Here is a 72,089-nt window from a genome sequence, read left to right as displayed (position 1 = left end):
TCAGCTAGTTGGTTAAATTGTGTCAGAAAATGTCAATAATTTTGACTTTTTTAATATATTCATAACATTTTTAAGAGTGTTATATGTCGCTAATTATTAACGACATCCAGAACTTTTAACAGCTTTGACAGTGGAGTGGGCTGTGGTTTTGCCTGAGAAAGGATTCCCCTCTAACCCTCTCAAGTCACTTCATGATATTATTCAATGTTTCCTGCCATTGTGAATCATGAGACTTCACTTCAGAACTATCTCAGACAACACTTGCTTTCTAGATCCGGAGAAGGTATGCTTAGGGGGATTCATTTAACAACCACCACAAGCATTTTCCAGTTATGTTATGTGATCAAATTATATCAGTTAATTTTTCAACTTATCAAATGTGCCAAAGGCTGAGAGCTTGGAACTTTACATTATTATCTTTCCTTATGTCAGTCAAAATCACTTCCATTCTAATTGATTAAAGTATTGGTATTGAAAATAAATTGTTGTAGTTCTGCCCAGTTGTAAATTTGCCTCATTATCGCAGAGTCATGAAGCCATACACCATGGAAACAGGCTCTTCAGTCCAACTCGTCCATGTCGACCAAGATGCCCCATCCAAGCTAGTTCCATTTACTCATGTTTGGCCCATATCCTTTTGATCCTTTCCTATCCATGAACCTTATCTGTTCAAGTGCCTTTTAAATGTAGTTATAATACCAGCCTCAATTACCTCCCCTGGCAGCCTATTCCATATACCCACCACTCTCTGAGTGCAAAAATTATCCCTCGTGTTCTTATTAAATCTTGTCCCTCTCGCCTTACATATATGTCCTCCACATTGGCTTCACCCACTCCATGTAAAGGACTGTGTATTTGTGCGATCAATTCCTCTTATGATCTTAAATGCCTCTATAAAATCACTCCTCATCCTCCTGCGCTCCAAGAAGTAACGTCCTAGCCTGACCAAACCTTTCCTATAGTTCAGGCCGTCCAATCCTGGCAACATTCTCGCAAATTTTCTCTACTGATTTCCGGGTACTTCCTCTGTTCAACTCTCCAGATTGATATTATATCTTTGTAGATTTACCCAAATATATACCAACGACGTAGATGGGTCTCGACCCGAAACGTCACCCATTCCTTCTCTCCCGAGATGCTGCCTGACCTGCTGAGTTACTCCAGCATTTTGTGAATTAAAACCCAATATGCATTCAGCAAATACCTAAATACTATAGTCTGGATTTTAGGGACAGTTCTGCATAAAAGCTCTCTGAACTTCTGCTACATGAATCCCACTGCAGAGCGAGATTGCTAAATTTATCACCTGTTTCCTCGCTCACGTTAGGATTAATTGTGGAGAAGAGCATTTTCTGGAGTAGCAACTCATATTCCACTTGGATAGCTTACTATTTTTATGAGCAGTGAATTTGCCAATTTTGGGTAACTAACCGATAACCAACCTTTTTTTTATCCCCTATGCCCCATCTAGTCTCACACCTATTTCTCTCCTTCCCCTTCCACTACCTTCACAATTTGCACCTTTTTTATCCTTATCCCATGACATTTGGCTTTTAATCTCTGGCCTTTGCCCAACCATTTGCCTTCTTTGTTCTTCAGCGATGCTACTCGACCCGTTGAGTTACTCAAGCACTTTTTTTAAATTTATTGTAAACCAGCATCTGTAGTTCCTTGCTTCTCAGTGATTAAAAAAAATAATTCCAGGGATATGGGCTTCCTAGCCAGGACCGCATTTAATTACCCAATCTTAATTGCCCAGAGAAGGTAGTAGTGAACTGCCTTCTTGAATTGCTGAGTCCTTAAGTTGTGGGTACGCCCGTAATGCTGTTAGGGTGCAAATTCCAGGGAGCCGGTGGATGTGGTGTACCTCGATTTTCAGAAAGCCTTCGACAAGGTTCCACATAGGAGATTGGTGGGCAAAATTAGAGCACATGGTATTGGAGATAGGGTACTGACATGGATAGAAAATCGGTTGACAAACAGAAAGCAAAGAGTGGGGATAAATGGGTCCCTTTCAGAATGGCAGGCAGTAACTAGTGGGGTATCGCAAGGCTCGGTGCTGGGACTGCAGCTATTTACAATATACATTAATGACTTGGATGAAGGGATTAAAAGTACCATTAGCAAATTTCAAGATTCAAGATTCAAGATAGCTTTATTTGTCATCCAAAAAAACAAATTTTTTGGACGAAATTCAGTCACCCACAGTCCAACAATAAAAGCATTAAATTAGGCAGATTACACAATAAAGCATTAAAATAGGCAAATTACACAACCCCAAAAACACACAAAAAAAGAAACATCCATCAAAGAAACATCCATCACAGTGAGTCTCCTCCAGTCCTCTCCTCACTGTGATGGAAGGCCACAATGTCTTTTCCCTTCCCCTGCCGTCTTCTCCCGCGGTCAGGTTGTTGTGGTTGCAGGCCGCGCCGGACGGTCTGCAGCGGGCCGACCCAAGCCCCGCGATCTGGGGCGGGCGAACACGCTGCCACTGTTGCTGCACGTCGGGGCGATCGTGGCTCCCGACATTGAAGCCCCCCCCAGCAGAGAAAAATCCCGTGGCCTATTTCAGGCCGCGCCGGACGGTGAAATGTCCGCGACCCAAGCCCCGCGGCCCGGGGCGGGCGAACACGCTGCCGCTGCCAGAGATCCCGATGTCGGCATCCACACGGCCCGAGCCTAAGGCGAGTCGCAGCCGCTCCCGCAGCCTCCGAGGACGGCCGGCTCCGCTGATGGTAAGTCCGATCCAAGGGCTCTGCGAACCAGAGCCCTGGGGGCCGCCATACAAAGCTGGGTGGTAGTGTGAACTGTGTGGGAGATGCTATGAGGTTGCAGGATGACTTGGACAGATTGTGTGAGTGGGCAGATGCATGGCAGATGCAGTTTAATGTGGATAAGTGTGAGGTTATCCACTTTGGTGGTAAGAATAGGAAGGTAGAGTATTATCCGAATGGTGTCAAGGTAGGAAAAGGGTACGTAAAACGAGATCTGGGTGTCCTAGTGCATTAAGGAAGAAAGCATGCAGGTACAGCAGGCAGTGAAGAAAGCCAATGGAATGTTGGCCTTCATAACAAAAGGAGTTGAGTATAAGAGCAAAGAGGTCCTTCTGCAGTTGTATAGGGCCCTAATGAGACCGCACCTGGAGTACCATGTGTTTTGGTCTCCAAATTTGAGGAAGGATATTCTTGCTATTGAGGGTGTGCATCGTAGGTTTACTAGGTTAATTCCCGGAATGGCGGGACTGTCATATGTTGAAAGACTGGAGCGATTAGGCTTGTATACACTGGAATTTAGAAGGATGAGAGGGGATCTTATCGAAACGTATAGGATTATTAAGGGGTTGGACACGTTAGAGGCAGGAAACATGTTCCCAATGTTGGGGAAGTCCAGAACAAGGGGCCACAGTTTAAGAATAAGGGGTAGGCCATTTAGAACGGAGATGAGGAGAAACTTTTTCAGTCAGAGAGTTGTGAATCTGTGGAATTCTCTGCCTCAGAAGGCAGTGGAGGCTAATTCTCTGAATGCATTCAAGAGAGAGCTAGATAGAGCTCTTAAGGATAGCGGAGACAGGGGGAATGGGGAGAAGGCAGGAACGGGGTACTGATTGAGAATGATCAGCCATGATCACATTGAATGGCGGTGCTGGCTCGAAGGGCCGAATGGCCGCCTCCTGCACCTATTGTCTATTGTCTATTGTCTATTGTTTTTGTTTCTCCTTCACCAATATGCTTCTCAGTGTCCACGTTTTTTTTCCTGGACTATTACATTCCATTAGTTTTTACTCTCTGTGTCAATGTAAAGTGGGGCTTTATCAAAAGTGTTTGAGAAGTCAGGTTTTCACAACTTCCACATTTTTAATTATAGCCATTGACACAGTATAAAGAAAGCCATGACATACAGCTTTTGCTGAGTAGCTATCTATTCCTGCTCTGTTCCAAGAGCCTAATTAAAAGAATGTCAGTAGTCTCCTCTATACAGTATTAAAGGCTGATTGAGAAATCCCTCCACTGTAAATCTGTGAACTGTTCAAATCGCAATTAGTGCAGAAACGACCTTCAGAGGCAGAGGTAAAGAAGTCATTATTGCAGAATGTGATGAGAAGTCTACAGTTGATGATGTAGGTCAATGAGAACCTGTCTAAAGGGTTCATAAGCCAAATTATTTGAGATTTTAATGAGTACTGCACTTTCATCTGAATGGAAAATACCTTGTTCTCCACATTTTCACCTACTGTGCCTGTAAAGCTGTACAAGTAATCATTTCATTGTTATGGTTCATATCAGGTGCATATGACAAACAAGTGCATTTGACTCTTCTTCACCCATAGACTCCTTGCTGCTTGTAAGACTATGCCAAGGAAATAAGGATACCAAGAAGCAGCACTACAATAGCACAAATAAAGGACAACTAGTGCTAGAGAGGTAACATTTCGGATCAGGTCGTTTCTTCACAATGATTGTTGTGGGAGCAAGGGGGAACCTCTCTCTCGGATTTCTCCACCCCTCTACAATTTCTGAAGAAGGGTCCTGACCCGAGGCATCACCTCCATGTTCTCCAGAGATGTTGCCAACCCCCTGAGTTATTCCCACATTTTGTGTAGTTTTTTTTGTAAACCAGCATCTGCAGTTCCTTGTTTCTGCTACGATAATCCTATGTGTCTCAACATTATAATTTCCAATGATTTGAGCTTCAGTTATACCGTGATAATATTGGTACATCTGATCCTATCTGTTTTATTCCACTGCACTCTTTAATTATTAACTTAATTGAATTTCATTTCTTGTACCATGCTCAACACCTGTAATTAATAAACAGTATGAATTGTATCTTCATAACAATGACAGGTATAGCATATGGAAGACAATATCAACACAGTATAAAGTGCTAATCATATAACAACCACACTGCAAGATTATTGCATCTCATATCTTTCTCTATTATTGAAGAAACAAAGATAAAGGTGGAAAATTTGGACAGCAAACTTCATTGACAAATGCTCAATAGGCTCATACTAAACTACTGCGTGTACTTTTTTAATGCTGGTGTTGATATAAGAAATTGAAATATTAGGCAGCATGTCAAGAGTTAAGTTTATTAAAACGATTACAGAGAATTTAGATTGTTAAATTGACAATAAATGCAGGAAATGCCGGTGCATGAAATTTGAAATAAAAATAAAATCTGCTAGAAAACCAAACAGATCAGGTAGCATTTGAGGAAAGAATAACTGAGGTGACATTTCTGATTGAACATCTAAATTGACATTTTGGTATTGGTTTATTATTGTCATGTGTACTCAGATACAGTATAATACTTTGTGTTGCATGCTATCCAGTCAAATCATACCAAGCATGCGTACAATTAATCCATGTACAAGTGCAACAGGAAGTGTCAAGAGAAAAATAACCAGTGCACATAGAAACAACGTTGTGGCCACAGAGAAAGTGCACATAGAAACAAAATTGCAAGCGTTAGGTTGGGAGATTGGGACTACACCCTTACCATATGAAAAGGGAATGACTGGAATGTAAGTGGTCCTTAATTAGGTCAGTTGCTTTTCTAAGACAGCATGGAGTATATATGGACTCGACATGGGGTGGAGGAAAACTGGTCTGTAGGATTTGTTGGTTAGTAAAGGTGTCAGATGTTATGGGGAGAAGGCAGGAGTATGGGGTTAGGAGAGATAGATCAGCCATGATTGTTTGGCAGAGTAGATTTGATGGGCCGAATGGCCTAATTCTACTCCTATTCCTTCTGACCTTCACCTCACATTAACCTCATACACCACAAATCCCGTTACATTCGGCCCACGGGCTCAATATCACCCCTCCACCCTCTTAGCAATCCTCACGCGGCAGTAGGGAAGCACACAATTACAGAATATTATGCCAACCACCGCCAAAACAAGCCCATTCACCAGCCACTGCATAATAATATGCCTCCAACCTCCAAACCCCCAAGACCACCAATTCCACCATGCGCTCTCCGAGGCCTCATCGTCCAACTGTTTACCAACTTTATTCAAGACCTCAACTTGTTCTCGCATGTGGGCCACCAGGTTTGTAATGTTTTCACTGGCATCCGGTATACAAATTTACCCATGGTGCTTGTGGCAACTTTTTGAAGGTGCTGTTTAATTAGTCTACTTTCTCTGCCCTTGCTCCCCTTCTAGAAGTAGATTCAATTTCATTTTTTAAATTAATATTGAAACTTCCTGCACTTCCATTCCCACAGTTCACCCAAACCATAATAAGTCACTCAAGTAAACCATCTTATCAAACCTTGGCTCTTTAAAGTGATATGGAAGAAGTGAAATTGTTTGTGAATAGCAACAAAAAAAATCAACAATCAGATATTGTCCCACTTTAAAGTAAAACTAGTTTATAGCTTTAGATGTTGGTTTTCATTTGAATTCAAATGATTTAATTTTGCATGGCTCATTGATGCTCAAACCAATCATTAGATTGATCATCTTATTAAAGATCACTTCACTTCAAATTCAAATACAATTTTAACTGCAGGAGCTCACCTGTCGATTGCTCCAAAAAATGTTAGTAAGTTCAGTGAAGTAATGTTTTACCAGAAGTTTCCTAATTTCATAATTAATGAAACTAAGAAGTGAGTTTTTAAAAGCACTTTATGAGTATTTTTGAGATGTAACGTATCCATTAAATAACAGAATACACTTACATACTTCATTTTATTAATTTAGGTTTGAAAATTATTTGGATGTTTGAAACATTACTCATTACGCAACAATTACTGTGAATGCAGATTCTGTGTCCTAATTTATTTGCTGCAAATTGCCAATTTGTTGTCCCTAAAGATTTTTATCACCACCGTTTGTTCATTTCAAGAGAATCAAAGAAATAATTGCTCACTGTATTTGCATCAATGGAGCAAGCTGCTTGAAAATCACTCATCATTAATTCCACCCGGATTCTCCCAATTGATGGAAACCCTGGAGAAATAGCTGCAGATCAGAATTTGAATATTTACTGAACTCTTTCCTGCAAGCAGCAACTATTATTCCCCAAAATAAGTACAGTTGAAATTAACATGACATGTCGTAGTTCAACAATGCACAGTTAATAGGCATCAAACTACAATATTTCCAAAATACAGGAAGTTGCAATGGCAGGAGGGATTATGAAGGGTCTTCAGGGAAAATTGTCTCAAGGGATCAGAGAGCCCAGCATAGGCTGGTGAAGAATAACGTTTGCAGAAGGCATATGGTTTGTGCAAGGAGAAGTGGCTCCAGCCAGCAATTCCTGGCAAGAGATCTCTGTGAGGACTCTGTAAGGACATGAATGCAATCTTTGAATGCCTGTACTTTGGGGATGCAGGCACTCCTACCCCTATGGATCGATGGAAAAATAGATGAAGTCTCCTCTCCTGAAATATAGACTTTAGTTGGATATCCTATTACAGCAGTAAAGGAAACCTGTGAGATGTGGCAAGATTAGCAGCAGCAAACTTTGAATAAACTTGAAACAAGAAGCTCAAAAAAATGTATTGGCATAAGCAAAAATGAATTGGCAATTTATTGATAGATAAAAAGCTGTGCATGCATAATTGGATAAAGTGCCATGAATATAATGTACGCAAGAACCTTTTGGAGATTTCCATAGATCTGCCAAAGATGTAGTGAATAATTTGAAGAAACTTTGCAGCAAATAAAGTTACAGGATAATGAAGTGAAAAAACATAAACAGATACTAATAAAAAATTGAGTTATATGGGTTACTGAAACACCCAATGTAAGCAAATCCAAGTGGCAGCATGGATAATCATTTAATAATGATGGAGGAAATTGAGGATATTTTAATGAAGAAGGCTTGCAGGAGTTAGAACAATGGCTGCCTCGCCAACAGTCTGTCTCGTCCCTTCCTTCTTTGTTGTTTTTTAGTTTGTGTTAAATGTAAGTTTTATTGTTCTTTAGCTTGTTTTATGTGTGGTTGGGGGAAACCTTTTTTAATCTTTTACCTCGACAGAGATGCAATTTTTTTTCCATATCGTATCTTCGTCTGCACTGCGGCCTAACATCGTGGAGCTGGCGGTCTCTGCTTGAGGCCATCTTTGGGAGCTCCAACCACGGGAGCCTGCGGGATGTAACATCATGGAGCTGGTGATCCCTGTCAGGAATCGACCTTGGAGCTCCAACCGCGGGAGCCTGCAGACTTAGCATCGCGGATCTCGCGGTCCCTGGTTAGTGACTGACTTCGGGAGCTCCAAGCACAGGAGCTTTGACCGCCCCGACATGGGAGCTTCGATCGCCCTGACACAGGAGCTTCGATCGCCCTGATGCGGGAGCTTCAATCGCTGGCTGCTGGGGCTTCGATCTGACGGGAACTGTGGTAGAATAAAGAAGAAGAAGGAATAGACTTTATTGCCTCCCATCACAGAGGAATATGGGGAATCTATCATGATGAATGTTTATGTTAACTTTTATGTAGTTTGTGTGCCTTGTTGCTTTATTTAGGATGGCTGTATGGTAATTCGAGTTTCAATGTACCTTAATTGGAACACGTGACAATAAACAGGCCTGTGAACCTTTGAACCTTTATATCTCTGGTTTCCCTTATCCCTAACCAGTCTGAAGAAGTATCTCGACCGAAAATATCACCCATTCCTTCTCTCCAGAGATGCTGCCTGTCCCGCTGAGTTACTCCAGCTATTTGAGTCTATCTTCGGTTTAAACCAGCATTTGCAGCTCCTTCTTACACACTGGCCAATTACCACCCCATCAATCAGCTTTGAGGTGCTGGTGGAAAAATGGTTAATGTTATCTATCAAGCGACACTTACTCATTTTTGCTCTGTTTGGGCACCACACATCCAGGTCTAGGATCTAGGACCTTGTCCTCACCTTCCACTCCATCAGCCACCGCTTACAGCATATAATCCTCCAACATTTTTGCCATCCAACGATATCCCACTACTGGCCACATCTTCCCATCTCCACCCCTTTCTGCTTTCCGCAGAGACCGTTCCCTCTGAAACTCCCTGGTCAACTAGTCCCTTCCCATCCAAACCACCCCCTCCCAGGTACATTCCCCTGCAACCGCAGGAGATGCAACACCTGTCCCTTTCCCTCCCCCATTGACTCCATCCAAGGACCCAAAAAGTTTTTCCAGGTGAGGCAGAGGTTCACTTGGACCTCCACCAACCTCATCTACTGTATCCACTGATCCAGGTGTCAACTTCTCTGCATTGAGGAGACCAAGCGCAGGTTCGGCGATCGTTTCGCTGAACACCTCCGCTCAGTCTGTTTTAACCTACCTGATCTCCCGGTTGCTCAGCACTTCCATTCCCCCTCCCATTCCCAATCTGTCCTGTCCTGGGCCTCCTCCATTGTCAGAGTGAGGCCCAGCGCAGATTAGAGGAACAGCACCTCATATTTCGCTTGGGTAGTTTTTATCCCATTGACTTCAGATAGCCCTTGCTTTTTCCCTCGCTCCATCCCCTCCCCCTTCCCAGTTCTCCCACCAGTCTTACTGTCTCCGACTACATTCTATTTCTGTCCTGCCCCCTCCCCTGACATCAGTCTGAAGAAGGGTCTCGACCTGAAACGTCACCCATTCCTTCTCTCCAGAGATGCTGCCTGACTTGCTGAGTTACTCCAGCATTTTGTGTATACCATGTCTAGGATCAAACATGAACCCAAGATCTGAAGCTTAAATTTGAGGTGAGAGTGACAACCCTTGACATCAAGGCAGAGTTTGACCAAATATGTTCTCAATTAGTCCTAAAACAATGAATTTGTTAGAAAATATATTTTTGGAGCTGGTTTTTCATGAGGCAGGAGATATAACGTGAATCATTAGGAAACATTATTCAGTTATCAAAATATAAATTCAGGCTGCAAAGGTTTATTAACATGAAGAATGATGGACTAATAAGTGAGAACTGAGCAAGTTTTGATTTAAAAAACAGATGTAATTATCATTGTGAGAAATCTTTAAATTATGTATCCTTTTGATAAAGAAACAGTTTTGCTGTCTACAAGATATTTAAGTTATCAATCAATCAATAAATCAATCAATACTTTATTACAGACTCAAGGTCCAGAAAAAAGCCAAGACATTACATATAATGTAATTGTAATTACAGAAACACAATAAGTTACATACAAAAGCACAGTAAGTTACATACAAAAGCACTAAAGTGTTACCAATCATGCCGTTTATATTTGCTGTACAATTTTTATTGCTGTTATTGCCAACTTTAGTACAGTGTTCCACATTGATGTGTCATACGTTTTTTCAGTTGTCAGCATGTAGCCCAAAAAACACAATCTTTGCAACACATCCTTAAAGAAGCATATAACAATGCAAACAACACTCTTCTGGCCATGGGGAAGTGTGATACCAAATGAATGGCAGGAAAGATGGTGAAGGGGTTTCTGGGAAAAGGCTCTCAAGTGGTCCGAGAGGCCTGAACAGGCTGGTTTATGATGACATTCTTCAGAACATATGTTCTTTGAGCTAGGAGATATAGTGATAGACAACTGATCCTGGCAGAGATTTGCTGGAGAAATCTAAGGACATGAGTACAATGTTTGAATGCCTGCACTTTGAAGAGTTCTGCGGTGAAAGCAAATTGCCAATGAGTATTGCCAATACCCTGCACCTATGAGTTGAAGGAAAAGTAGATGAAGTCTCCTCTCCTTGAGCATGGTGTGGTTGATCTCCGAATTGCAGTGGAAGGCAGCAAACTGTGAGATGTGTGCAGTGGAAGGCAGCAAACTGTGAGACCTTGAATGATCCTGAAACAGGAAGCTGACCATGATATAAATTGAGAAAAGCAATCAAAACACATTTTGTTAGGTTACATCTGAAATCATAGTAGGTCACATCTTTCTGTGAGCACAAACACTGCAAAGAGGTATTGCTCCTTTAAATTAAATGGTTTCAAAGAAAATAGCGTTATCAAAAAAGTTTTGTTTGCATGATAGGTTATTTGGAGCTTTAACAAAATGGTCAGAATTTTACATCATAGGTGGTTGATGCAAGCTTGCAGAGGAACAATGAACAATTAACAATTAGTCTAAGCAGGTATACACTTAGACTGAACGGTTACATTAAGAATATAGACAAGATAGATCTGTGCTATGCAATATTTAAATCATTAGTCAAGCCAATGTTGTAGCATGTCGCCGGACGAAAGAGGATTTTTAAAAGAGTAATTCTCGGTTTGCAGAATCAAAACAATCAGAATGGAAAGTCACAGAAGGTGAACAGATAAATTGTGCTCCAATTTGGACTCTTAAGATGGTTCTTGCTTTCTACATTTGCTTTGTTTTACATTGCATTATGCAATAATGCAATGCGGAGTATAAACAACGGATAGTACGGGAAGCGACAGTGACGAGGGACGTAAAGCGGTGGGCTGACCATTCAGAGGCCATGCTGCAGGATGCACTGAGCGAAGTCGACTGGAACATGTTCCAAGCAAGTTCCAGAGACGTCAATGAGTTTGCGGAAGCGGTTACGGACTTCATTGCCACAATAGCCGATACCATCATCCCCACGGTAAGGGTCAGTATCTTCCCTAACCAAAAACCCTGGGTGGACAGGTCTATTCACGTGGCCTTGAATGCTCGCACTGTTGCTTACAACTCTGGCCTGGCATCCGGCAACATGGACGACTACAAGGGAGAGTCCTACCGACTGCGGACGGCAGTGAAGGATGCAAAAAGGAGGTACCGGGACAAGATGGAGTCACAGATGGAGCAGCAGGACACCAGGCGCCTTTGGCAGGGGCTACGGACAATAAGTAGCTACAGGTCCAGCACCCGCTCAACCGGAAGTATAGGCTCCTCCTTAGCTGATGACCTGAACTCTTTTTATGCACGGTTTGAGACGGGTAACACCAACAGCTCGCCGTCTAAAAACAGCACCGAAGGGGCGCTGGCTAGCGAGGCTGGAGGGGGATCCACCGCCGGGGATGTGCACACATTCTCGGTGTCCGAGCATGAGGTGAGGTGGGCTCTGACGCGTGTGAACACGAGGAAAGCTGGAGGCCCAGATGGTATATCTGGGCGAGTGCTAAAGTCTTGTGCTACTCAGCTTGCTCCAGTGCTCACCACAATATTCAACCTCTCCTTGGCCAAGTCCGTGGTCCCTGCATGCTTCAAAAGATCCATCATTGTACCAAAGAATGCCTCTCCAGCGTGTTTAAATGACTACCGACCGGTGGCCCTCACCTCGGTTGTCATGAAATGCTTTGAGAGGCTAGTCAAGAAGCACATCTGCGCCCTCCTTCCTCGAACATGGACCCACTACAGTTCGCATACCGTCCGAACAGGTCCACGGATGATGCGGTCTCCCAAGTTCTACACACCGCTCTCTCTCATCTGGACAACCAGGGGGGCTATGTGAGGATGCTGTTCATTGACTTTAGTTCAGCATTCAACACAATAGTCCCCAGCAGAATGGTTGAGAAGCTGCTGGAACTGGGGCTTAGCACCCCTCTGTGTGCCTGGGTCCTGGACTTTCTCACCGTCAGGCCCCAAGTGGTCAGGATGGGGGAACACAGCTCCCTCACCCTGAACATAGGATCCCCCCAGGGCTGCGTCCTTAGCCCCCTACTGTACTCCCTGTACACACATGACTGTGGGGCCAGGTTCAGCTCAAACTCCATCATCAAGTTTGCTGCTGACACTGTGGTGGTGGGCCGGATCTCCAACAACGATGAGAAGGCCTACCGGGAGGAGGTGGCTGATCTGGCACTCTGGTGTCAGGACAATAGCCTCCTCTTGAATGTCACTAAAACGAAGGAGCTGATTGTGGACTTCAGAAGGGCTAAACATCCAAGGACGTACACGCCACTGGAGATAAATGGGTCTACTGTGGATAGGGTGAGCAGTTTTAAATACTTGGGAGTTCGCATCACAGAGGATCTGACGTGGGCAACACACATTGCCGCACTGGTGGGTGAGGCAAAGCAGCGCCTTTGCCACCTTAGACAACTGAGGAAATTCAGAGTGTCTCTGAGGATCCTTCATTGCTTCTACTCTGGGGCTGTAGAGAGCATCCTGTCCGGCAACATTACTGTCTGGTTTGGGAACAGCTCTGCCCAGGACAGGATGGCCCTGCAGAGAGTAGTGCGTTCGGCAGAATGCACCATGGGAACTACACTCGTCCCTCTGCAGGACCTATACATCAGGAGGTGTTGATCCAGAGCAAGCAAGATCATGAGGGACCCCTGCCACCCCAGTAACGGACTGTTCCAGATGCTACGATCAGGCAAGAGCCTCCGCTGTCACGCTGTGGAAACGGAGAGGATGAGACGGAGTTTCTTCCCACAGGCCATCAGGACTAACTTTTATAACCCCAGAGACTAAATTTTTGTCTACACTATAGTAACTTATTAACTTTATTTATATGCTGTAACTATAATTCTTTTTTGTGCACAATCCGCAGGCATTACCACTTTCATTTCACTGCACATCGTGTATGTGTATGTGACAAATAAATTTGACTTGACTTGACTTGACTTGAATAGTTTCTAAGGCCTTTCAATAAATTAGTTCTCACTGCAAATGATTTTAAAAGCTACCAAAACGAATGAAAAATATATATATTTTACTGACCTGGGTCATGACTAATATAAAGGAAATTGGTTGTGTGCACTGGAGGCCAGTCATCTCACCTTAGACAATCCTTTTCGACTTGTTGATTAATGACCATCAAACCAATATCTACTCAGAAGCAGTGGCATTTCTCGATGATTAAGTTTACAGTCAATTAAGTGGGGTCACGATTTATTTTTTATTGCAATGGAATATCTTCCTTTCTGTTTAATCTACAAAGCACATCAATTGGTGTAAGTGATGTACTGTAATCCTGTTCTTGCTTTCTAAAGCTCTCAAAAAGCAAAGGAAGATAAAGCATTTGTCAGTCTGAAGAAGGGTCTCGACCCAAAATGTCACCCATTCCTTCTCTCCTGAGATGCTGCCTGACCCGCTGAGTTACTCCAGCATTTGGTGAATAAAAACCTTCGATTTGTACCAGCATCTGCAGTTATTTTCCTACACAGAAAGCATTTGCAGCTGATTTCAAAAAGAGATAACACTGAACACTGATAAACACTGAAAATGGAAAGCCTCACTATCATGGAACAGAAAAATATATCAAGGATAGCATCATGGCAATTTTATGTGTTATAAACACTGGACTAGTTAATGCTTTGGCTCAGATTTCTACCTTTGTCATTTTTACAAAATTGCTGTTTCAGTTAAGTCAAAAAAGTCAAACTGTGAGAAAAAACACAAGAATTTCCAATCAGGATTTCTCAATCCCATACAAAACATCAAAGGTCCTTTGGATAAAGTTTTGTTTCGTTTGTTGAAACTCAAAACTTCAAAACAACAAAATCACCTGATTCATTAAACCGTCAGGGGATATGAATAACTAATAGAATGATAGAAAGGGAAGTGTAGATTTACAGCCTGGATTTTACCAAGTGATCCACATTTACTATTCTCTGATTTTCTGCCTGGACAATCTTGAGGCTGAGAGGCAAGGCCTTGATTGCTGGCAAGGCTTTGAACAATGTTATAGGATGACACAATGAGTTTGAACAAGGCTATGCCATGAAATATCTCTGGAAATCTTTCATGCGCTGCAAAGCCCCACCTTAGCTTTAGCATCTTCAAAGTACATCAAAGTTTCTGAATGTAAAAACATTTACAAATTGCTAATAAGCAACAAAATAATTTAATAGTTGGTGGGTGGCTAGAGAGTACCTGCATATTGTGGTAATTATAGGATTTTTCAATGCTTGAGGGTGAGACCTTTCAGTATGCTTTTTGCTGTCTATAAATTGCTGAACTTTTGGTAATGTGACAATCTGGGCGAACCAATCTGTTAAATTTGCTTGCTGAACACTACTAAAGAAATAAGGGATGAATTCTCCTATTCTTGAGTTTCTCAACTGAAGAATGTAGAGCATTACAACAGATTTAGATAGCAGTCACCAATATCTGAATTGACAAGGTGACATTGATTTCCATTGCACAACATAAACAGTTCACCAGCATATGTGGCATAGTTAGATGTACAAGATGCCTTCATGTACAAGATTCGGACTGATTTAGTTTGGGTAAACAGAGGGAAACAATGGCCACTCGTTGAAGAAACTATCAACCATCTTTACTTGCAATTTCATTCTGCACCAATTCAATGCACCACACGTTGAAAGCTATGCACATTTCAGTTATTGATTTATTCAATGATATCACTAGTGATATATTAAACATATTTCTACTTCAGTGAAAAAGCTTGTTCATCATTTTCTTAAGACAATACATATGTATTAAATTCCATCAAGCATTCATCAGCCTACCCACCCAACCGATAAAGATGCTGCTGCAAATTTTAACAACCATCTTCACTATAATACCACCCACTTTAGTGTAATCTGGAAACAGAATACTCTCCAGTAACTTTTTGATGTTAGACTCGCTGGCCTGTAGTTCCCAAGATTTTCCCTGCAGCCCTTCTTAAATAGAGGCACCACCTTTTTCCACCCACCAATCTTCCGGCACCTCACCTGTATTTATTGACAACTCATAAATCTCAGCCAGGGCACTTGCAATTCCCACAGGGCACTTGTAATTGTCCTTCCTTATATATGTTTATAATTTTTTTTAAAGTATTTTTCTTGTCTGTATTTTTTTTCTGCATTTAACCAAAAACAGCTTAAGAAAGAAGATATCTCTTATATGCTCATAGACACAATCCAAATATGTTTTTGGTTTTGAGTTTTGTAGCAAGTGAAATCATGACTGATTTCTTTATGAAAACTGGAACTGCACTTTTAAATAAGAACTCAAAACACTGCATTTAAAATATAGTCAGGGGATAGAAACCATTCGGCATTAAGTCGCAAATTGTACTTTCTCCATGCCACGTGAACAAAAACTTGTTGATTGATTGATTAGATAGTTCTTGACTTGATATGATTGAAAAGCAAAAATATTTTATCATTTACCAGGTCATGGAGTCCATTTCCCCTCTCCTCTCTCCAGTCTCTCCTCTCCCTTCTCCCCTCTCTCCTCTCTCCTTCATCTTCTCTCTCTTCTCTCTCTTCTTTCTCTTTTGTCCTCTCTCTCTATCTAGTTCTCTCTTTCTCTCTCTCTCTCTCTCTTGCTTGTTCTCTTTCTTTCTATCTCCTCCTCTCCTCTCCTTTCTCTCTCTCCTCCTTTCTTTCTCTCTCTCTGTCTCTCTCTCTCTCTGTCTCTCTGTCTCTCTGTCTCTCTGTCTCTCTGTCTCTGTCTCTCTGTCTCTGTCTCTCTCTCTCTCTCTCTCTCTCTCTCTCTCTCTCTCTCTCTCTCTCTCTCTCTCTCTCTCTCTCTCTCTCTCTCTCTCTCTCTCTCTCTCTCTCTCTCTCTCTCTCTCTCTCTCTCTCTCTCAGCTCCTCTCCTCTCCCTTTCTCTCTCACTCTCTCTAGTTCAAGTGCATGAAAATAAATAGGGAGAGAGAAAACGGGGAATTATAGACCAGTTAGCCTAACATCGGTAGTGCGGAAAATGCTAGAGTCAGTTATTAAAGATGTGATAGCATCACATTTGGAAAGTGGTGAAATCATCGGACAAAGTCAGCATGGATTTACCAAAGGCAAATCATGTCTGACGAATCTTATAGAATTTTTCGAGGATGTAACTAGTAGAGTGGATAAGGGAGAACCAGTCGATGTGTTATATCTGGACTTTCAGAAGGTCTTCGACTAGGTCCCACATAGGAGATTGGTGTACAAACTTAAAGCACACGGTATTGAGGGTTCAGTGTTGAGGTGGATAGAAAATTGGTTGGCGGACAGGAAGCAAAGAGTAGGAATAAACGGGTCCTTTTCGGAATGGCAGGCAGTGACTAGTGGGGTACCGCAAGGCTCAGTGCTGGGACCCCAGTTATTTACAGGGTATATTAATGATTCGGACGAGGGAATTGATTGCAACATCTCTAAGTTTGCGGATGACATGAAGCTGGGTGGCAGTGTTAGCTGCGAGGAGGATGCTAGGAGGCTGCAGAGTGACTTGGATAGATTAGGCGAGTGGGCAAATGCATGGCAGATGCAATATAATGTGGTTAAATGTGAGATTATCCACTTTGGCGGCAAGAACAGGAAAGCAGAGTATTACCAGAATGGTGACTGATTGGGAGAAGGGTAGATGCAACGTGACCTGGGTGTCATGGTGCACCAGTCATTGAAAGCAAGCATGCAGGTGCAGCAGGCAGTGAAGAAAACGTATGGTGTGTTGGCATTCATAGCAAGAGGATTTGAGTTTAGGAGCAGGGAGGTTCTGCTGCAGTTGTACAGGGCCTTGGTGAGACCGCACCTGGAGTATTGTGTGCAGTTTTGGTCTCCTAACCTGAGGAAAGACGTTCTTGCCTTAGAGGGAGTACAGAGAAGGTTCACCAGATTGATCCCTGGGATGGCGGGACTTACATATGAGGAAAGACTGGATAGACTGGGCTTGTACTCGCTGGAATTTGGAAGACTGAGGGGGGATCTTATAGAAACATATAAAATTCTTAAGGGGTTGGAGAGGCTAGATGCGGGAAGATTGTTCCCGATGTTGGGGGAGTCCAGAACCAGGGGTCACAGCTTAAGGATAAGGGGGAAGTCTTTTAGGACCGAGATGAGAAAACATTTCTTCACATAGAGAGTGGTGAGTCTGTGGAATTCTCTGCCACAGAAGGTAGTTGAGGCCAGTTCATTGGCTATATTTAAGAGGGAGTTAGATGTGGCCCTTTTTTCTAAAGGGTTCAGGGGGTATGGAGAGAAGGCAGGTACAGGCTACTGAGCTGGATGATCAGCCATGATCATATTGAATGGCGGTGCAGGCTCGAAGGGCCGAATGGCCTACTCCTGCACCTATTTTCTATGTTTCTATGAGATCACTGACGAATCAAAAGTGATACATCATTCTTCCTCTTATTAACTAAGAATTATCTGCTATCTCTTTTGGAACAGCTGTTGGGTAATAGGCTCAAGCCATAGTTAATGTATCTCAAGAGATTGTGCTGGAGAATTGGAAGAATTGTATCCATTGATAAAGCAAGCACCATTTCGGAATATCTATCAGCCCCACTATTAATGGCATCACTTTACTTAATGTTTACTGGACTAAAATAATCACAAGATTTGGCTGCATAAAAGTGTCAAAATTGCTTCAAAGTGGTTCCTTTAATCAAACTTTTATTTGAATATTTAATTAATATGTGAAGCAATTATGTGTAATGGAATTGACTCAATGGGCAGCAAAGAGAAAGCATGGGGAGCAGACAGTGGATAACAATACATGATTCACCATGAACTGTTGTATGTAATATAGCTTCCATATTAAGTTTACCTTGCCACTCAGTATAAATAAACTGCAGCCTGTACATTAACAGTATAGTTGCTTGATTGGCTGAAAATGTAGGGGAGACCTATATCATAGAAACTAATGGTGCATTGCAGTTGAGTTGTGTTATGGTGAGTTTAGTTTATTATCAAGTGTACCAAGGTACAGTGAAAAGCTTTTATTGCCTGCTAACCAGTCAGCGAAAAAGACAAAACAAGATTTCAATCAAGTCATCCACAGTGTACAGATGCATGAGGGAATAACGTGAATACTTTTTAGCGCAAGGTAAGGCCAGTAAAATCCGATTGAAGATAGAGATAGTCTGAGGGTCTCCAGCTCTTAAAAAATGGAAGTGCATTGTGGCTGAGGCAATCACTAGATCCACACAGAAAGTGAATTTGGCCAGAATAATATCAAATAATGAGACAACATGGGAGAAAGTGGTCTTCAAAGTGTTTATATATTGCCCTTTGAGGCATGGATGGAGGAGGTGGAAGGTTGTAGCAAGGCATTGTGCTCAAAAGAAGCCAGGCTGGCTTCAGACTCTAAATTAAAAGTCAGTGTAAGTAAACAAGCACGGCAATCAATGCCAGGAATAAAGCTATGATGATCGGCATACAGTGATGAAGGTAGTTTAGTGACTGAAATATGTGCTCGAAATTTGTGGTGAGAATGCCATACTGCGTGGATTGTGTCACTAGGCTCAGTCACTGCTTGATTCTTCTTATAGCCATCACTCAACTGCAGCAATCTCCATCATCAGGACTTACGTCTTGTATTTGTGTGTTTCACATCCTTAACACTGCAAGCCTCACATTCACCCTGTTCCCCTGTAGCAGAAGGCATGCATCATTATGCTGCCAAGATAATACACTTGTTGACAAATGCCTTTAGTTGCATGCCAGTTGGATGAAGAGGAAGTGGGAGCTCTTTTTGCTTTTGGCGCAATCCCGAATTGACATGTGGCGCCAATATGGTAATGTACGTACAGCTATAGGCACTCTACACCAGCTGACTCTGTAATCTTGACAGATGTATATCCTCATGGTCTATCAGCCTCTTTGAAGGGAGAATGAAAATTTTGATATTCCCTTTAAGTTGAGAACCTCTGTGACCAAGTTTGCATATTACACTAAAGGATCTTGATCAGGTGTGTTGAGGATGGTTGATGGAATTTAATACAGAGAAATGCAACGTGTTGCATTTTGGAAGTCTAACATGGGCAGGACCTACACAGTGAATGGTAGGGCTCCAGGGAATGCTGTGGAGCAGAGGGATCTTGAAGTGCAGGTACATAGTTTTTTAAAATTCAGTTTTGGTCACCATGTTACAGGAAATATGTTGTCAAGCTGGAAAGGGTGTAGAGAAGATTTACGAGGTTGTTGCCAGTACTTGAGGGCCTGAGCAATAGGGAGAGGTTGAGCAGGCTAGAACTTTATTCCTTGGAGCACAAGAAGATGAGGGGTGATCTTACAGAGGTGTACAAAATAATGAGAGGAATAAACAGGGTAAATGCACAGTTTTATATCCAGAGGAGTAGAATCAAAAACTAGAGGACATGGGTGTAAAGTGAGGGGGAAATTATTTCTTAAGAATCTGAGGGACAATTGTTTTACAGAATGGATCATGGGTGTGTGGAATAAGCAGTCAGAGAAGGCAGGTACTATCACATTGTTGAAAAGACATTTGGACAGGTGCATGAATAGGATAGGCTTAGAAGGATATGGGCTAAATGCAGGCAGGTGGGACTAGTATAGATGGGGCATGTTAGGCAGAATTGTTGAGGCAGGTACTATCATAATGTTTAAGAAACATTTAGATAGGTACATGATAGGATAGGTTTAGAGGAAATGTGTAAGAGGGAACTGCAGATGCCGGTTTACACCAAAGAATAGATAATAGACAATAGGTGCAGGAGGAGGCCATTCGGCCCTTCGAGCCAGCACCGCCATTCAATGTGATCATGGCTGATCATTCACAATCAGTACCCTGTTCCTGCCTTCTCCCCATACCCCTTGACTCCGCTATCCTTAAGAGCTCTATCTAGCTCTCTCTTGAATGCATTCAGTGAATTGGCCTCCACTGCCTTCTGAGGCAGAGAATTCCACAGATTCACAACTCTCTGACTGAAAAAGTTTTTCCTCATCTCAGTTCTAAATGGCCTACCCCTTATTCTTAATGAGTAAACTCAGTGGATCAGGCAGCATCTCTGGAGAAAAGGAATAGTTGATGCATTGGGTTGAGACCCTTTTTCCAACAGATAGTCAGGGAAGAGGGAAACTAGGGCTATGGAAAGGTACAGCACAAATCAGAGGGAGATGGGCCAAACGCAGGCAGGTGGGATGAGTATAGATGGGCACTAGTCGACATGGGCAAGTTTCCACGACTTATGACTCCATGACATTATTGATGTCAGTTTTGTGAATTATATCTGATTAAATATGTTAAGAAGAGAAAATCAAAAACATTACATTCTTCCTTCTTCTTATTTATGAATATGTTAATTTATCTTACTATTGTTCCTTTTTTACTGTCAACCATACATCAAATCAAACTTGGTTTCTTATTGCTTATGTTTTTTTCTCCATTTCTCTGGTCCTATCTATTTCTTTGATCTTCAGTATATTTTATCTTCTATTTTATCCCCAATTTGAACCAGTAAAATAATATCTTCCCAAAAAGAAAAAAAACAAAACTATTGATTTCCTGTCTTATCTCCCATTGTTGCACCAAAACAAAAAATTAAAATAACTAATTCTCCATAGTCATTTCCATTGCAAAACAATTTACTAGTCTCCACTGGAAATTTCGATAAACACCCAGACAAAATCTTTTCCTTGAAAAGCAACGGAAGTATCCAAGTCAACAAAAATTCAACAATAAATTACAGATGGTGAGTCAGAGAATTGGAGGGCGATCGATCGTCTACATGAGTGGTCCCAGAACAAAAACCTTGCTTGCATCATCAGTAAAACCAAAGAGCAGATTTTTGACTTTAGAATTTGAAGGCCAACGATCCACAAACCAGTCTTCATTGACGGGTTGGTGGTGGAGAGAGCCAACAACAACAAGTTCTTGAATGTCCATATCTCTGAAGATCGATCCTGGACTCAGCTCATTTTGCAATCATAAACAAAGCCCATCATATCCTCCATAAAAGATTGAGTAGATTCAGTATGTCAACAAATAACCTCTTGAACTTCTACAGGTGTACAGAAGAGAGCATATTGACTGGTTGCATCTTGGCCTGGCATGGCAAGTCAAAATCCCAGGAATGAAGGAGATCACAAAAAGTGATCAACGCTGCCCGGTCCATCGTAAGTCCGGTTCTCCCCACCATCTAAATGATCTACAGGAGGTGTTGCCTCAAAAAGGCAGCTAGCATCATCAAGTGTCTACACTACCTCGGCCAAGGTGTCCTTTCACTCCTGGCTACGGGAAGAAGGTTCACACGTCTGAAAACCATGAACGCTAGGTTCAGAAAAAGCTTCTTCCCCACAAACATCATTATTGAACACTACGAACTCCAACCAAACTCCGAACTATGAACTGTCTTGGTAAGACTAGGGGCTTCGGGCTTTGTGTTGTTTTGCTCTGTATTGTTATTTTTATTTATTGAACTTCTCTTTTTGTTTATTTATTATGTTGACTATTGAGTATTGTGTTTACAACCCTGCTTTGCTGCAAGTTAGAAATTCATGGGTTTTTTTTGGGTGCACAACAAAACACTCTTGGCTCTTGACTCTGGAACTGACAGTGGAACACCCATAACAATACCAATTCACATAGGAATGAAAAGTCTACCAGAAAATACTATTAAGAAAATAAATAATGCTGAAATATCAGACCTATGCAAGATCAATTCATCATCAGGAATATAATAGCCTTCTGTAGCAACATTTTGGGGAAAGGGAATATAATCAGTGTTGAGAAGAAAATAATTAAATTGCCAGTCTTGGCAAAACATGGAACTATTTAGTCTATTGTTCCATTTACTTTAAAAATGCTTAGTCCTTTATGTGTTCCTGGTGATTGTTTTAGTACTTTTCATGATTTGGTTTAATTAAGTTATCCTGTTTTTTTTATTGTTGCTATAGCTTTCCTATATGTTTGCTATCCTGGACAGGAAAACCATCGCTAAACAGTTTTCTCAATTGACGTTGTACTCCCTCCTGCTCTTGTTGAAAATAACATTCCACATACTTCACATCTGAACAAAGCAGATTTGTAATTAGTAAAATCTATTAAATCTTTTGTGAATGCCAACTGTGCAACAATGGGATAGGCAATAATTTACTCGATATTGCTCTTTGTAATCTGAGGTCTTCTTTTCAGATTCCCCGCAGCGCATTGGAAATATTATTCAAACTTAATCAAACTAGGAAGAACAGCAATTACAGTCCAGTCAGCATGACATTGGTAATGGTGAAATATCTAGGCACTGTTACAAGGGCACAATGAATTGTCACTTGTATCAGCCTATACCCTTGGGTGGTTTAATGTAAGGTCATAAGGACATGAGTAACAGGAGCAGAATTAGGCCATTCGGCCCATCAAGTCTACTCCGCCATTCAATCAAAGCTGATCTATCTCTCCCTCCTAACGCCATTCTCCTGCCTTTCTCTCCATAACCCCTGACATCCGTACTAATCAAAGGGGACTAACGTACTAATGTACGAGGAAAGTAAACAGTTCATTGCAAGAACCTTGAGTCTGAAGAAGGGTCTCGACCCGAAACATCACCCATTCCTTCTCTCCCGAGATGCTGCCTGACCTGCTGAGTTACTCCAGCTTTTTGTGAATAAATTGCAAGAACCTTAATAGTTTTGATATACAGAGGGATTTGGGGGTTTGTCCATACCTCCCTGAATCTGGCAATACAAGTACATTTTAGACTTTGGACTTTAGAGATACAGCGCAGAGAAAAGCCCTTCGACCCCCTAGTCCAGCAATCACCCATACATTTGTACTATTCTTCATACGAGGGACAATTTTCATTTTTTTCCTAAGCCGATTAACCTACAAACTTATATGTCTTTGAGTGTGGGAGGAAACCAGAGCACTCAAAGAAATTCCATGCAGTCACATGCAGAACATACTAACTTTGTATAGGCAGCACTCTTAGTCAGGATTGAACCTGGGTATTTGACACTAAGGCATCAACTCTACTGCTGCGCCACTTGCCACCCTTACAAGTAGATAGAGTGGTAAAGAAAACGTATGGTATGCTTACATTCATTGGGCAGGCCAATGGACTATAAAAGGGTTGGAAGTCAGCTTTACAGAACTTTGGATCGGCCACATTTGGAGTAGTTCCGGTCACCTCATTACATGAAGAATGTGCAGGCTTTGGAGAGGGTGAGGAAGAGGTTTATCAGAATGCTAACTTGTTTAGAGAGTAATAGTTATAAGGAGAGGTTATACAATCTTGGATTATTTTCCCTGGAGCGTCAGAGGCTGAGGGAGAACTGATAGAAAATTAAATAGGGTGCACAGTGAGAACGTTTGTCACTGTGTCACAGTGTCAGTGAGATTCTTTGTTTTGCATACACAAGACTGCAAAGAATCGCCACAAATAGGGTGTCGATAAAGTTACAAAGTATTCCATTTAGTCCCCAGTGGTCCTTCTATGTTCCCTCAACAGCCCCCCACGTTGGTCCCTCTTTGTGGGGTGCTAGTGGGGTACTGCGAGGCTCGGTGCCGGGACCACAGTTGTTTACAATATATATTAACGATTTAGACGAGGGAATTAAATGTGACATCACAAAGTTTGCAGATGACACAAAGCTGGGTAGCAGTATGAGCTGCAAAGAGGATGCTATGAGGCTGCAGGGTGACTTGGATAGGTTGGGTGAGTTGGAAGAAGCATGGCAGATGCAGTATAATGTGGATAAATGTGAGGTATCCACTTTGGTGGCAAGAACAGGAAGGCAGATTATAATCTGAATGGTGTCAGATTAGGAGAAGGGGAGGTGCAACAAGACCTGGGTGTGCTTGTACATCAGTCACTGAAAGTAAGCCTGCATATACAGCAGGCAGTGAAGAAAGCCAAAGGCATATTGGCCTTTATTGCAAGAGGATTTGAGTTTAGGAGTAAGGAGGCCCTACTGCAGTTGTACAGGGCCCTGGTGACTCCGCACCTGGAGAATGGTGTGCAATTTTGGTCTCCTAATTTGAGGAAGGACATTATTGCTTTTAAGGGAGTGCAGCGTAGGTTCACCAGGTTAATTCCCGGGATGGTGTGACTGACATAAGGTGAAAGAATGGGTCGACTGGACTTGTATTTGCTGGAATTTAGAAGGATGAGAGAGGATCTTACAGAAACATATTAAATTCCTAGAGGATTGGACAGGGTAGATGTAGGAAAAATGTTCCCAATGTTGGGGGAGTCCAGAATCAGGGGTCACAGTTTAAGAATAAGGGCTAAGCCATTTAGGACAGGTGAGGTAAAACTTTTTCACCCAGAGTGTTGTGAATCTGTGGAATTCTCTGCCACAGAAGGCAGTGGAGGCCAATTCACTGGATGTTTTCAATAGAAAGTTAGATTTAGCTCTTAGGGTTAAGGGAATCAAGGGATATGGGGAAAAAGCCACAATGGGGTACTGATTTTGGATGATCAGCCATGATCATATTGAATGGTGGTACTGGGTCGAGGGGCCGAATGGCCTACTCCTGTACCTATTTTCTATTCCCCCCCTCCCCCCCCCCCCCCCCCCTAGCCGGGTCCTTCCTTGTTCTCTGCAGAAAATGAGGTTTTTGCTTAAGCTGCTGATGTTTTGGGGTGAAGTTGCTCTTACGTAGTTGTTGAATAGAATATCCCATTATTTTGATCTTGAAAATGATACGATGGGAATATATTTCCATGCCAGGAAGTGCTGCTACTGTGATGGGAATTCACGGGCGATGATGTTACTAACCCTTGAGTTTTATGAAGGCCAAACCTCCGGTTTTGAAGGTATATATAAAAGAGCCTTGGAAAGTTGCTGCAGTGCATTTTGTATGGCAAACATTACAAGGTGATAATTTTACCACCCAGGCTTATTGACTGGGGTATTACTCAGCCGAGAGGTTATGTGCCACTGAGTAATCCATGTCTAAATGTTGAGCAGGTACAGCTTCACACAGGCACAGACTGCTTCTTTATTTGTGGAATTACAAATATGTCAATGTTGGGTAATCATCTGTGAATATACTGACATTGGGGCTGATCACAAAGAAGAAGTCATTCATGCCATTGATGAAGGTGCTGGGGTTGGGCTGAGGACATTGTCCTGAGGAACTCCTGCAACAATGTTCTTGGAAAGGGATGAATGAATGTGGAACATACTCCAAAGACGTACAGGTATGTAGGTTAATTGGCTGGGTAAAATGTAAAAAATTGTCCCTAGTGGGTGAGGATAGTGTTAATGTACGGGGATCACTGGGCGGCACGGACTTGGAGGGCCGAAAAGGCCTGTTTCCGGCTGTATATATATGATATGATATGATATGATAACATAGCATATGCTTAGAACATAGAACAGAACAATGCAGGAACAGGTCCATCGCCCACAACATCTATGTCAAACATGACATCTATGGCAATCAAACTAATCTCCTCTGCCTGCACGTGATCCATTTTCCTCCATTCCCTGCATATCCATGTGCCGATCTAAATGTCTCCTAAATGCCACTATCCTGCCTGCTTTCACCACCACCACTGTCTCCAGGCACTCACCACTCTCTGCGTAAAAAACCTGCCTTGCGCATCTCCTCTAAACGTTGCCCCCTCTCACCTTATAGCTACTCCCTCTAGTCTTTAACTTTTCCTTTTATCCTCCACCCAAATCCTCTTCTTTCCTGCACTATTTGACTCCAGTCAATGGTGAATTTTCCCGTTTATTCCTATTGACTTCAAAGGGCACAATGGATTTAAATCTGTCTTAATGGCAAGAGAAGTCGATCCAATCTTGCTCTGAACGTCAATTCATATCTGGACGAGGTCTGAAGCTGTGTGATCCTGGCAATAGTCAAAACGAGCAATAGTGAGCAAATTATTGATGAAAAGGAGCCAGCTGATAGCATAACATTTTCCATTATTCCCATTGTGTCCAGAAAAACTTGTTGGCAATTGATTGGTGTGTGTGGGAAGGAACTGCAGATGCTGGTTTACACCGAAGGCAGACACGAGATGTTGGAGTAACTCAATGGGACAGGCAGCATCTCTGGAGAGAAGGAATGGGTGACGTTACGGGTTGAGAATATTCTTCAGACTGATTGGGTTGGATTTATTGTGCTCTCTGTGAACAAATCATCTGTGGGCAACTTACCGTATTGTCAGGTAGGGCCAGCAGAATGCTGTAGCCAGTTTGATGTTTATTCTGTATGGTGTTGCATGTTCTCCCTGCGACTGTGCGTTTCTTCAGGTGTTTCTCCATACTTGCCAAAGACGTACCTCTCAGTGGCTTAATTGCCCCTCATGTAGGTAGGGGATAAGTTACAAAGAAAAAAAATATGTACAGGGAAGAGGTGAGGAAATGGAAATGGAATTTATCAATGAGCCAGCATCAACATGATGGGTTGAATGGCTTCCTTCTACGTGGTAAAGAAATATGGAATTGGTTAGTTTGTGGTTGTAATGAAACAGCTTACCGAGACAAAGTCAGGATTAGAATACCATGCTCCAACAAGCTCTATAATCAGGATATAGTTTGATCTCATGGCTTTTGGTCTTTTCATGATATCACTGTGAGGGGACTAAAAAGGGCCTTTGGAAATAACTGAGACGTATTGTCCACCAGGCATTTTTTGGTGGCTAAAGATGTTTGTAAATGCTTTAATCTTGCGCATTAATGTGCCATGCTCTTTTATTGATGAGTGTTCTTGGTGCAGAAGCAAAGAACTGCAGAAGCTGGTTTATACCAAAGATAGACACAAAGTGCTAGAGTAACATAGTGGGTTAGGCAGCATCCTGGAGGAAAACCGGACGTTTACGGGCATGCATGAACGTGGTAAGACGGCAGTGGTTTGTTCTGGTTGATTGGTGGATTGTCCCATCTATTTCACCTTTTGTGCGGTTTACTATTCATGGCTCCCACTGCTGTATATTCACAAGAAGTCACTCATTTCTGTTTAAATCTCATGTTACTCTTGGCATGTTTTTTGAATGAGCATGAAATATTCCCATGATTGATGGAATTGATAAAGAGAGGGATTTCCAGTATGTTGGGTATGACTCTGCTGCTGGTCCCATAGAAACTCATGCATGCTCACCTTTGACCAGTTAGATCTGTACTAAACATTAGCTTCCATCATGATGGTGATGTCAACGACACACTGGCGGACATCCTCACTACTAACACCGAACCTTGTCTCAATAAGGACTCTATGACCTTCGTCTGGAGCGTTAGATATTAACTGAAGGAAATTCTAACTTTTTTGTTTGCTGCTAATTACCAGTCTTAGAGCACGGAAACAGGTCCTTAGGCCCAACTCACCGCTGACATACCCCATCTCAGATGGTCTCATTTGCCCGCGTTTGACCCATATCCCTTTAAACCTTTTCCATCCATATACCTGACCAAGTGTCTTGTAAATGCTGTTATAGTACATTCCTCAACTATCTCCTCTGGCCCTTGTTCCATTTACGCACCACCCTCTGAGTGAAAAAGGTGCAATTCAGGTTCCTATTAAATCTTGCCCCTCTCACCTTAAACCTATGTCCACTGGTTCTTGAGTGCCCTACCTTGGGTAAAGACTCTGTGCATTCATCCTCACTATTCCCCTCATGTTTTATACACCTTTATAAGATGACCCGTCAGCTTCCTGCGCTCCAGGGAATAAAGTCCTGGCCTGCCCAACATTTCACTGGAGCTCAGGCCTTTGTATTCAGGCAACATCCGCATAAATTTTTTCTGCAATTCTTTCCAGCTTACAAGGCAAGGAAACACAGCTTGATATCATCAGTAATAAAGCATTATTCACATGCTTTAGGAAAATATACACTTCAGAATAAATTTCAAAGTATGGGCAAAAATTCTCATCTGCTAAACAACCTAAGTGTTACAGTTACCACCCAGTGCACAATTATAGTGTTTTTATTAAATAAATCTGTTGTCGTTCATCATGGAAGATAATACAAAATGATACTTTTCAACTGCTTAACATTGAAATAAATTGTGGTTATACGCATATCTTCCATGAGAAACGTTTATCGCAGAGTCATGGATACACTTTTCACAAACGCTATTCCATCTCTCCTCTTTATGGTAGCGGTTCAGAGAAAAGGCCCTCAAAAACAATATAGGAAACTACCTGCTTCACACTGACTGTTTAGTTTAATTTAGAGATACAGCACAGTAACAGGCCCTTCAGCCCACCGAGTCCATATTGACCAGTGATCCCCGTACACTAACACTATCCTACACAGTAGGGGAAATTTTACATTTTTTATCGAAACCAGTTAACCTACATCTTTGGAATGTGGACAGAAACTGGAGCTCCCGGGGAAAACCATGTAGTCATGGGGAGAATATACAGACTCCATACAGACAGCACCCATAGTTAGACAATAGACAATAGACAATAGGTGCAGGAGGAGGCCATTCGGCCCTTTGAGCCAGCACCGCCATTCAATGTGATCATGGCTGATCATTCTCAATCAGTACCCCGTTCCTGCCTTCTCCCCATACCCCCTGACTCCGCTATCCTTAAGAGCTCTGTCAAGTTAGGATCGAACCTGGGTCTCTGGCACCATAAGGTAGCTACTCTACCGCTGCGTCACCACGCCACCCAACTACCGGCTGTGAAACACGAGGAATAAACAATATTAATGAGAATAACATATTAGACTTAAATGATTTTTTTACTCTGCAATTAAGCATGTAAGTAAACTCTATCAGTTTACAAAAACGTTTAGTGATATTTATGTGGGTAGAATTCATTGTATGTGAAGGTGTCTTTCAGACCCTTGTGCATTGTGTGGAATGATTTTTGATACGCTGTTGCAGGACTCTCTACTGTTAGTTAAGTCTTGATTGACCTTCCACATAGGATGTTTGTTTAGTCGTTCTTGTTACTTGCTTTACTAAATAGCAATACAAAAGATGATGTAGACCCAAACCAATAAAAATAGATTTTCCCTCTATTTTGTTCGGTCACATCTTTTCTAAACCTGCTTTCATAATAAGCTCATGCATATCAGCACAAAGCAACCTGAAATTGCTTTCTATATCATATCTAAGTTGGAGAAAGTAACTTTGAAAATGTAAAAGAAAGGTTGGTTTATTCACAAAATGCTGGAGTAACTCAGCAGGTCAGGCAGCATCTCGGGAGAGAAGGAATGGGTGACGTTTCGGGTCGAGACCCTTCTTCAGACTGATGTCGGGGGTGGGACAAAGGAAGGATATAGGTGGAGACAGGAAGATAGAGGGAGATCTGGGAAGGAGGAGGGGAAGGGAGGGACAGAGGAGCTATCTGAAGTTGGAGAAGTCGACGTTCATACCACCGGGCCGCAAACTGCCCAGGCGAAATATGAGGTGCTGCTCCTCCAATTTCCGGCGGGCCTCACTATGGCACTGGAGGAGGCCCATGACAGAGAGGTCAGACTGGGAATGGGAGGGGGAGTTAAAGTGCTGGGCCACCGGGAGATCAGTTGCGTTAATGCGGACCGAGCGCAGGTGTTCAGCGAAGCGATCGCCGAGCCTGCGCTTGGTTTCGCCGAAAGCATGTACCAGCATCTGCAGTTATTTTCTTATACTAAAGAAAGGTTGGTAATTGATTAAAATCCAGTGAAGGGGAACAGGCTTTAATGTTTCTTCTCGCCCAACAAATACACTTTCACAAGAACGCTTGATTGTTACCAAATTTTTTAAGATTACATTCCAAATCCTCCACACAATCAGCATGTTTTCATATACCAGCATAAATAAAGATTCAAAGGTAGTCATTTCAACTGCACAATGATATAACATAGGTGAATTGACAGCCTCTTTATTGACATCACGTCGTATTTCTGTTTCTAATAAATGAAAACTTGGAAACTTCAAAACTTAGAAACTGGCTTCTGATTGACTCTCACTTGAGAGGGATCTTGGAATACAAAAACAAAGTGCCCTGAAAGTGGCGTCACGGGTAGATGGGGTATTGAAGCAAAGCAACAAAGATAATATGTAATCGAGGACAGTCAGACTGGTCAGAGAACTGGGAAGCGGGGAGGGATGGAGAGCAAGTGTTATCCCAGGGATGGAGATCAAGGGTTATATTGTATCTCTGTTTGCTTTGTTGTTACCTTCTCCTAGCTAACAATGATCTATTCTACATTTTCCTTGATCTCCATTACCTTTGTCTCATTTTCACACTTTACACTCCCTCTCCTCTGACTCAATCTGAAGAAGGGTCTCAGCCTGAAACATCACCCATTCCTTCTATCCAGAAATGTTGCCTGTCCCGCTGAGTTACTCCAGCATTTTGTGTCTATCTTCGGTTTAAACCAGCATCTGCAGTTTCTTCCTACCAGAGGAAGTAGTTGAGGCAGGTATTATAACCACACTTGAAATACATTTGGATAGGAAAGGAAAGGGTTGGAAGGATATGGGCCAATCCTGGGCAAATGGGATAGCTTCGATAGGGCCTTTTGGTCAGCATGGATGAGTTGGACAAAATATAGAACTCTGATTCCAGTCAGACTTCCTAGGTCTCATCTGAACATCGTCAAGGTTTGAGCACGGTGGAAGCAACATGTTTTAATGCCAGAAGAAAACAAAGATGTTATCATCTTCACAAAAGTTTTGGACTAAAACTGATATGCCTATGGTGTTATTATAGGTCTCGTGGGTTTTATTCCTTGCCAATGTGCTTGGACAGCACAATGGTTGCAAATGAACTAGCAATCTGGAACCATGAATTCAAACTCATCTGTCGCTGTCAGAGAATTTTAAATCAATTCATGAAATAAGTTACAAAAATGCAAAATTAGTGTGGAAATGGGCACAAGGAAACAGCTAAATTGTTGATAAACAATCTAATTGATTCACTCATGTTCTTTAGGGTAATAAACCAGGCCAACCTGCAACACAGAGCATTGGTGTTGACTTAACTGCTCTCTAGGCTAGCCTGGAGGGCTATCTGCTCTCAGGGTGATTGGGGCGAGCAATGAATGTTAGCCTAACAGCAAGCCATCCAACCAACACATGATGAATAGTGAATGAGATCAAGACTCTTTTTTCATGAAGAAATTAATTATTACAAATATTTCCTTATCAAAATCATTACCACCCTTACCTGAATTGAATATCGAATCTTATCTGAAGATAGAAAGACAAAGCAAATTATTTCATATGATCAGCAAAGCATAAATGCCTCTTATCAACAATTTTCCTCACCTTTAGTGAGTAAGTCAGCCTTTTCTGGCTCATCATATTGTTTCAGAAGTGTCCATATGTCTGCATCTTATTATGCTTGTAGCTGAAGTTACAAGGCAAGGGTTTTGTAACTTTCCCTTAGAAAACCATCAGGTGATTAAATTTGGCACCCGTTTCCCATTCAGAATAAAAATTGCAGCAAAGTATAATAGGCACTTGTGGTCTTATGGTCTTGACAATCCATCCATGTGTAGAAGGCATGATCTTCAATATCTTTCTTTGCAGTGGGAACAATTTGTCTATATTACTCTTTAAGTGCAGTATATTGAAGGAGTAGTGCTGATCCCTCCCATTTCCTACCCCCATTATGGGCCCATGGAGAGCTTCCCTACATTTCTTTCATGTGGCATAACTAATCCAAAAGGTTCTTCAATGAAACAGCCCTTTCCCCATGTATTTTGTTTATTAGTGCTAAAAGTTGCGTACTCTAATATTTTATTAATGCATTGAACATTATTTATGGGCTAATGGGTAAGCTAGCACCACAGCTGATAGCTCTTTTGAGTGGTTACATCATTGTACCGCATTCAGATTCCAAGAATGTCTTGTGAATACATTTCAATATTCCCGAGTGAGCAGTAAAAACGAAGAACCAGCGATATTCTTTTTACACACAATCACACAATTCTAAAAATAAATTAAGTACGATCACGGAGTAATACTTTTAAGGATTTCTTTCTTTACTCTGATACTTGGAGGGAACTTGCTACCTTTTAAAATGTTTTGGCTTGGCTTTAAGTGAGTGCTCAGTTGGAAATGTGTGCGTTGTGGACAGAACCTCCAGCTGGTCTAAATAGTGGTCAGACAAACTGGCTAATACTCATCCTTAAAATTCAAGTCACCTCTCATCCAAGAGATCTGAACCAAAATATAGCAGGCATTTTATTCTTTTCATTCAAGGGATGTGGACTCTGCAGGCTGAGCCAACATACTCAAGGACGTGTGCCACCGCAGTCACTCCCTCTTCTCTCTCCCATCAGGCAGGAAATGCAGAAGTGAGAAAATGCAGATTCACAAACAGTTTCTTCCCAACAGTTATCAGGCAACTGAACCATCCTACCAACAACTAGATAGCAGACCTCAGTTACTATCTACCTCATTGATGACTCTCAGATGATCTTTAATCAGACTTTACTGGAATTTATCTTGCTCTAAATGTTATTTCCTTTATCATGTATTTGTACACCGTGGAAGGCTCGATTATAATCATGTACAGTCTTTCTGCTGACTGGTTAGCACGCAACAGAAAGTTTTTTACTGTACCTCAGTACACATGACAATAAACTAAACTAATCTAAACAAACCTAAACTAAGCTAAACTAAACGAATTGGCAGTGCCTAATCACCCCTGAGAAGGTGGTTATGTGCTGCCTTTCATGAACTGATGTGGTCCTTGAGGTGTGAGTGTCCCTACAATACTGATAGCGAGAGTTTCCAGGATGTTAACCCAGCAGCTGTGAAGCAACGGTGATATATTTCCACATCAGAATCACGCCTGACATGGAAGGCAACTTTCAGATGGGTTTTGCTACGCTTGTCCTTCTAGCTGGTAGCAGTCATGAGTTTGTTGTTTATGTAGTCTTGACCAGCTGCTCAAGCGCATCCTGCAGAGGGTACAACCTGCTGTTACGGTGCCTCACTGGCAGAATGAGTCAATAGTTTTTATAGGGTTTTTTTTTGTTTTAGAGATACAGCACAGAAACAGATCCTTCGGCCGACCGAGTCCTCACAGGCGAGCAATCCCCGCACATTAACACTATCCTACACACTAGGGACAATTTACATTTTTACCAAGCCAATTTACCTACATACCTGTAGGTCTTTGGAGTGTGGGAGGAAACCGAAGATCTCAGGGAAAACCCACGCAGCACGGGGAGAAGGTACAAACTTCGTACAGACAGCACCCGTAGTCAGGATCAAACCCAGGTCTCTGGCGCTACAAATGCTGTGGGGCAGCAACTCTACTGCTGCGCCACTGTGCTGCCCCTTGATTGAATGTTTATTGATGGGATATCTATCAAGTCGGCTGTTATATCTGGTACAGTCTTGAGATTCTTGAATGTTATTGAAGCTGAATTCATCCAGGCAAGTGAAGAGTATTCCATCACACTCCTGACTTGCGCTTTTTAGACGGTGAACAGGCTTTGGGGAATTAGGAGGTAAATTACTCACTGCTGTATTCTCAGCATCTGACCTGCTTTTCATTTACAAGTACAGCAAAAAAGTTTTTGTTATATCACTAACATGTGTATACAGATTCTACTTACAAAACAAACAAAGCTTTGGATTCTGCGAAATTATTCTCCGCTGATTTTGATTCTGGGATCTTGCTTCTAATGTTATATTTACCCTGCATACTGAGAACAAGCTCAAAGGAAAAACAATGTTCATTTGATACAGAATTGACCCAGAGAACCCAGATAAATTTCATCCACATATAAACTACCTTTAAAATCTACTCAGACTTTTCTGCAGTTTCTGACCTGGGAGTTCAGTTGATAGTGATCTCAATTTCTCTCTCTCCTAATCTTTTGCATCGTTGAATTGGAACAAGAGCAAATGAACATGGAACAAATTTATTTTTCAAAAGTTATCTCGGAAGGTCAAATTCTACTGAACAAACCTGGCTTACATCTGTCTCCTTTCATTGTCTTTTCTTCTGTCCAAACCAACGGAGAGAACTGTTGGGAGAATACGGATTTAACTAGGTTTGTACATCCAAAGCACTAAGTTGAACACAAGATACATATCTGTAATTGATTGGACGGACCAAATGCTTCAGCAAATTTAATCCTTTCATAACACTTTAGTCAAAGATTCAATCCCTTGATCGAGCAAAGTTGTTCGATGTTTCATCGAATAAATCTGATCTGATATGCTTCTAACTTCCATTCAGTGAAAATTAAGCCGATCAGAAATGACTCGATTCATTTTCAAGTTGAAACATCAGAGATTTGAAACCATCGAGGACCCAATAGAGTATGAAAGGCCTGCAATGTGTAGATTACCCTAAGGTGGAGGTTATGCAATTAACTGTTAATACATGAATGATGCCCATTAAGAATCCTTTAAATCATTGATCATAACTCTCTTCACAATGCAAAGGAATAGATATGAGATGCACTTTCTAAATCACACTTTTTTGGTAACGTTTCTAATATCTTATTAAGTGCATCTTGTATTGTAATTTTACCATCTTCTAAATAACTTTTTTACTGTGTTCACATGATACTTAAATGACAATGACCTCGAAGTTATCAAAGTTCAAAGGCAAAGATAGAGATGAGACAAGAGTAGACCATGAGATAGGAGAGGATTAGGCCATTCAGCCAATCAAGTTTGCCCTACCATTCAATCATGACTGATCTACTTTCCCATCTCAACCCCATTCTCCTGCCTTCTCCCTGTAACCTCTGACACCCTTGTACCAAATTTTTGTGAATATTTGTGCATTTGTGTGCATGCACATATCTGCGTGCATGCACATATCTGCGTGCATGCACATATCTGCGTGCATGCACATATCTGCGTGCATGCATGCCTGTGTGCAAGTGTGTGTGCACTGCCCCAAGGAGGGGCAAATTCCAAACTTGCGCACAGTACCAGAAATGCTTTCATGTTGCTTTGAGATGTGAGATAATGTGAGGCAGTTGCAGCCTACAACTCTGATGCGATTTGTGCAGAAGGATTTCAAACATTAAATCTTCAAACAATGATGGAATTTTCATAACCTTGGACTTTGAAAACGGAGGCAGATAAATCCGTGGAAAAAACATGGATGTCACACTGCAAACCCCTTAAATGAAGTCTCATTGGTCATCCCTTCACAATGTCCTCCTTCTGTAGCACGAGGAATGCTGAGGATAGGCAGGTTAGTGTGGTAATGTAAAACAGAGTTAAAATGACTGGAAACTCAAAATGACCATTGCATAGGAGTTCCACAAAATGGTCACCTTGTCTACTCTTCTTTTCACCATGGTAGAGGAGGCCGCATCATGGGCACTGAATGCAATAAATCAGGGTGGAAGAGGTGCAGGTGAATTTTTGCCTCACCTTGTAGGGTTATTTGGGTTCCTAATCAGTGATCAAGGAGACGTGAAGAGACAGGTATTGCACCTCCTACAGTTACAGAGGAAAGTGTGAGGCGATGGGGAAAATGGATGGGCGGGGGGAGGGGAGGGGACGTGGATGGGGAGGGATGAGCATTCATGAAAGGAGTGGTCTCAAAAGAGAGCAGAAAAGGGGTGGGTAGATGAGAAGTTGTGACTGATGATGGGATCCCACTGGAGCTGGCAGAAATGATGGAGGATGATATGTTGGACACAGAAGCTCTTAACAAGGGGACTTGACTGCTGTTTTGTTTGGGGAGAGGGAGAGTGAGGAAATGCAGTGTGAGGACTCCACAAACATGGCAGAGCAGAAGCCAGATTTCAGGAAGAAGACATTTCAGATGCCCTATAGCAGAAGGCCTCCCTGTTCTTGAGAACAGATGTGGTGAAAGCAGAGAAATTGAGAAGAAGTTATGGTGTCTTTATAGGAGACAGGGTGGAAGGAGGTATAGTTGAGATTTCTGTGGGAATCATTGAGTTTTTAAAAGATGTCAGTGGCAAGTCTGTATCCTAAGAAGGGGATAAAGAGATCCAGAAAAGATAGAGCAGTATTAATCGTCCAGGAAAATTTGTGGGCAGGGTGTAAATTGATGGCAAAGAGATGCAAATGAGAAGTTCTGTGCAAGTGCAGGAAGCAACACCAATACAGCTGTCAGTGTAGTGAAGAAAGTATTGGGGGCGGGGTTGCTCGAATATACTTGGAATGGTTCCACATAGTTAACTTATGCATGCAGTTGTGTGACATTGGTGAGGCCATATTTAGAGTATTGTGTTCAGTTCTGGGCACCGTGTAATAGGAAAGATGTTGTCAAGCTGGAAAGGGTACAGAGAAGATTTACGAGGATGTTGTAAGGACCAGAGGGTCTGAGCTATAGGGAGAGGTTGATTAAGCTGGGTCTCTATTCCTTGGAGTGCAGGAGGATGAGGGACAATCTTATAGAGGTGTACAACATCATGAGAGGAATAAATCGGGTAGATGCACAGAGTCTCTTGCCCAGAGTAGGTGAATCATCGACCAGAGAACAGAGGTTTAAGGTGAAGGGGAAAAGATTGAATAGGAATCTGAGAGGTAACTTTTTCACACAAAGGGTGGTGAATGTATGGAACAAGCTGCCAGAAGAGGTAGTTGAGGCAGGGACTATCCCAATATTTAAAAAACAATTAGTCAGGTACTGTATATGGATAGGACAGGTTTGGAGGGATATGGACCAAATGCTGGCAGGTGGGACTAGGACATTGTTGGCTGGGACATTGTTGGCTGGTGTGGGCAAGTTGGGCTGAAGGACCTGTTTCCACACTGTATCATTCGATGACTCTAGTCAACAAAAATGCATGTAGCTCGGGCCCATGCAAAGGCTCACGGCCCATGGACATGCTCAAAAGTATTTCAGAAGGAAAATGCAGATCATTTATTTAGAAGTTTTAGAGGGAGTTGGAGAGGAAGACCGAAAGCATAACAGGAACCAACAAGTTCATACTCAAATAACATAATCTTTAATAGATGAATATCAAATAAAATGTGGTGGAGAGTAAAGTTACTGTGTTACTGCAAAGACTATTGGAAAAAAACAAAAGGAAATTATTTTTTTAAGTAAATATAAGAATATGCAGAGAATATATAATGGTGATTTAGGGGACAGAGAAAAGACTTGAAAAATATAGCTGAGCAAAAAAAAAAAAAGTAAAATCTTTCAAAATTATAATATTGCAAGGACTAATAGGGCTAAGCGAAAAGTCATACAAAACTGAAGCTGGTTTAATTCAAAGATTTGCACAAGATCAGAAATATTCTGTACGTGACACTACAATTTTCAAGTATTCATAAGGAGGAAGCCACAGTCATTAAGCCTTTCCCACTTAGGGATAACTAAAGTGCATTTAAGAGCAACAACAATTTGAATTCACTTAGTACCTTTAACATACTAAATGTCTCAATGCACTTTACAGGAGTGCTTTCAAAATTAATTTTACACCAAACAAAGGGCAGAAGGCTTGGTCAAAGAGGCAGGTTTTAAGGAGCATTTCAAAGGAGGAAATAGAGGGAAAAGATTCCAGGGAGTGAATTCCCTAGATAAGGGCCTTTCTGTGAATTATGATGGCAGAGCAATCACACTTGGGGTGATCAATGGACCAGAAATGGAAGTGCGCTGATGTCTTGAGGCTGTAAGGCTGGAAAATTCTACAGAGAGAGAAAAGCGCAAGGCTATTAAGGGATTTGAAAATGCAGATGAGAACTTTAAAAATGGAGGCATTGCACAATCAGTAAACCATTGTGGATTAGTAAGTGAGGGGAAGATGGATGGAATTAACTAGCAGAGTTTTCAAGGTCTATGGCAGACAGAATGAGAAAGATTAACCAGGAGTGCATTGAAATAGTAATTTTGCACGTAACAAATTTGTTCATGGGGATTAAACTGCAGACGATCTAAACTGAAAGGAAGCTTGGATATTGTCATTAAAACTCAGTGTTTCGGCCATGGAAACTGAGTAGTTGTGGACCATTGTTGAAAGGGCGTGCATCCAAAAAGTCTTGCAGATGTTTCCAGCCGTTTTGTAAAAGGTCTTCAAATAGATTAATAGCTTATGGACATCTACTAGGGGAATGGAAGATTTCTCACCGAATCAGCAGTTCTCTGTCAGGACCACAGCATTTGTGATTACTCCATTGCCAATCTGCTTGTACCCTTGTTCTTACGAGATTTGTGCTGCATATAGAATATTTTCATGGAGCATAAAACTCACCACTGAATATTGCAGAGCTCATCCTATATGGCCCAATCATTGTCTGATCAAGGCATTTGTTTGCTTGCCCATGTGGATGTGGCATTTGTTAAATATATGCAGGCATTTTGTGTGTGTTTGTGTGTGTTTGTGTGTGTGCATGCATGTGCTTGTATGTTATTGCCATATCGCCAGCAGACAGCCCTCATCATCCAGTTAGTCACTCCTTTATTTTTTTTTAGCAACGCTAATATGGATATCATAGTAGATTGCTGCAGAGTGACATCTTCAAGACCGTTGCCAGAGTAAACATAAACAGAGAACATAGAACTGTACAGCACAAGAACAATGCTTGCTCCGAACACTATGCCAAGACCATCACTTATCTACCTGCACATAACCTATATCCTCCCTTTCCCATTCAACCACCACCCCCGCCAACTCTTTCCAGGCACTCACCATCCTCTGTATAAAAAAGTTGCCCTGAACATCTCCTTTAAACTGCCCCTCTTACCCTTTAGTATATGCTTTCTCCATCCTGGGGAAAAAAATTGACTCTTTACCCTATCTATGACTCTCTGCCTTATCTTTGCCTCTCATAACTTTATATACTTCTACCATCTGCAGAGCGCAGAGGATCATTGGGACACAGCTACCAGCCCTGGAGGACCTACAACGCACGCTGCCTCAGGAAAGCCGCCAGCAACCACAAGGACTCCACACACCCATGCCACCGTCTGTTTGAACTACTTCCATCTGGCAGACGATACAAGGCCTTCTATGCCCGCACCTCCAGACTAAGAAACAGTTTTATTCCTCGAGCTATAGCTGCTCTGAATCAGACCTGTTGAGTGCCCTCCATGATCTGTCTCTGCCCCCATGGTCATCTGGCACAACTGACCCTGCATGAACCTTTTTTTGCATTTTACCTTGTTTCCTTTTTTTCCCCCTCCCTTTGTTGTTTTTGTTTTTGCCATGATTTATTTATTTTATAGCAATCAATATAGAACCAGAACCAGAACCAAGGGCCACAGTTTAAGAATAAGGGGTAGGCCATTTATAACGGAGATGAGGAAAAACTTTTTTAGTCAAAGAGTTGTGAATCTGCGGAATTCTCTGCCTCAGAAGGCAGTGGAGGCCAATTCTCTGAATGCATTCAAGAGAGAGCTAGATAGAGCTCTTAAGGATAGTGGAGTCAGGGGGTATGGGGAGAAGGCAGGAACAGGGTACTGATTGAGAATGATCAGCCATGATCACATTGAATGGCGGTGCTGGCTCGATGGGCCGAATGGCCTACTCTATTGTCTATTGAAGTGGCATTCTTAATCTCATTGTACTTGCACAATGACAATAAAGATATTGTATTGTATTGTATTGTATATCTCCAGGTCCAACTTGAAAGTTTGTGGTCATGGTGATTTGTGGTCATGGCGATTTGTGGTCATGGTGATTTGTGGTCATGGTGATTTAACTGTCATTGGCAAAGCAATCATCACCATGCTTCGAGTCTGCAATTGTAACCACTGTGTGTGACATATCTCAGTGAGGGCATCTCCTTGAAAAAGCCTGACCTGTCATAGAAACATAAAAACGTAGAAAATAGGTGCAGGAGTAGGCCATTCGGCCCTTCGAGCCAGCACCGCCATTCAATATGATCATGGCTGATCATCCAAAATCAGTACCCCATTCCGACTTTTTCCCCATATTCCTTGATTCCCAGAAGTGTAATCTAACTCTCTTTTGAAAACCTGTGGGTGCAAACTGTTTGGAATGTTCTTCCGTTCTCATCCCCTTCTTGCAATTTACCTTCTTTATCACAACCTATGTTTGATGCTTTCTACATCATGTTGCATTTTAAGTGATCAGGTGGAATGAATCTTACATTGTTATTTCAGGATGATCTCCATTGCACAATATTCTTCTCGATAAATTATAGAACTGACAAACCTGAAATAACTTGTGAAAGGGGGGATTATTTAGAGAATAAAGGCTTTTTCCTGGGTTAATGGATTAGGAGGGACCAATTAATATTTCTCGTCAGTAATTTTTTTTGCTCTCTTTGGAGTCAGGCATGCTGAACACATGGGGTAAAATAAACTCATATTTCTACTGATGCTGGACATTTATAATTCCTAAATTGACTCTAAATAATGGGTGCCTGCATCCTTATATTCTTCTCTTCTTACACATCACCCCTTTTCCCTCGCTTCACCATATTTTTATAATCTCCAAGTTCTGCAAACTACCCAAATGTTTTGTTTGTCTGTTATTTAGTTTAGTTTAGTTTATTTATTGTCACGTGTACTGAGGTACAGTAAACATCTTTGTTGTGTGTTAACCAGTCAGTGGAAAGACCATGCATGATTAAAATCAAGCCATCCACAGTGTACAGATGCATGATAAAGGGAATAATGTTTAATGCAAGATTAAGTCTGATTAAATATAGTCCAAGGGTCTCCAGTGAGGTAGATAGTAGCTCAGGATCACTCTCTAGTTGTTGATAGGATGGTTCAGTTGCCTGATAACAGCTGGGAAAAAACTGTCCCTGCATCTGCAGGTGTGCATTTTTACACTTCTGTACCTCTTGCCTGATGGGAGAGGGGAGAAGAGTATTCAGGGTGAGACTCATCCTTGATTATGCTGGTGGACTTGCTGAGGCAGCATGAGGTATAAATGGAGTCAATGGAAGGGAGGTATGTTTGCATGATGGTCTGAGCTGCGCCCACAATTCTCTGCAATTTCTTGTGGTCTTGGATGGAGCTATTCCCAAACCATGCTGTGACGCTTCCCGAAAAAATGCTTTCAACGGCTCATCTGTGGAAGACTTTATCTACACCTGCCTCTGCACCTACTCTCCCTCCTCCCTACTATAGCTGGCTGTGCCTTTAACACCTAAGCTTTGTGTAGGTGACTATTCCTGCGAAACCTTTCTGCCTCTAATGAAACCATGCCAAGTTTTAGACAAGCTTATTAATACCTTCTTCTTGAATTTGGCATAATTTTCTGCCTCTGGAGATGCTTTGCTATTTTAAAGTATGATATAAATGCAAGTTGCTGATCTACAACATTTTCACACTTTAAAATGTATTGCATAGGATGGAGATAATGGATGAAGATAGACACAAAATGCTGGAGTAACTTAGCGGGTCAGCCCGAAACTTTGGAGAAAAGGAATAGGTGTTGTTTCGGGTCAAGACCCTTCTTCAAACTGAAGAGGGATGAAGGGGTGGGTAGCACAGTGGGAAAGTGAGTAGAGTGGTGCCTCACAGCTCCTACAAACCAGGTTCATCATAACCTCCACTCCTGTTTCCATATTGGTAGATTAATCAGCCATAGTAAATAGCTTGTTGTATATGGGGGAGGGGTAGAATCTGGGATGAGTTGATGGGAATAGAGTCATAGAATGATAGAGTGGTAGAGCAAAGAAATGGCCCACCACATTCATGCGGACCTTTTGCCCATCTACACTAGTTCCATTTGCTGCATTATGAGCATATCCTTTTGTGTCTTGCTTACTTAACCGTCTGTCTAAGCACCTCTTAAATGTGATAACTACCCTGGCAGCATATTCCAGATATCAACTACTTCTCTGTGTAAAAAATCACCTCTCAGATCACCTTTAAAACTCTTTCCTCTCACCAGAAATCTCTTGTTTTTGATACTCCTACCACGAGAAAAACAAAAATTGGCTATATATCCTATTTATACTTATGCACTTTTATTAGTTCACACTTCATCCTCTTTCACTCCTGGGAAAACAAGCCCAGTCTAATGAATCGTTCCCCATAACTGAAGACCTGAAGACCTCCAGTCTAGACCACATTTTAGGGAATCTCCTCTGTATTCTCAAGATTCAAGATTCAAGATTCAAGATAGCTTTATTGTCATCCAAATTGGACGAAATTCAGTCACCCACAGTCCAACAACAAAAGCATCGAAATAGGCATTAAAATTACACAACCCCAAAAACACACAAAAGAAGAAACATCCATCAAGAAAACATCCATCACAGTGAGTCTCCTCCAGTCCTCTCCTCACTGTGATGGAAGGCCACAATGTCTTTTCCCTTCTCCTGCCGTCTTCTCCCGCGGTCAGGTTGTTGTGGTTGCAGGCCGCGCCGGACGGTCTGCAGCGTGCCGTCTCTTGGCACAATCATAATCCTTATAATTTGGTGGTGACCAGAACTGCAAAGAATACTCTAAGTGTGGCCTGACCAGTGTTTTGTAAGCTGCAACATTACGCCCCAGCTCTTACATCCCTTGCGGGACCTACGAAGCCAAGCATGGGATATGCCTTCCTCACCACCCTGGTGGCCTGCTTTGTCACTTCCAGGAATCAATAGACTTAGAGCCCTCAATCTACTATTATTTACTTTATATGTTCTCACCCAAAGTACATCACCTCAACTATGTGAGATGAAATTCCATCTGATAATCCTCCGCCCAATTTAGACAAACTTCGTTACTATCCTAACTTAAAACCTCCTTGTTTACTAATCATACTATTTTTTGCATTTATTTTAAGTCATTTATGTACATCACAAAACGTAAATGCTTCACTACTCACAAGAGTTCCAATCAGAATAAAAACATCCTTCCACCACTACCCTCTTATATCACCAAGCCAGTTTTGGATCAAATTAGCCAGCTTGCCTAGAATTCCACCTTGTTGATGTTAGGGGAATAAAATGGGTTAATGTAAGACTAGTATTATTGAGTGTGTATGATGGTTAGAGTAGACATATTGGACCAAAGTTCTTCTAAATCACTCTTGAAGATACAATCCTGCTGAGAATAAGGGGTAGGCCATTTAGGACTGAGATGAAATGCCTGAAGATGCAAGTGCACAAGAGGCCAATACAAATGGTGACACTGCACCTGGTGACACTGCACCTGGAGTATTGTGTGCAATTTTGGTCTTCTAATTTGAGGAAGGACATTTTTGCTATTGAGGGAGTGCAGCGTAGGTTCACCAGGTTAATTCCCGGGATGGTGTGACTGACATAAGATGAAAGAATGGGTCGACTGGACTTGTATTCACTGGAATTTAGAAGGATGAGAGGGGATCTTATAGAAACATATAAAATTCTTAGAGGATTGGACAGGGTAGATGTAGGAAAAATGTTCCGGATGTTGGGGGAGTCCAGAACCAGGGGACACAGTTTAAGAATAAGGGGTAGCCATTTAGGACTGAGATGAGGAAAAACTTATAGATTCCTCAATAGATTTGAGGGAGTACTTGACCAAGTGGACTCATTGGGCCCAAACCTCTCCTGCATTGGTGCAGCACCCTCTCCACCCCCCCTCCCCCTCCCCACCTCCATCCCTCCCCCCCCCTACCTTCCCCCTCCCTCCTCCCCTCCACTCCCCTCCCCCTTCCCTCCACCCCCTCCCCTCCCCCTCCCCCACTCCCTCCCTCTTCCCCCTCCCTCCTCCCTCCCTCCCCCTCCACCCCCCGCCTCCTCCCCTCCCCCTCCCCTCCTCCATCCACCCTTACCCTCCCCCCTCCCCTCCCCCCCTCCTCTCCCCGCCTTCCCCTCCCCATCCCCTTCCCCATTCCCCTCCCCCATTTCCCTCCCCCCACTGCAACCCCCACAACACCCCTTATCCTCCCTCCTCCCCATCCCTCCCCCACTCCATCCACCCCCTCCCTCCGTCCCTCCCTCCCTCCCCCCTCCCTCCCTAGGAGATAAATTTAAACTTTAAAATGTGAATAACTTTTAAATTATAGCACCGATTTCAATGAAACTTCTTCCATTAGCACCAAAGGTACGACGGTGAGTAAGGTGGGCCTAAAATTGTCGCACTATTGTGTACCGTTTTGGCTGTAGTTCAGGAACAAAGAAACAAACAAACAAGAGTTTTAGTATATAGATATCACTTAAATGCTGATACTGGTAGCAGACATGTCTGTTTCCTTCAGATCCTCACTATGGGGAAATCCTGGTGCACATTTAATGCACTAATTATTCTTCCATCCGAATTCTCACATGCTATGATCAAAATAACTCAATCCTCATTAATTCAGCTGGCAGAACTAAGTTTCAAAAAGTTGCATATAAGACATTTTTTTCCAGTTTCATCATTGTCTTGCACATGAGAAATTAAGGTTGTCACGGTTTGTGGGCAGGAAGGAATTCCGTACAGAAAGCCAGATTTATAATTCTTGAATAATTCAACTCACCAATCGTTCAGTGCACATTCAATGATTTGTCCTCAATGCTACAAGTAGATTGGAACAGGTACTCACAAAAACTGTTAGTATGGCGAGTTTAACCAATTTTGATAAATGTGAGGTTTCCTTAATCTTTTCTTAGGAATTATGTTACTTTTGGAATTGTGTATTATATTCCTTCAATCTTTTTGGAGAATTCCCCACTATAAGTTGTTAGTGGATCAGTGAGTTAATTCCTGCTGGATGTATCTGAGCTGAACCTGATTCAATCTTTAAACTTCACTTTTCACACTGTTTTTCTATTATAGTGCCCAAAGACAATCAGATTAAAGCTCTATTCAATGTCTGTTCTAACTTTCTTGTTTGCTGGAGTCATAGAACAGTACAGCACAGGAACAAGCCCGTTGGCCCACAATGTTTGGGCCAAAACACGATCTCATTTGCCTGTACATGATCCATATCGCTCTAGTCCTTGCACTTCCACGTGCCTATCTAAAGGCATCTTAAACGCCACTATCATATCTGCCTTCACCATCCCTGGCAATGCATTGAAGCCCCCCACTACTCTCTGTGTAAAAGTACTTTCCCCACAAATCCCCATTAAACACTCCACTCTCACCTTACAGCTATGCTCTCTATTGTTGCTCTCATGTGTACTGTTTTGGCTGTATTTTGGACACATCCCCCATAAAATAAACATTGGCATTTTAATCTAATATTTCCGTGTTCATCTTGCGTCACAACAGGAACCTAATGTTTATCTGTGAATGCGTAGTTGGGGAAGGTTTGCAGGGTCCGTTGTCTGTCTGTGCGCAGTTGGGGAAGGTTTGCCGGGTCCGGTATCTGTCTGTGCGCAGTTGGGGAAGGTTTGCCGGGTCCGGTGTCTGTTTGTGCGCAGTTGGGGAAGGATTGCCGGGTCCGGTGTCTGTCTGTGCACAGTTAAGGAAGGGTTGCCGGGCCTGGCTGCTGCCCTCCTGCTGCTAGCCACCGCGATGTCCGCCTGGGGCCGGGGTAAGTGACTCCCTCTCCCCTTTCTTCTCCCTCTCGCCCGCCCCCGGCCCCACAATGGAGACCCAATGGGTCCACGGGTTGTCTAGTGTACCATATGTCTCCCTTGACCCCTCAATGTTCTAGAGAAAGTCTATCTGACATTCCCCTGCGGTTGAAAGCCCCTAATCCAATTCAATGCGGCCTAACTTTTCATGCAACATTGCATGAAGTATCGTGTAATTTCATATTTACCTGATGTGATTACACGTTGGTCACATATACATAAATGTGTTGTCAGAAATGCCTGGTCAAATTTTCAGAAAGATGCAGAACAACGGGAAAATATTTGCTTCAATGTTTTGCTTCAAGAAAACAAAATGACAGCATAGGAGTGAAATAAACATTCCTCGGCTCAAATCTTTTGCTGAAAGATTGTCAGCGGACAGCGGTGAACACATAATTATCTATCCTGTACTAAGACTTGAGGAACAACCTGGGGCAAAGCCATTGTAGACACCTAATTACTGCACTATTATTCAAATCCAAAAGAACAGAGCGTTCCTGTGCTGATATTTGTTAGGTTACTGAAAAACATAATGTATTACAATTATTAGTTTTGAGTAGGTCACGTGGCCAGTGCTGATATTGTGCTTTGAAGCCACAAAAGAGTCTAGATTTTATTCAAAGAACTGCAGTAATCCTAACCCAATAACACACAACAACAAAATTGATTGTAAACAGTTTATCTCAAAGTTTAAGGAGAAGATTGAACTTACATGTTTAGAATCATTAATATTTATTACACAAAAGAAGCCTATTTGACTCATTGGGATAGACATCCAACCTTGACTATATGTGTCAAACATGTTTGATTTTCCCCACTGTGCATGGTATTCTGAAATGAAGGAGGATAATGCTGGAGATACACACCAGCTCAGGCAATACTGCATCTGTAGATAGAGAAACAGAGATAACAAAGTTCATTGACCTTTCCATGTGGTCCTCTACTTTGAAAATGAAAGGAAAATACAAAATAAAAATATACAAGTACTATACAGAATTTCAAAAGCAATATATTGCAAACTTTGAAGTTAAATAGCAAATATTGGAAATAGCTTGACAGGCAGCATCTGTAGAGAGTAAAACCAGAGGTAACGTTTCAGGATTGAAAGTTGCAGCGTAGAAACAGGCCTTTCATCCCACCGAGTTCACGCCAATCATCCATCATCTGTCCACACTAAAGATAGACACAAAATGCTGGAGTAACTCAGCAGGACAGGTAGCATCTCTGGAGAGAAGGAAAGCGTGATGTTTCGGGTCACCCATTCCTTCTCCCCAGAGATGCTGCCTGTCTCTAGAGACAGGCCAATAAACCTACAAACTCACAAATATTTGGGATGAGGGAGTTAACTGGAGCAGTTGGAAGAGACTTGTACGGTCACAGAGGGAACGTGCAAATACCACACATACAGCACCTGAGGTCAGGATCGAACTGGATGTCTGATGCTGTGAGACAGCAGCTCTATCAGCTGTACCACTGTGCCCCCAATGTGACCTTTTATCAGAACTCTAATTAAAGGTCATCGACCTGAAACATGAAATCTGTTTTTTCTCTCTGCAGATTCAGCATGACCGCTATGCATTTCCAGCATTCAGTTTTTATACTTTATTGCGCTCTCCCTTTGCACTTTGGTACTTTTGCACTATTTCAGTTTGCACTAAAATCTTTGCAGCGCTCTGCGGTTTTGCACGTATTGTTGTATTTATTGTTTACTTCAGTGGACAATGAGCTACTGATGTAGTTGGTAGTTTGGTATGTTGGTAGTTGAGCTTCATGCCTGGTGTAGATGGTAACAAACTCATCTGATTCTGAATCTGAAACCCTTAAGGATTGAGGACAATCAGTGTGCCCAGAGCTAGTTTCTGAAAGAGCAATCCAAAGTGAATCTCATTGTCCCTTCCCAAGGTGCAGCGCTGCAGAAGCCTTCCGGCTGCGGAATTGGGAACACTCACGGAGGACCTGAAGGATCGGCAAACCGTGGCCTGTCGAGGGAACCTACTGGACTCAGACCCTGCTCGTCCCGCGAAGACTGGGGAACATATGTGGAGGGAGCCACTTGAGATGCAGATGCGAGGAATAAGGGCCAGTAGGAAGATGAACCGGGTTATTGCCTCCAGTGCCTTTAAGGTCGGCTGCAGGAGGCACCCGACACAAAGATGGCCGGGCGAGGAGAAGGACGTTAGTTTGCGGGCTGATCCGGTCGAGGGCGTCGGAAGAGGCCCTGAAGGAGCCTTGGGCTTACCTGGATCGGGATCCACTCCACTAGACCGATCAGGTGGGCGTACCGGACTTTGAACTTGTGGAAACACCACCAAAACATGAGCAAAAAGATTATCACTACGCAGTTGCACACGCGACAAAGAAAGCACCATTGAAACCATTGAACTCTCTTCATTTAACCTTCTATCCCACACTCTTCAACAAGTTATTATATTTTCTTTTACAAGTTACAACAATCTGCAATACTCACTGTGGCTAAGTCTTTCATGGTCCAGCAACACTGTGGCATAATGTACCCTCCCTTCTCCCAGAAACAATTTGCAGTTAATGACTTCTTATCACCAGCTAAAGTTTACAGATTTATCCTATTTGTTATATTAAAATCCTTGCTAATTTAGAAAAACAATTTTTAATTATTTTTAACCATGACTGCCTTCGCTTCTATGAAAAACATTCTAATACTTCAGATCTCTCTTTTCAATTACAGTCACCTTGAATCGATGCTGCGTGTTTTCTCTAAAAGCGTTTCCATAATGGAATGGCCAAACAATCTAGTGTTGAATATCATTAAACCTATGTTTTGTTCAAAATGATTATCACTTTCCTGCAGAATATGCATCTATTTATAACATCACAAAAGAAAGCTGGCCTTCTTATGACTTCTCCTGCCTGCACATGCTTCTAAGAAGTTACATATATAAATTTAAGGTCCTTTTATTCGACAATATGTGTGATGTGCACTCATTGAATGAATACTCTCATCCATTCCTTTCCTCACAGAGTATGCGACTTCACATCCATCCACATTAAATGGCTGTGATTATTTTGTTAACATGTTCATGTCTTTCTGATATTGTTAATGATTCTTTCCTGCTATTCGCCCAACATTTCTGTCATGAGCTAATTATTAGGATGTGATTTCTATACATAGTCCCATGCATCTACACGCATACTGAGAACAAGGAGAAACTGAATGCTATCCATCCAGATGTCCAGATGTCAGTTTGGGAAATGTACTCTCTTCTCCCTCCAACTCCAAATATTTATTTCGAAAAGTGTAGTGCTGGCAATTGCCTACAGTACTCCTGGTTTGGCCTAACAGAGGCTCTGTTTGTCCATTGTATTAAATTATCTTCTCTTTTATTCTATTTTTTCTATATTTGAGAGAGAACATTTTATTAGCCTTTTTAATTATCGTTTATGCCTATCCAAGAAATTTTAAAGACATATTGAAATGAGAGAGAGAGGAATGCATCATTAAATATCTCTCTCTCCCTCTCTTTCTCTCTTTCTCTCCCCTTCCCTTCTCCCTCTCCCTCTCCCTCTCCCTCTCCCTCTCCCTCTCCCTCTCCTCTCCCTCTCCCTCTCCCTCTCCCTCTCCCTCTCCCTCTCCCTCTCCCTCTCCCTCTCCCTCTCCCTCTCCCTCTCCCTCTCCCTCTCCCTCTCCCTCTCCCTCTCCCTCTCCCTCTCCCTCTCCTCTCCCTCTCCTCTCCCTCTCCCTCTCCCTCTCCCTCTCCCTCTCCCTCTCCCTCTCCCTCTCCCTCTCCCCCTTTCTCCCACTCTCTCTCTCTCTCTCTCTCTCTCTCTCTCTCTCTCTCTCTCTCTCTCTCTCTCTCTCTCTCTCTCTCTCTCTCTCTCTCTCTCTCTCTCTCTCTCTCTCTCTCTCTCTCTCTCTCTCTCTCTCTCGCTCTCTCTCTCTCTCTCTCTCTCTCTCTCTCTCTCTCTCTCTCTCTCTCTCTCTCTCTCTCTCTCTCTCTCTCTCTCTCTCTCTCTCTCTCTCTCTCTCTCTCTCTCTCTCTCTCTCTCTCTCAAACAATTATATATCTTTCTATCCTCTCTGTCAGATAACATTGAGTTAACATCAGATAACATCTCTGTAGATGATGCAGTTCAATCCTTCCAAATGTGAAACCATGCGTGTCACCAGGAGGTGAAACATCATATAATATCCTTGGTGCCACCATTGAAGAATTCAAACAGACCAAGTATCTTGGCATCAAATTACAGAACGATCTACGTTGGAATGGTCAGACTCATCATGCAATGGTGAAAGCAACAGGTGTGCTAAATTTTCTGAGACGCAACTTTTATCGTTGTACTTCACCCTTGTTAGACCACATTTGGACTACGCAGTTGCAGCATGGGATCCATACACAAATAGAAATATTTCTTCCATCGAACGTGTCCAAAGACAGGCAGCTCGTTTTGTTACAAATACCTATGAGAAAGAAGCGAGTGTTACTGAACTAAATTCATTGGGGTGGAACACTCTCCAAGACAGACGTGAAGTCCACCATTTGACCTGTTTTTACAAAATGTTAAATGGTCAGCTCGACATAGATTACCACATCTACACCAAACCCAAACCTATCAGGAGTAGACGAGGACATTCAATTCAATTTGAGATACCAGCTATCAAGACAGATGTGTATAGCAATTCATTCTTCCCTCGCACAATGAAAGCATGGAATAGTCTTCACCCTACTATAGTTACTCAACCAGATGCAACTAAATTTAAGGCAGCTCTTCTTCTCCAAGAAGCCCTTCTTGCTTAAGTCCGTACTCCGCCACCTCCAGTTTAAATTCCATTTGGAATATTTTGGAGGACCAAGAACCAAGAAACAAGTATATTTGACATATGAAGAATAGAGGGTTCAGAAAAGTTTCTATAGAACACCTTGCGATACACTTTGTGAAAAGTCATAACATTGTATTTACCTAATTATTTTTCTCACACTCTCAAAAATGAACTATATTTAACAAATTTGTCATGTGTTTTGCCTAAAGTCATTAAGGTATTTGATCCCTGAGGTAAGGATCATCCAATTTCCCCATGAGAAGAGTCAATTAAAAGGAATGGAAACTCTTTTCACCAAAACTCTATACTCCTTTTACATTAGCTCAGGATGCTTGAAGTAAGGAACCTGTACAATTTATACTTCATTGAAATCACAAGCCTTTGGATCGAAACGTGGTGCTGCTGAATGCTCAAGTACAGGAGACCATGTTGGATCAGAGTACCATGGTTCAAGGACCCTGTTGAAGAATGATCTCTGCAGGTAAACCTTATACTTTAAACATCTTTTCCATCATGATATCTAAAGTTTGTTGGCACTTTTTGGTTGCTTACTACTTTCACTAAGCAGGAGGTGCAGGGGTTGGAACAGGCATCCCTGATTCTTCAAACTTTGGCTCCTTATGCTGATATCAATTCCAAACAGGTGTCTCAAAATATGTTAATGGAGCAGAGCTGTGAATTAAAACTATTTGGCTTGAAACATGCCCACATGTATAAATGGCACTTTCTTTGAAATAGGTTTCAATGGTGTTTTCCACATTCCTTTAGAGAGAAATTGAGATATCCTTGGTATTGAGGTCTTATTTTCAAACCTAAACGAGAAGAAAGTAAAACTACTCTCACTTATTCTGTGAGACGATTCTTTGCCAGAATCCAAGCCAACACTCGGCTTGTACTCGGCTTGTACTCGGCTTGTACTCGGCTTGTACTCGGCTTGCACTCGGCTTGTACTCGGCTTGTACTCGCTGGAATTTAGAAGATTGAGGGGGGATCTTATAGAAACTTACAAAATTCTTAAGGGGTTGGACAGACTAGATGCAGGAAGATTGTTCCCGATGTTGGGGAAGTCCAGAACAAAGGGTCACACTTTAAGGATAAGGGGGAAGTCTTTTAGGACCGAGATGAGAACGTTTTTTTTCACACAGAGAGTGGTGAATCTGTGGAATTCTCTGCCACAGAAGGTAGTTGAGGCCAGTTCATTGACTATATTTAAGAGGGAGTTAGATGTGGCCCTTGTGGCTAAAGGGATCAGGGGGTATGGAGAGAAGACAGGTACGGGATACTGAGTTGGATGATCAGCCATGATCATATTGAATGGCGGTGCAGGCTCGAAGGGCCGAATGGCCTACTCCTGCACCTATTTTCTATGTTTTATATGTTAACACTGACGCTTCCAAGAAATATGTTATTTCTCAGTTCTCAAGTGCCTTCACACTAATTTACTAAATTCACAAGACTAGGTTCACTCACAAGGTCACCAAGGTTATGGTCGACTCAACAGTTGCTTCAACAAATCCTTTTTTTTTTCACGAGTCACAGACATCCTATTTCTTTCCAAATGCATCCAAAGTTGCCCTTGGCCAAGTGACTTCAATCTGTTGACAACACTTTACATACGATTGGAATTCCTGGAAAAGTGTCTCAAATTTAGGAAGAGAATAAAAGAAAATTAATAATCCAGCTCCAGCAGCTAAAAATGGAAAGTGTATGATCTGGGACATTAGTGTTTTTCTATTGTATTACGGCCAGCTTCTCCTCTTTCTTATCAAGCCCCAAAGCTGCCGTTGTTGAAGGATAGTGGAACAACATCTTATTGATGCAAATAACCAACAACAAAGAGATGTCCACAACGATTCAGTGAGTTAGTCGTTTATTTGAAGTTGCAATTAAACATATTAGCATATCTCTTGTCATTAACTTGTTATTGATTAACTTGGTAAAAATCTAATATCCTGCCATGGTTCCTTCGTGTCTTATATGAACTACCAGACCTTATATCCAGTAGGCGCTTCTTGTATTTTCTTTGGCCACCAAAATCTTATTATTTTAGTAGGCTCTTATAGTTAAAAATCATTCTTGCCAATCTTCGATCGGCAGGTTCTTCTCGTGAACTGAAGCATTACATTGGAGCTGGAAGCTCATCTGGCTCCATCCAGTCCATATATGTAAGCATACTATTAACCTCTTACTGTCCAAAGATACAGCAGGCTACAAAGTAATATAACAATATGCAAGACAACTAATAAGCGCAAAATGGCTTCTACATATTGCATTCACTTCCAAAAAGGAGTGAATGGATACACCACCAATAGAGGATTCTTTCTATCAGTTTTGATAGAATAGGAAATCAGCATTCTCTCTACCGAAGTTTGTGGAGTGCACCAAATCCATTGAACTTTGTTTCGGACCCACCAGATCATTAGTGTTAAGCAAGCCCTATCCAAATACTATTGTTGGATCCCCTTCCTACAGTTTCTCATCCAGTTTTGGACAGCACATAAAGAGGCCTTTTGGCCCATTGAGTCCTTACTTCAATAAATATGCACACATTAACTGCAATCCTCATTGCCTTCTCCCTTCATTCCTATCAAACTACCCTACACATTAGGGTCAATTTACAGCAGACAAACAATCTTTACCGTGAAGGTCGGAGAGAAGCAGCAGCCAGAAGCAGTGAGAGTGACTATTGGCTGGAAGTAGGTGAGTCAGAGGGAAAGAAAACTTTAAAAAGTGCGTCAAAGGCCCGGGTTCAAGTAATTTACAAATTAGCCCTTAAGTAATTGATTAGGTAACAGATAAAGAAGTGCAACTGTAGCGGAGCGGCCTTGTTGAGGTGAAGTGTCTTGGTAGGTAAAGTACGAGTCTTTAGCTCGAGTCTTTGGTGAGGAGGCTGGGGCAAGAAGGCTACACAATTCAAAATTTGTGATTTTTTTGTCCACTGAAGAAATGGAAGGCAAGTTGGTACAATGTGCTTCCTGCAGGATGTGGGAAGTCAGGGACACTGCTGGTGCTTCTGGAAACTACACCTGCAGAAATTGTGTCCAGGTGCAGGTCCTGAATAAACGTGTTGGAGAACTGGAGCAGTAATTGGATGACCTTAGGGCCATCTGGGAAAACGAGAGCTTCCTGGATAAGACCTACAGTGAGGTTGTCACACCAAGGATACAGGAAGTGTGAAGGAGAGCGAAAGAGGAGACAACATGCAGTGCAGGAGACCCCAGTGGCTGCACGTACTGAAAACAGGCACACCCTCATGGGAGCGGGTGACACGTCAAGATTGAGTGGTAGCCAGGGATATGATTCCAACCCTGGTGCCGAGGCTTAATGGGGAAGAGTGACGTCAAGCAGAGCCATAGTGGTGGGGGACTCCATCGTCAGAGGTGCAGACAGGACATTCTGCGGCAGCAGAGGAGGCTCCAGGATGGTGTGTTGCCTCCCTGGTGCCAGGGTCCAGTACATCTCGGAGAGGCTGCACGGCATCCTTAAAAGTGAGTGGGTGCAGGCCGAGGTTGTTGTGCATGTTGGCACGAATTATATAGGTCGGAAGAGGAAGGAGGTTCTGCAACAATAATTTACAGAATTGGGTAGAAGCTGAAAAGCAGGACCTGCAGGGTAGTGATGTCGGGATTGCTTCCAGTACCTCCTGCTAGTGAAGGTAAGAACAGGAAGATTTCAAGATTTCATGTTCATAAATTCATAAGTGATAGGACCAGAATTAGGCCATTTGACCCATCAAGTCTACTTCAACATTCAATTGAGGCTGATCTATCTTTCCCTCTTAACCCCATTCTCCCCATAACTCCAGATTTGACCTGATATTCTCATGTCGTTCTAAGTTTCAACACAGTCTAAGTGCTATTTCCTTCCTAACATTAACTTCAGATCCATTTATTCCTGATAAATTATCACTCAGGCTCTGTCATCTCATTGTAAAAATGCCTTTGCTCTTTCAAGGTTTAACACAATTAGCCAGCAAAAGTCTTCACCTTGTTAACTTGTCAAGACTCATGGCCTTAGTGTTTGGTCATGCATGGTTCTAATCAATGCTTATTGAGAATTGAAGGACAGAGTGCACATACAGTGGCTTCACATTAATGGACATCCATCTAGGACCATTAACTCTTATTCTGTATCTCCCTCAGGCTACATTGTAGAATTCTGAGGGGGTGTGACAGGAGAGATTATGGGTGATGTTTTCCCTGCTAAAAAGCATTTTCTCAGCTCAAAACATCATCCATTTAAGACTGAGACGAGGAAGGAATGTAATCTTTAAGAAGGTTGTGAATCATTAGAATTCTGTACTTTAGAGAGCTACAGTGATTCTGAAGTGTTTCCACAAATGAGGTGAAAATGAGGTGATACTTTTAGATAGCAAGGGGAACAAGGTGATCAGGCAGGAATGAAACTGGGGCTAATAATCAGATGAACTATGATATTATTAAATGGCACAGCAGGCTAGAGGGGCCATATGTATTACCTTTGTTTTATTTCTTACATTTTAATTCCTTAACAAAATATCTAACTGGATCAGATTTGAAAATTTCAGTTGACCCATCATCAGCAGTCTTGTAACAGATAGGGCTACAGATCTCAACCAAATTTCACTTGATATCATGTCTAATTGGTTAACAATTAATTTTAAATTGATATATCTTCTCTAGTTTAGTTTAGTTTAGTTTAGATATGCAGTGTGGAAACAGGCCCTTCAGCCCATCAAGTCTGCACCAACCAGTGATCCCCACGTACTAACACTATCCTACACACTCTCGGGACAATTTACAATGTTACTGAAGCCAATTAACCTACAAACCTGTACATCTTTGGAGTGTGGGAGGAAACCAGAGTTCCCGGAGAAAATTTATGCAGCCATGGGGAGAACATACAAACTCCGTACAGATAAGCACCCGTAGTCAGGATCGAACCCGGGTCTCTGGTGCTGTAAGGCAGCAACTCTACCATACTATTTTGTTGTCTCCTGCAATGCTTATCAGAAGTCATTTACCTAGGAGAAGCCGGTTATCATTTTAACCGCCTGATTTAGATCACCCTCAACTTTCAAAACTCCAGAGATCATAACACTGCAACAGAGTGGGAGACATTGTGCATCAGCACTTGTTCAGCACTTCTAAGAGAAAATATTTGTTTGCCGAGAGGTGAAGTTCTTACAAATAATCAAAAGGGAGGCACTTATCCTGAGGAGTTGGGAGGGTGATGCAGACCATCTGGATAAATTCACTATCATTCCAGAACTCTATCCTGCCCGTGTTAAATAGTTGCTAAATTCTTCAATATTTTAGAGTAGAAACAAAGAACTGCAGATGCTCGTTGTTTAAGGAAAAACGCAAACTGCTTAAGTAACTCAGTGGGTTAGGCAGAATCCCTGGAGAACATGGATAGGTGACTTTTTGGATAGACAGTTCTTCAGACTGAAGAAGGGTCCTGACCTGAAACATCACCAATAAAAATTGGATAATTCTTCGGTCTGAAGAAGGGTCCCGATCCAAAACATCACCTATCCTTGTTTTCCAGAGATGCTGCCTGACCTGCTGAGTTACTCCAGCTTTTTAAGTCTTTCCTTCATGAATTTATAGAACCAGCAATGTTATGCATTTAATGTCAATAATGAGTATACAAATGAATAAATATGTGTACAAGCTAATTAACTTCCATCTGTCACTCCTTACAGATGACAGGGAGCCAAGCACAGCCCAGGGCATAACAAAAGAGCAGCATTTAACACAACTCTACCTGCCACCACGCTCTCTTCTGTGCATGAGCAAAAGCTTTTCCCACTTTTAAACGGTAGATTTGTATTTCTACTAGTTTTTGTCTGGTAGTTCCATTGTGAACTGCTGCAAGCACCCACAAGCATGCAAATAAATTTGGGAATCCGAATATAGAAATCCGAAACTTGCTGGCATATCTGTTGTTTTGCCCATCATTGCAGTCAAAGGTTAAAATGGTAGGAATAAGATTACTTAATTTAAAAGTATTTATTGTCCTACAATTGTTTGGAAGTATTTTTTCTAAAAATAATTATCCAACTTTTAAAGGTTATTAATTGCTTATCATTTTCAGACTCAACTCGAAGTATTGAACAAAAATTGACATCGTTGACAAGCCCCTGTAAGTAGATTTGGAGTTGGGCTAGAACAGGTTAGGTTGTACGAAACCTAGCAATGATTGCTGGGCTTGCAAATCAGATCCAGGAAGTTCTTCTTTATGGATTACATACAGGCAGGCCAAGTATATGTAGGACAACTGGGTAATCAAGACTATTGAATATTTTGAAGAGGAATAGAGAAAAAATAATGCCAATTTACATGAGCATCCAAAAGGTTTCTGATAAAGTTTCGCAAACCATATTTTTAAACAAAAGATAAAAATTGCTTACTTTGTTTGGGAGTTTACGATTTAAGGCAGAGTCTAAAATTCAGAGTCAGATCTTTCATGAGTGAAGTTCAGAAAGTATTACATACAGTATATAAAGGGAGAAAAATTGTTTGGGACTTCCATACACAAGGATACAGGCCACTCGTATGAGAAAATGAGAACATAACAACCAAAACTGGGATTTGGCCTTTCCTCCATCCCTTTCCAACTCTTTTATTCTAGAAGATCAACATTTATTTTAACTGCAATATAACTTTTCTGCACTTATCCCTTATCTCTTGATTGTCTGAACATCCAAAAATGCATCAGCATCTGTCTTGAATATACTCAAAACAGGAAAGCTTCCTAACCTTCCTCAGTCATCTCAGGGTGAAAATTCTAAAGACTCATTCTCCTTTGGGTGATAAAAATGTCTTCATATTTTTCTTGTCAATGCCAAATCACTCATTTTGTAACTGTGACTGAGTTATGGAGGCATCAACTCTGTGTCCAACCCCATTAGAATTTAGAATTTAGTAGGTTTCATTGAAATAATCTCTCAGTCTTCCAAACCCATTGACCCAATCTGTTTAATATTTCTCAAAGGACAAAGTCAATGCCTTCGAGTCAATCTGATGGCTGCAATCCCTCTACCAGAGGCATATTGTTCCATTGGTTTGTTATCCAGATCTGTACACAATATTCAAAATGCAGTCTCACCATGTCCCTATGTAAAGGAAACAAGACATCAGTGTTCTCATACTGAAACACTCCTCCTTATGGACTGTTTGCCTTCCTAATTGCTTGCCATACTCTCACATGTACATGGGCAGCCAGGTCCTTCTGAGTGTTACAACATTCAACTTCTCAAAATTTAAAAAGCTACTTTTGTACAATTGTCGATAACTATATATTTTTCAGCATTTCTTTCTGTCTAGTATGGTCTTGCCCAGTCACTACTCTGTGTATATTCCAACCCCTTTGCAATCTCCTTGTAGCCCGCACTATTACCAGCTATGAACTGTCAGCACATTTGGATATATTATACACGGTCTCCTCATTCAAATCATTGGTGCAATTTGTAACCATTTCCAATCTTAAAGTTTAAACTGATAGATCTTTGTTCATCAAATTATTAAGATATAGAATAATTAAAGATGGTCATAGGAACAATCGACAGATTAGGCATTTGTAATTGAATGACAGAAAAACTTACTTCTGTTCCTACATTCATATTGTTTTTTTCATAAAAAAGAGATCATGCTTGATCATCTTAATGGAAAAGTTTGAGAACATTGATCAGTATATATATTTATATCTTTAAAAGTCATCATTTGTTATGTAAGAATCTAATTGCATGACAAGGTGAAATATGGAGACTACAAGGAACTGCAGCTGCTGGACACAAAGCAAAACACAAAGTGCTGGAGTAACTCAGTTGGTCAGCAACATCTCTGGAGGGAATGGACCACCAATGCTTGACCATCACAAGCTATATTGATTTACCTTCTCACACTATGTTCACAACATAGGGCCAAGGTGTTGGACAAAGTCACAAGCTATAATTTCTGACGTTGTTATCCCTTTCATCCCAATCTTTAATCAGAAAACAGTCACTGCCTTTGTACATGACTGAAGTCAATATGCCACCTTTCCCCACAAAAATGTATAAACAAGCTAATAAATAAACAATTGAGCCAGTTCTAATGGATAAATAATGACACATGAACGGTTCTTGCCATTATTACATGTGGTCAAATAGGAATAATCCATGGTTACTGATTATATCACATTTCCCCATTACCTGCTCTGACAAACATGTGAAAAAATATCATCTCAACAAGAGGGTCTCATTTTAAATGTGTTGTATATCATGAAATAGTTGTATATTGTTGTATTAATGTGTAATGTAAGACTTGAACAGAATATGTGAGCTAAAATTGAGTTGTCAGCTAAATTAGCAGCCCCACATTTTGAACCCTGCTTAGGAAAAGAAGTAGATGGTTTCAAAGAATGCTTGGACTAATTCAAAAGGACCAGTAGATCATGAAGACACCTGCGAGGTCAATGAGATCAGATTTGGTTTCCCAGAGACATTCGAGACTAACTTAAGAAAATAACTACAGATGCTGGTACAAATCGAAAGTATTTATTCACAAAATGCTGGAGTAACTCAGCAGGTCAGGCAGCATCACAGGAGAGAAGGCATGAGTGACGTTTCGGGTCGAGACCCTTCTTCAGACTGATGTCAGGGGGGCAGGACAAAGGATGGATATAGGTGGAGACAGGAAGACAGTGGGAGATCTGGGAAGGGGGAGGGGAAGAGAGGGACAGAGGAATTATCTAAAGTTGGAGAAGTCAATGTTCATACCACTGGGCTGCAAGCTGCCCAGGCGAAATATGAGGTGCTGTTCCTCCAATTTCCGGTGGGCCTCACTATGGCACTGGAGGAGGCCCATGACAGAAAGGTCAGACTGGGAATGGGAGGGGGAGTTGAAGTGCTCAGCCTCCGGGAGATCAGATTTGTTAATGCGGACCAAGCGTAGGTGTTCAGCGAAGCGATCGCCGAGCCTGCGCTTGGTTTCGCTGATGTAAAGAAGTTGACATCTAGAGCAGCAGATGCAATAGATGAGGTTGGAGGAGGTGCAGGTGAACCTCTGTCTCACCTGGAAAGACTGTTTGGGTCCTTGGATGGAGTTGAGGGGGGAGGTAAATGGACAGGTATTGCATCTCGTGCGGTTGCAGGGGAAAGTGCCCGGGGATGGGATGGTTTTGGTAAGAAAGGACGAGTGTACCAGGGAGTTACAGAGGGAAGGTCTCTGTGAAACGCAGAAAGGGGAGGGGATGGGAAGATATGGCCAGTGGTGGGGTCCCGTTGTGGGTGACGGAAATGTTGGTGGATGATTTGTTGGATATGCTGGCTGGTGGGGTGGAAGGTGAGAACGAGGGGGATTCTGTCCTAGTTACGAATGAGGGGAGGGGGAGCAAGAGCAGAGCTGCGGGATGTAGAAGAGACCCTAGTGAGAGCCTCATCTATAATGGAAGAGACTAGGTTGGTGTGTGATAGGACACAAAACATGGCATTATGGTACCTACGAACCTACGTGCCTGTTGTTCAGAGAGATAAAAATCATTATATAAATAAATGCTTCTACCATGAGAGCATGAGCCTCATCTTCAGGGAGAGAAAGAGAGAGAGAGAGAGAGAGAGAGAGAGAGAGAGAGAGAGAGAGAGAGAGAGAGAGAGAGGGAGAGGGAGAGAGGGAGAGAGGGAGAGAGGGAGAGAGGGAGAGAGGGAGGGTGGGAGGGAGAGAGAGAGAGAGGGAGAGGGAGGGAGAGAGAGAGAAGCCGATGCCAGAACCTCGTGGGTCGGAGCCCACTGCCGGCCCCTGGGTCGACAGAGCCCCCCAGCTGGGTCATGCCATGGAGGCATCTGGAGAGGATCCGGCAGTGATAGTGGAGAGGATGGTACAGCGATCGATGATGGCGCTGACCGATGGAGGAGGACGGAGCAAGTGGGAGTGAGGATGCCGCTGCCGAGAGAAGGAACAAAGGAGGGAATGCCATGAGGGAGAGAGAGAGAGAGAGAGAGAGAGAGAGGAGAACAAAGGCAGATCTGGTGCTGGGGTACTTTGTAACTTTGTAAGCACCCTTTATGTGGTGACTATTTGCATACCTTGGGTGTGCAAGCAAAGAATTTCACTGTGACTTGTCACATGTGACAATAAAGTATTCATTCATTCATTCATTGTTACATACACTCCAGTAAAGTATTGACATACCTAAGCACAATCTTTGATTAGCAATGTGTATAGAAATAGTCCACTGAGCCCGCATGCAAGAGGTGACATGTTTTGGCTCCGTTTTCAAAGTCCAGTCCATACTCTAGGTTTCATGAGCGTTGCCCGATCGAGGCAAATACCCAGCTGCTGCAGGCCTCCAGCCATCACCTTCCTTCGACGTTCGGATCGACCAGCGAACCGACATCCTTCTCCTTGCCTATTCAGCTTTGTGTCCTGGGGACGTCTGCAGCTGGCCTTGAGGCCTTGAGCCGGACACCAGTCTCTCTCCTACCGGCCTTGCTCCTCGCCTGTCATGTGAATGCCAACCCCTTTGCAATCCCCTCATAATTAACATTATCAGCCCACGTTGTATTATAATATTACAATTGTCACACCATCATTGTATTGCTCATCTTGAAAGGATCCTGTTTTAATGTCTTGATTTATGGACCTGACAATTCACCTAATCTTGGGGGCTTAGAAAGGAAACAGAGCCAGCTCGTGAGTTGTTCTGAAAGGCATTTGAAAACATTTTACCTTTCAATGCTCGATTGCTGTGCCGTCTTCTCATCAACATCCCTGCTGGTGTAGGAATGAAACATAGTTTCAGGATGCAAAACTGGTTCTATGTGAAGAAATGCAAACAATTTTTTTTAACTTTAGAAATCGACTTACTGGGTACAGTATAAGAAAATAGGTACAGTAAATGGATAATAAGCGCTTCATGCTTGGGAAGGCAAAGGTGATCTGAGCTTATTGTTACAAAATCTCACAAAGACTGGTATTTTCCCCCTGTCATGTTTGGGTCTGTGGCAGCTCAAATTCTAAAGATTGATTGAGTCAACAACCCTCTAATCATTTGTCAAGTGAATGTGCGAGAGAGACCAGATTAGCTGCATATTTTTCAGCTAGCATTTCCTATATTCTGATGAAAGCATTTCCCCCTTATATTTGATCATGATGGATGGGACTGCTGATTCTAAATATCTCATGTGTTAGGAATTACAATGTTGTACAGTTATGCTATCACCCATTCATGAACCGATGTAAAAACTAAAATAATGCAGATGCTGGAAATGTGAAACTAAACAGAAAAATGCTGGCAATGATCAAACAATTATAGAGAGAGGCAGACTATAGGGCCTGTCCCACTTTAGGCGATTTTAAGGCGAATGCCGGCGCCTGTCAAAGTCATAGCAGATCGCCAAACTTTTCTTTTACCCGACGACAATGACCACGACAATGCCGAGTCAGGTCGAGATTACAGCGTCTTCGGAAACATCGCAAAATTCCCACGCTGTCAATGCTTCTCCGGCATCCTAATTCTCGCTGAAATCACTGACAAGTCGGTCAGTTCTTGAGAGTTTTGAACTATAACATCTTGTATGGGTTACTTAAAAACCAAGCTTCACTGTAACAAGGCATAAACTGGATTTACTTCCAGTTTACTAATAGCTGTATTTTTTTTTTTTAATTAAAAAGAGGTTAAGTGGATTTTTGTGAAAAGTGTGTGGGCATTCTTTGAAAATGTACGGGGGATGCATATCTGGTTTCTGGGTTGCATATCTGGGTTGGGAGCCCACTTTAAATGTAATGGCTGATGGCCATAAACATTGCGAAAATTCCCACGCTTACCTGACTGTCAAACTGTCGCCTCCAATCTACCTGTCAAATGTCCTGACGGTAACTAAATTGGTTAAACACAAGCATTTTATGGTATTTTGAAATGACTACTTATTTTAATATAATGTGCTTCTAAATGCATCTAAGAGAACCTAACAAACCTGGGGACAGCAGGCGACAGCACCCGCAATAAGCAACGATACCTGGCGACAAGCCAGCTGTTTCCGGGAAATTTCACTCCAGATAATTTCTCAGTGACGCGCTGAGATCCACTATGATTCATGGAAGATTCCTCATGATCATGCCCGCGACACCCGGCGAACTGTCGCCTTAAAATCGCCTAAAGTGGGATAGGCCCTTAAGTGTTTAAGGTTGGTGCCATTTTATGTGTTACAACTCATTTTTAACACATATTCTTTTCTTTCTTTGATAAAGAGATTGACTATTCATTCGTAGTCCCAGATATCACTTCAATGGTGCTGGAATTTATGAGCCAAATATCATGCAAGGTAAATGGTGAAATATTGAGATCAAGTTGTATTATTCATGTGCTCCACTGCAGCATATTTTTACATAGATACCCAAGTTTATAATTTACTTTTAATAATATACTGATGCAGTAACTTTCACTGCTACGGTGATTTATTTCTGAATAATAAAACAGTGCTCATAAATACTATCAACTTCAGAAAGCTGAATATCTTGTCAACCTGGCTCTCTCCTGATTTTCATTGTCTGTGTTAACATAAGTGAGGTATTTAAACAAATGTGTATGAGTCATTTGCAAGAATGGAATTAATTAATGATAATTGCATTTATATTGTTTCATATTATTTCTTCTTGAAATGTCTCAATGTGGATTTCATGCAATAGATTTTTCTTAAATGTCGGATAATGTTTGCTTGGATTTTCAGAAGGTGCTTAAATGTAAGGCTGCAAGGCAAGGTAGGAGCACATGGTATTGGAGGCAAATTACTAGCATATGTAGAAGATGGATTGACTGGCAGAAGGCAAAGTGTGGGAATATAAGGGCCTTTTCTGGCTGGCTGCTGGTGACTAGTGGTGTTCCACAGGGGTCAGAGTTGGGTCCACTACTCTTCATGTTATATACTGATGGATGAGGGAATTGATGGCTTTGTGGACAGGTTTGCAGATGATACAAAAGATGGTGGGGCAGGCAGGCAGGGAGGCTGCAGAGGACTTGGACAGGTTGGGAGAGTGAGCAAGGACGTGGCAAATGGAATACAGCGTAGCAAAGTCATGCACTTTGATAGAAGGAATTAAAGTGTCAGCAGCTTTCTAAATTAGGAGAGGATTCGGAAATCAGAGCTGCAAATGGGACTTGGGAGTGCTGGTGCAGGATTCCCATAAGATTAATTTGCAAGTTGAATTGGTAGTGAGGAAGGCAAATGCAATGTTAGAATTCATTTTAAGGTAAGTAGAATGTAAAAACAAAGATGTAATGCTGAGGCTTTATCAGGCACTGGTGAGGCCACATTAAGATTATTGTGAGCAGATTTGGGAAATTATATGTAGGCTTTGGAGAGGACCCAGAGAAGGTTTATGAGAATGATCCCAGGGATAATTGGGTTAACATATGAGAAGTGTATGAAGGCTCTGGGCCTATGCTCACTGGAGTTCAGAAGAATGAGGGAAGATCTCATTGAAACCATGTGGATAATGAAAGGCCTAGATAGAGTGGACCTGAAAAGGATGTTTCCAGTAATGGGTGAGTCTAGGACCAGAGGCCATAGCATCAGAGTAAAAGGATGCACCATTAAATTGGAGATGAGACATTTATTTTGGCAGAGGGTGGAGAATCTGTTTAATTCATTGCCACAGGTGGCCATGGAGCCAAGGCATTAGATACCTTTAAGGCAGAGATCAATAGATTCTTGATTAGGAAGGCTTTCAAAGGGTATGTGGAGAAGGCAGGAGAATGGGGTTAAGAGAGAAAAATAAATCACCATGATTAAATGGCAGAATAGACTCAATGGGCTGAATGGCTTAATTCTGCTCCAATGTCTTATGTTGGATGATGTGTTATGTAGCTAACTTTGTGAACTTGGAACTGTCTTGGTTACGATAAGGATGCCAGCCTTTTTGCTCTAATACTGAGGTTTTAATTGATTCATTTTGGTTGTTTATTATGTTATCCATGAGTACTGCATTTACAGGCCTGTTTTGCTGCTACAAGTAAGAATGACATTGTTCAATTGTCAGTACACATGACAATTAAACACCATCTTCCCTCTTAACCCCATTCTCCTGACCCTTGATTCTTGAGTGGATCTGTTGGTTCGAAAATATCAAACAAATATTGGCAGTACATTGATAAGTCATTTGACTCAACAGATTCATGATCACAGCTGCGCCCTAAAAGCAGAAAAGAATGCTCTCTGCTTGACTTCATGACTGCAGCTACAAAGGCACTGAAAAAAATTCAACTCATTCAGCACATAATGTTTTCGCTATTTCTCCTCTCATCTCCACTCTCATGTGCCATTGCCTCCACATGTGCTGCTTAAGTTCTTCCGGCAGCTTGGTTTTTGTTTTGCAGCATAGTTTATTCCTCTTGATTTGTCATTAACAAATGAACAATACTTGCTGGGGACAGTAACGGCTTCACTTTCAGCAGACGCTACCTGGTCTGCTGAGCACTTCCAGCGTTTTCTGTATTCATTGCAAATTTCCAGCATCTGCTGATCTTTGGCTTTCATCTGCTGCATTGCCACCCCCACTAACCACATTGAATATTAACTGCATTCTATCATTGATGCAAAAAGCCACAGTTTATGGGATCTATCAAATGGGTGTCAGCATCTTGTCAAAGCATGCATCCACCACAAAGGAAATTATCTCTCTGCAAAACAAAGGGAAATATTTCTTGGGTACTCCAACACCAGTAAGGTCAACTCCAGGCCTTGTTCAACCTTTACTTGTACATTCTAATTTAGTTTAGTTTAGTTTAGAGATACAGTGTGGAAACAGGCCCTTCGGCCCAGCGATCACTCCGTACACTAACAGGATCCTACACACATGGGGCAATTTACAGAATCCAATTAACCCACAAACCTGTATATGTTTGGATTGTGGGAGGAAACCAGAGCACCCAGAGAAAACCCACACAGTCACAGTGAGAATGTATAAAGGTCCATACAGAAAGCATCCATATCAAGATCAAGCCCGGGTCTCTGGCATTGCAAGGCAACAGCTCTATCACGATGCCACTGTGCTGTTCATAGTGGCTCTCTATAGTCGAAGCAATTCTTGCATCAGCCCAGAGGGAGCTCTTCGCCAGATATTACAGCGACCTAGTAAGGAAGTTTCCCATCATCTTCAAGGACAATTAGGTATGAATGGCAAACAAAGAAGTGTGTGCCAAATCTTTTACACGGTGAGCGATGAGTGCCTGGAAGCACTGCCAGGGATGGTGGCGGAGACTGATACAATAGTGACATTTAAAAGGCTTTTACAAAGTTACATGGATATTCAGGGAATGGAGGGTCTGGATCATGAGCAAGCCGGTCTCAACCCAAAACATCACCCATTCCTTTTCTCCAGAGATGCTGCCTGACCCACTGAGTTATTCCAGCATTTTGTGTCTACAGCCAAAATAATTAGTTTATCTTGGCAACATGTTCAGCACAGACATGGTGGGCTGAAAGACCTGTTCCTGTGCAGTACTGTTCATGCTCTATGTTCTGTGAATTGATCAATCACACCTTGTTCCTTCTCTTAGACAATAGACAATAGGTGCAGGAGGAGGCCATTCGGCCCTTCGAGCCAACACCGCCATTCAATGTGATCATGGCTGATCATTCTCAATCAGTACCCCGTTCCTGCCTTCTCCCCATACCCCCTGACCGCTATTCTTAAGAGCTCTATCCAGCTCTCTCTTGAATGCATTCAGAGAATTGACCTCCACTGCCTTCTGAGGCAGAGAATTCCACAGATTCACAACTCTCCGACTGAAAAAGTTTTTTCTCATCTCAGTTTTAAATGGCCTACCCCTTATTCTTAAACTGTGGCCCGTTGTTCTGGACTCCCCCAACATTGGGAACATGTTTCCTGCCTCTAACGTGTCCAACCCATTAATAATCTTATACGTTTCGATAAGATCTCCTCTCATCCTTCTAAATTCCAGTGTATACAAGCCTAGTCGCTCCAGTCTTTCAAAATATGATAGTCCCGCCATTCCGGGAATTAACCTAGTAAACCTACGCTGCACGCCCTCAATAGCAGGAATATCCTTCCTCAAATTTGGAGACTAAAACTGCACACAGTACTCTAGGTGCGGTCTCACTCGGGCCCTGTAAAACTGCAGAAGGACCTCTTTGCTCCTATACTCAACTCCTCTTGTTATGAAGGCCAACATTCCATTGGCTTTCTTTTCTGCCTGCTGTACCTGCATGCTTCCTTTCAGTGACTGATGCACTAGGACACCCAGATCTCGTTGTACGTCCCCTGTTCCTAACTGGACACCATTCAGATAATACACTGCCTTCCTATTCTTACCACCAAAGTGGATAACCTAACACTTATCCACATTAAACTGCATCTGCCATGCATCCGCCCACTCACACAACCTGTCCAAGTCACCCTGCAACCTCATAGCATCTTCCTCACAGTTCACACTACCACTCATCTTTGTATCATCTGCAAATTTGCTAATGGTACTTTTAATCCCTTCATCCAAGTCATTGATGTATATTGTAAATAGCTGCGGTCCCAGCACCGAGCCTTGCGGTACCCCACTAGTTACTGCCTGCCATTCTGAAAGGGACCCATTTATCCACACTCTTTGCTTTCTGTCTTAATCTTTGTCTTCTGTCGGCCTTTGTTTGTCCTATTACTTTTGCATAGTTCTCCCTCACGAGGTATGGTCAAGCTAGAGATCTGTTCTCTTGCAGCAGTGGAGGTTACAAATGACTATGCAAGGTAACCACTGGTAGGTAGACTAGGGTGACACATTGAGTCGCCTAGCTTCTGATTTGCATTGTTGCCAATTTAATTTTAGAATGAGCAAAATAATGGCTGCTTTGTATTGCAAATATTGGAATGAGCTACAAAATAAGTGCTAAAAGTGCTTTTATCATATCATATCATATCATATATATACAGCCGGAAACAGGCCTTTTCGGCCCACCAAGTCCGTGCCGCCCAGCGATCCCCATACATTAACACTATCTTACACCCACTAGGGACAATTTTAATTTTTTAATTTTTTTTTACATTTACCCAGCCAATTAACCTACATACCTGTACGTCTTTGGAGTGTAGGAGGAAACCGAAGATCTCAGAGAAAACCCACGCTGGTCACGGGGAGAACATATAATAAAATCATCTTTCAGAATGTATTTTATTTTGGGAGGAAAATGGATCCTGTGCGTCAGTTCTGGAAAGAATGAAAGGACTACTCCCTAGCGTTTGAGGCTCATTGAGGAGGCGCTGTGAACTGTTTGCGTGCTACTGTATGTTTCATTATTTTCCCATTGGAACCTAATCAGATGTACAGCACTTTGGTCAACGTGGGTTGTTTTTAAATGTGCTATACAAATAAAATTGACTTGACTTGACTTGACTTGACTGAATGACAAGTAGGTATGCTTATCAGGTGATACTTTCTCCTTACTATATTGAGTTTTCTAATATTACATCAGGAAGTCTTATGTTATCCATTAACCATGAAAGATTCTGAATAATTAATAGCGGATATGAGAAAGTGTCTCTTAGAAACAAAATCTCTTTGAGCTATCTAATTTTAACATTCACACTAAAATAACGTGCATTTATTCAGATACATTGTTATTTTTACTTCATTGACATTCAAAAGACAATAATCTTTTGACATATTCGAGTATGTTCTTCTGGATTTTGTATCTATCGTGGGGCTTCTATGTCGACAACTAACAAGATGCACTATCTAAACGGTTGTATTTTAATATTAGAATGAGTAATATTCCCTGAGCAAGCCTTTCAAAAATGATCCAGATAAAGAGGAATTCACCTGAATAAAAAGTTAACTAAAGGGGCATGTTGAAGTATTTGTGTGCATATACTAATAAAAGTCACCAATTATCATTCCATATTGTGCACAATTTTCAGCAGCAGTAAGAAGGATCTAAATCAAAAACCCTCTTGGGATCTGAATCAAAAACCCTCATGGGATCTGAATCAAAAACTCTCATGCAAGTTGCAACAATTTGGCAGTCCAGATGAGGCAATGTACTGCCATATTGGAAAGTTCAAGTAAATTTAATGCCAATCATGACAGGTATGAAAGTGATAACCCAGGAGGGAACTGGAAATACACAAACCCAAATGTTAGGAATGATTGAAAGCATTGTTACACTTGTTACATGTTGTCAGCCCTCACTAGCATAATCTCACCTTGAATGACTGAGGAGAAAAACTATTATTAAAATCTATCTCACAATAGCTCTTCTGTCTCATAAGGTCATAAGGTCATAAGGTCATAAGGAATAGGAATAGAATTAGGCCATTTGGCCCATCAAGTCTGCTCCGCCATTGAATCATGGCTGATCTATCTTTCCCTCCTAACCGCATTCTCCTGCCTTCTCCTCATAACATCTGATAACATATCTCCTGCCTTCGCCTCATAACATGTCCGTCCGTCCGTCCGTCCGTCCGTCCGTCCGTCCGTCCGTCCGTCTGTCCGTCTGTCCGTCTGCCTGTCTGTCTGTCTGTCTGTCTGTCTGTCTGTCTGTCTGTCTGTCTGTCTGTCTGTCTGTCTGTCTGTCTGTCTGTCTGTCTGTCTGTCCTTCAAAAATATCCACTGACTTGGCCTCCACAGCCTGTGGCAAATAATTCCATAGATTCACCACCCTCTGACTAAAGAAATTTCTCCTCCTCCTTCCTAAGAGAATGTCCTTTAATTCTGAGGCTATAACCTGTAGTCCTAGACTCTCCCAATAGTGGAAACATCCTCTCCACATCCACTCTATCAAAGCCTTTCACTATTCTGTATGTTTCAATGAGGTCCCCCCTCATTCTTCTAAACACCAGCGAGTACAGGCCCAGTGCTGACAAACGCTCATCATAGGTTAACCTACTCATTCCTGGGATCATTCTTGTAAACCGCCTTGGACCCTCTCCAGAACCAGCAGTTCTGGCATCCTTCCTCAGATATAATAATAATAATAATAATGCATTTTATTTATATAGCGCTTTTCATATACTCAAAGACGCTTTACAGAGATTTTGAGAACATAGGGAAATGAATAAATAGATAAATAAGTAAATAAATAAATGAACAGAGAAAGGAGACAGAAGGTGAGGTGACTTTCAGTGGTTGAAGGCAGTACTGAACAGGTGAGACTTCAGCGATGTTTTGAATGTGGTGAGTGTGGAGGAGTCTCTAACGGTTTGGGGTAGTGAGTTCCATAGGGTGGGAGCAGCGATGGAGAAAGCCCTGTCCCCCCAGGATCTGAGTTTGGTCCGGATGTGGGGGGATAGAAGATTGGCAGCGGCAGAGCGGAGGGTGCAGGTGGGAGTGTGCCTGTGGAGGAGGTCGGTCAGGTAGGATGGGGCCAGGTTATGGAGGGCTTTGTAGGTTATGAGGAGGATTTTGTACTGGATTCTCTGGGGGATGGGGAGCCAGTGGAGTTTATAAAGGACGGGGGTGATATGGTCACGGATCGAGGTGTGTGTGAGTAGACGGGCAGCGGAGTTTTGAATGTATTGAAGTTTATTGATGATTTTTGAGGGTGCGCCATAGAGGAGGCTGTTGCAGTAGTCCAGACGGGAGGTGATGAAGGCGTGGATGAGGGTTGCTGCAGCTGTGGAGGAGAGGGATGGACGGAGACGGGCAATGTTTTTGAGGTGGAAGAAGGCTGTCTTTGTGATGTGTTTGATGTGTTTGTCGAAGGAGAGGGTTTGATCAAGGATGATTCCAAGATTCCGGATGTGAGGTGAGGTGGATACTGGGAGACCATCAATGTTGAGGATGAAGTTTTGGGTGGATTTGGTGAGCATTTTTGGACCATATGGTGCCCAAAATTGCTCACAATATTCCAAATGCGGCCTTACCAGTGCATAATAGAGCCTCAACATTACAAGCGCTCTTGAATAAATGCTAACATTGAGTTTATTTTCTTTACTACTGATTTGACTTGCAGCTTAACATTTTGGGAATCCTGCACCAGCACTCCCAAGTCCCTTTGCACCTCTGATTTCTGGATTATCACCCCATTTATTCCTACTACCAAAATGCATGACTCCACACTTTGCAACACTATATTCCATCTGCCACTTCTCTGCTCACTCTCCCAACCTGTCCAAGTCCTTCTGCAGAGTCCCTGCTTTCTCTACATTACCTGCCCCTCCACCTATTTTCGTGTCATCCGCAAACCTTGTCACAAAGCCTTTAATCCCCTGGCCCATATCATTAATATACTTTACACCTTTACACTTCAATTAAAAATTGTTACTTTTATAATTATGGAAAGGTCTTTGCAAATCAATGTATGGCTGAAACATGATTCAGTGCAGATCTTCAATAATTTTATTGATGGCTGCATGTTTGGTATTACGATCATTGTAGATGTGTGAAGTTTATGTCTCATAAGTTTCTTTTTAATCAGTTTATCTGGCTAAATACTGAATCAAGATAAATCTATGAGCTATCCTACATGATCTTTAAAATTTGACAATGTGGCCCAGTTTTCTTTTAACAGATGCAGATTCTTTAGTATTTCAGTTTGGACAGTATCTATACTTTGGGATATATTGTGAGGTTAAGTAGACAAAGATGTGCGTTCAGTATCAGGAATGCAATAATTAGTTCTGTGTGATAGATTAATCAGGAGCTACAATGTATGTTTCATCAACAAATCAATATTGCAATCATTACATCCATTTTCTTTGCTGAACTTGCTTTTCTTCAGTAGTTTTATATATTCACAGTTCTATAAATAAATGACACTGGCTTATACAGTAAGTCATGAGGTAGTGGTTTGCTCAACTTTGTGGCCTGTTTGGGGACATGGGATTCCCTTTGCAGATACTGTGATTTTACGGAGAAGGACATGATTGCAGAAGCAGCTCGTCTTTGACTTGTCTGCGACGCTTTATAATTAAAAGAATGGTAAGCTTTGTGCTCCTGGTCATTTAAATAATGTAAACTAGTGCACATTTACAATACCCACTGCCTGTGCCCATGTGCCAAGGGCAATGGGTATTCCATTATGGGAAGACTACAGCGATCAGCATTGTCATAATACAGCTTCCCACATATTCACCCTGCAATCACTTGGATTCATCCAGCTAGCAGGGATCCTTCCTATGAGTCAGCAGCTTTCATACACAGAAAAAAAGCTGTTACACTCGCAAGGTTGTGTGCAATGACTCATGCAAGCCTGCATTCCATTTCCTGCAGTTGTCATGCTGATTGTCTATAGGACCCCCCCCCCCCCCCCCCCCCTCCCCCCTCCACATCGCTCTGTTACTGACCCAGCTCAGCAACAGAGAGATTGCCTCCTTGGGAACAAGTGCCAAATGTTTTACATTTGGCGACCTGCATGAACCATGATGTAACCCACACTTCCCACAGAGAGGAAACATAACTTCAGCATTAAACCACTTGATCCTCCATTGGTTAAATTACAGTCAGTTGTTATTAAAATCATTAAAATCTATTAATATCTATTTCACCGTACTTCTTATGGCTTAAAAATTTAT

This window comes from Rhinoraja longicauda, chromosome 1 (genome assembly GCF_053455715.1).
Source record: "Rhinoraja longicauda isolate Sanriku21f chromosome 1, sRhiLon1.1, whole genome shotgun sequence".
Lineage (NCBI taxonomy): Eukaryota > Metazoa > Chordata > Chondrichthyes > Rajiformes > Arhynchobatidae > Rhinoraja > Rhinoraja longicauda.
The sequence above is the reverse complement of the archived record's forward strand: the minus strand, read 5'-3'. Positions refer to the sequence as shown.